The sequence below is a fragment of the Hoplias malabaricus genome, chromosome 4 (assembly GCF_029633855.1).
Source record: "Hoplias malabaricus isolate fHopMal1 chromosome 4, fHopMal1.hap1, whole genome shotgun sequence".
Taxonomy (NCBI): Eukaryota; Metazoa; Chordata; class Actinopteri; order Characiformes; family Erythrinidae; genus Hoplias; species Hoplias malabaricus.
Window position 1 is genome coordinate 56246744 of NC_089803.1, and position 72089 is coordinate 56318832.

Consider the following 72089-nt stretch of genomic DNA (forward strand, 5'->3'; position numbering starts at 1 on the left):
CCAGTATTCATTTTTATCAGTATTTATAAACATACTGTACGTTAATTTACTGAACCTAATAGGCTGGAACTGTAATGTTTGCTGCATTGTAAAAGCATTGCATCATGACTGTCAAAACTAAACACAATGATGCCCACCAAAATCTACACAAACACACAATCTGAATGCATAATATATATTGGAATAGTTAAATTATTCAAAATTTAATATGTGCCTTTCCCAGTCTACAAAAACAGGATGGCTAAATAAGGTCTAGAACTTTTAACTAAGCTGATGTAATTCAAAAAGGCTGTGAAATCAGTTACTCTATCATTTATATGTTTTTTTATTTTATTTTTTATTTATTTGTGTGTGCGTGTGTGTGTGTGTGTGTGTGTGTGTGTGTTTTTTTTTAACGGTAAAACGGGTAAGTTTATAGAATTCCAACTTCCAAAAGGGACTGAGGAGAAAAAGCTAAGGAGTGAAGAGGCTACTCCATATCTTGGTTTTCAGAGCTGCTTTCACCTCAGGTAAGTTTTCTTCAACACACACACACATACACACCTCATGTTGGCATGTTGGTGCAGCAGTGAGACTACATCTCTCTCCATCTTTTTCCCCTCTCTCTCTCTCTCTCTCTCTCTCTATCACACTCTCCCTCTTTTACCCGAGGCCTTCTCATGAAGGGAAATGTTATATTTAGCTGACCAGTTTTTTGTTTGTTCGCTTGAAGTAACAGTGCCCTTGGAAGGCTGCCAGAATGCTGCAGAGTGCAGAGTGCTTAGCCCCCCCCACCCACCTCTCTCTCTGTCTATCTGTCTGCATGTTTATCTCTCTCTCTCTCTCTCTCCCCCTCTCTCTGTATGTTTCTCTTTCTTTCTCTCTCTCTCTCTCTCTCTCTCTCTCTCTCTCTCTCTCTCTCTCTCTCTCTCTCTCTCTCTCTCTCTCTCTTAGCATAAATAAACCTAACACCACAGTGCACCAATTCCGGGAGGTTTCCCTGCCCCTCCCTTTGCCAAGCTCAGAAGGAGATCCAATGTGACACTGCCAGAAAAGAATTTTAAAATATATATATTTCCAAAAAAAAATCAAAGGGATGGATTCATCCAATGAAAAAATAGAAAGTATCACCCAGAGCAAAATATGAAAGCAATCAAACAGAGATTTTATTATGTAAAGTGACACACTTGTCAGCAGACATTCTGTGTGATGCATATTAAGATACTATTGAGCACCTCAATTCTGACTTATTACCTTAGCAAGGCTCTCAGATAGATGAGAGGTGTTATAAAATGATTTAAGTTCATAATTAAGTGGGGACCTGTGCAATTTAATTAAAGTCCATACTGACATTTTAATACATACTTCACTTATTATACCTCCTTTTTCTATTCACTGGCTACTATAGACAGTTTCTGACTACGCCATGTTGGAACAGATACATTCTAAGTAAAAAAATGTTGACAACTCTTATAATTAGTGAGTTTATTTACTTTAATGTGGACCCACTGTAGACACACGTTCAATTTTACATACAAAGCTTGTATAATTTCCATAGAAAAGCATGAGCAACTGCACATGAGTCACCAAGACCAAAGCCAAGCATTGGCTAAAAGGGTATAAATCCCCACAGCATTTGGCTGAGGAGCAGTTGAACTGCATTTTCTGAAGTGATGGAACTCTATCAAATACCTTTGGGTTAAGTTGGAGTGGTGTTTGTGATCCTGAACCAGTTAGCCATCATTTTATGATATTTGTTTGCATATTTTATGTGACTAAATCCTATCACATGCTAATAGAATTGTGCCAACATCTATTGTAAGGCCGAACCCCAAGAGCAGAAGCTGATACTGCAGGGAAAAGTATCACATTTCCTACTAAAATCACAGATTTCTGAAGAAGTTGTGGATAAGCTGGTGTCCAATTCAGATTCAGATTCAGATTCAATTTATTTGTCACTTACAGAGTCATACAAGTACAACTTGCAGCAAAATAACATTCCGTCTGTCCACACACCCAAACAGGGAATTCTGGCAACAAATGTATGTTTTGGGCAGGGGCCCATTTTCAACACAATGCCAACCCTGAACATGGTATGCTATTCTGTTCAGAATAGTCCACCGCCCAAAAGAAATTCATCCAGTTACTTTGTGGCCAGAAAACGGCCATGGTTTTAAGCCCCGGTACTGGAAGTCCCTCTGTCCTCCATACTGTAATGCTGACACCTGCTTGGCAATGATATTCCCAATTGGCAATGATCTCTTTCAGTAGGATGTGCTATAAGATACTGCAAATATTGCTCAGGAATTGTTTGAGGACTTTAAGGTGGTGCCCACCATTTCCCCAGATCTCAAGTCTGTTTGGATAAATTAGAAAAAAAAGGTCTGATGTTTGGAGGGACCCCATTGAGCAAAGATCAACAAGAACATCCAGTCTGTTTTGGGCCAGTCTGTTCTGGTTTAAATTAACCCATAAAAAGGCATTTTTATTTTTCCATATAAATCTAGTCTTCCATTGTTCATCAGATATGTATTAGGCAGGTGGTTTTAATGATATGACTGATCAGTGTATGTTTGCCATTTCAGCCTGAAGATAGTGTGAAGTTATAAGGCATGGGACAGCTTTGTGAGGACAGTCAGACAGTAACTTTATTAAAATTCCCTGCTAAAATAAACAAAGAGCAATATTTCAAACTCCATATTATTTCACCAGAAGAAAATGTAACGTAAAGGCTTTAGAAACAATAGAAAGGGAGATGGTAAGCATGAAGTGGATTAATGAGTCTGTGTTTGGCGGCAGCTAATCTACAATTTAGGTACTATTCATATACAGTAAATTATACTGCACACTATTTTACATTTAGTTGCAGTATTTCTCTAACACTAAAATCACATTAAATGTCTGCAAAGTTCTCATTTCAATAAAATTTAGCAGACAAAGATTGCATTCTAAAATATTTTGTGTCACATCTGTTGGTAATGGATAGAATGTATTTTCAAATTATGGTAAAAAAACAAAATGTTTGATACAAGGTTTGGTTCCAACAGCAACTGTTAGACATTTATTTATTTATTTATTTATTTATTATTTACACCATATGTCCTTTTACTCATGTTACTCATCCCCTCATCCTGTCTCCTAGTGAGAGCCTGATGTGGGCAGACACGGGAAAACAGCAGCAATGTTTTGAAGGCTGCACCTCATCCGCTGTGGGCTAAAATCCATTTGCATGCAGCGTGCACTGCGCTGCCTTTTATCAGCCTATCTCCCATGTTCCCTTTAATGAAAAATTGGCAGCAGCCAGAGGTGCCACTCTCAGTGCTGTGGGTTCTAAAGGCCTCATCAGAGAACCTCGGTTCAGTCAGTCAAAGGTTCCGTGTGGACTTGCTGCCCTCAAAACTTCTCTCCAACTAGAATCGTAATCAAAGAAGAGGAAAGAGCCAGACAGGGCGGTGTAGACGCTAGAGCATTAATAATGGCGAGGATGACTCCAGTCTTAATTGCTCTTTGTAATTGGGTGGTTTGAATGCCTAGTTTTTCATTTCCTAAACACACACCAGGAATCCACGGCACAGTTTGAAAAAAAATGTAATGAGTTCCCACTTCGACACAGTGGTTGAAACTGTGAGCACACACAGGTTGGTAAAACATCTGTACATGAATTAGTTTGAATGGAAATGTTTTTTGTTTGTCTATTGTGAAACTCATTTTGTCATTCAACATGCAACAGCACAGTCACTTTTACCAGAGGAAAGATTATTCAAAAAGGAGCTTAATATTACAATACTTTCGTTTAGACAACAATGAGATCAGACTTCACCAATATCATGTGATCATTTAAAATTCAATCTATAGTTTGATCAGAGGAGGATGGGTCCCCTTTGTGAGTCTTGGTTCCTCCCAAGGTTTCTTCCTCCAGCCTCGAGGGAGTTTTTCCTTGCCACTGTCGCCTTCGGCTTGCTTGCATTGGGCTTTGATTTAAATGTTCTGTTTTGAAACTGTGAAGCTGCTTTGTGACAACGTCAGTTGTAAAAGGCGCTATACAAATAAATTTGATTTGAAACATCATTTTTTGATGTTTTTATATCTCTTCTCCTAAGGAATTTTAGGAGAATCCCCATTGAGTCCCCTAAGCCACTACAGAGCAACCTATGAGCAGTGCATATTTACTGTGGGATATCACAAGTTCTACATTTGAGACAAGCAATTTTACCTCTTGAACCTATGGCGTATTATTCAGCAGTAGCAGCAAACTATGACTATTTGCAGGACCTACATTTTGAGCCATAAATGTCAAAACTAATGAAACACCAGTACAATAATGCTAATTTTGGCTAATGCTAAGCTGAACAGTGATTCATATGAATAAACCAGCACAAATACAAATACTTATTTTTAAAAAATGTGTTTGTGTGTGTATCATCTCTGTCCAAAAAAACATGTATTTCCATATTTTTCTTTTTTAGTTTACTGCATAATTTGAACATAGCTGTCCTTTGCGTTGTGTGAAAATTTCATGGTGAATGGACAATTACAAACGCTTCACAATAAAATATTGTAATTCTATTGAAAGTTAATAAGGTTTTCTCCTATTTTCTATAAAGTTGCTATTTTTGCAATACATCTTTCTTTTTATTTTTTTGGTACAGTGGCCATACATATAACATCAGTAATACATCCCGTTATTACCATAAAAAGGTAGAAAATGATGCCATTTGGATGCTTGTAGAAAGAAGCCAAAAATTACATTTAAATGACAAATGTTTTTTTCTTCAATCCCCACTTTTCATTTTACAGAAATGAATAAGTGCCTTGAGTGTTCAGTTATTAATCAAAGAAGGTAGATTGGCATATTATACATTTTATTGATTTTTAGTAGGTTGGCATGATATGAACAGATTACATGTATTACAGGTGTATTGCAAATTACAGTTGTCAAGAAAAAAGTGTATTTCCAATTCTGCTGTAAAGTTCCCCAAAATCAAGGATGCCCTAATTGATATATATTTACAATATATTAAAATGCTCTGGTGATTTAATGTTAATGATCTGGATAAAGACTGGCCTACATAAATATTTATAGCTGAAGATGATTGCTAACTTGGAATGGAAGCTGATGTAACAAAAATATTAAATTTAAAACAATGTTTTACTGGATGATGTATGTATATATATATATATATATATATATTTTTTTTTTATATATACTTTATATATATATATATATATATATATATATATATATATATATATATATAAAGAAAATAATAATAAATAAATAAAAACATGCACCAAGGGAAAACAATAATCTGAAGCTAGAATCAATAATAAAATAATGTGTTCTTTTTTCAAAGTACCAATATCAAACCACTTATAAGAAATGACCCTGTCCAACCTGAGGATATATTTGGTCTAGAAAAGGCTAGCTTTATTGGCCTCTCTTCATGTAAACATGTTGTACAGCTTGCTTCTTACTTTCCTCTCTCTATTAATATTGCATGACAGAGACCAGAAAAGCAGAGAACGTATGCTTAGTGAAGCAGTGAACACCACTACCAAACTACTTTCTTCAATATCTCGTTTTGCTGCACTTTTTGCTCTGTAAACCCCAGAGCTAGTGACATTAAACCTATTTACAATCACTATACAGCTCAGAATTCAATTCTTATAAGAGTGCAGGCACAACAAAAAGTATCTGTAGACAGACTCAGGTTTAAAGAGAAAAGAAAATGGAACAGGTGCATGGCAGCAGGTGGAAGAAGCTCAACCTATAAATGATGCTCTGGTGTAAGTGTATTCTCAAATGAATTAATGATCACTCCCTCAGACATTGCTGCTGTCCAAAAAATATTTTTCAGATATTTTAATGAGTACTGTCAGACATTGATATTGCATTTTACATTTACAGTAAGTTAATATTAATTATGGTATTTATCTTAAATATTAAATATGAATAATGGTGATACTAACGTTATATCTCGATTACACTATGGCAGGTTGTGTCACACAGCTCCAGAGTTCTGGGCTTATTGTTCATCCCCTGCTCTGGGAGAGTCTGTGAGGTGGCTTCTCCCTGTGTTTCCTCTGGGTGCTACGGTTTCTTCCCACAGTCCATAAACACAATTTGTCCTGATGAACTGTCACATAGTTACAAATACGTAATGTTTAGCCAATCAAGCGCAAGTAGACAGAACCACTGCAGAGCCATGCAATGTAGTGAAATGTGAAAAAAAAAAAACAAAAGTAAAGAATAAAACATTGCACCTCGGCTGCCTTCGTACTGACCCCTACTGATTTTTTTGAGCCTGACAAAAATGGCAGTGAGCTTCTTGCACCATGTCTAACACCCTACAGAGAGCAACACATGGTGAAACCCTATGAATTGCCTCTTACATGTGTGCCAAGGCTCCACTGGCTGCACCATAATAATGAGCATTGCTGCCAAGTCTGTCAATGCACGCATTAGTACAGTTACATAGTTTAGAGAATTTCATAGCGCGGTACTCCTCACATGTGATACATTAATGACAACTGCTTCAGGCAAACACTATGATACAAAGCCACATATTGTTACTATCATAACAATAGTCTACAAAATGGTCATTTTACAGGAGAAGTCAAACTTTTTGGACTAATAAAAAGCCATAAAATGTCAAATAGAATCTGGTGTAGTGTCAATTGTTCTAAATTGACTTAGGTATTTTCCCTCAGGGGAATCCACAATGCCATTTAAAAGGCCATTACATTAAATTATTAACTCAGATGAGGTTTATCAATGGGGCTGTCCCAAGGCTTAATGAACCCAGCACTGCTAGTGACAAAAAAAAATAAAATAATAATAATAATAAATAAATAAATAAATAATAATAATAATAATAATAAAACCCTCAAATGAGCATATCAACAACTTTAAAACCAATTATATATATATTAATTTTTTAATATTTACTTTCATTTGAAATGACCAGCACCCCTATAAGATACTTTAAAATTTTATGAAGAACGGAGCAATGGAAATTGATTCCCATTCCCAAATTTCATTTTGTCCCTGTTGGTGTGTTCTTCCTGTGTCCGCATGGGTTTCCTCCAGGTGCTCCGTTTTTTCTCACGGTCCACAATCACACCACCTTAGGTGGATTGGCTTCTTAAATCCATCTAAGGAGATGTGTGTATGTGGTCTTATACACACACACACACACACACACACACACACACACACATATTTCCGCAAGCTATGTTGTAGTATTACAACGTTGCCATGGCCTGGTGGTTAGGAAACTGCCGATTCGATCCCCAGAGACAACAGGTCATGACTGAAGTGCCCTTAAGCAAGGCACCTAACCCCCAACTGCTCCCCAGGAGTCGTGGCTAGGGCTGCCCACTGCTCTGGGTGTGTGCTCACTGCTCCCTAGTGTTCACTAGTGTGTGTAAAAGTGTTTCACTCCACGGATTGGGATAAATAAGGATAACAAATTCCTCTGTGTGCAAGCACAGTGGTCAATAAAGTAATTCGAATTCGAATTAATTTCTCCATAGCTTTTGTGTCCAGTGTTAAGCTCTTTCTGAATCTTTTAAGGCTTTATTTTTGTTGCTCAGTGGATAGATATAGGTTCTGAATCCTCTGGGAAATAAAGGCCATTCGTCCAGAAACTGAAGTGGTTTTGTTTTTTGTTTTTTTTTGTTTTTTTAGCTTCACATTCCTTTGGAAGATTTCACAGTGAATTTAAAAAAAAAAAGAGCCCTGTATACCCATTACATAGCACAGAGGGTTTTCTTGGCCATATTGGAACACAGAGCACGCCTGCACATTCTTGGCATAATGATGGGCGACTGGGGAAATTGTTTTATTTCATTTCGATTTCAATATCAAAAAAGCATCAGCGGCGTGCCGAGGGCTTGTCATCGGAATGGCAGCAACGTGAGGGAAGCGAAGGTGATTTGCAGCAGCTGCCTCCACATCAGAAGAGACAAAGAGTTGGCATTTCATCATTAGCTCCATCTACCTGAGCCGTAAGAGCTCTTCTGAAGATGGCTGACAATTATCAGAAGTCTCTTTGACTTGTCAGGCCCTCACCTATAGCACACAGTAACATAGCCCTCCACTTTGTTGGCTGCTTTGCTGGAGATGTTAACGAGAAATCATTCACCACAACACAGCTGCTTAACAAATGGCCCTGGCCCAGGAGCTCCTCCAAATGATTTACTGCCCAAATTTCAGAGCAAATTCCTCCCTTCTTTGTGGATCTAAAGGGAAAGGCTTAATTGCAAGATTTCTCAAAAATCCTTGTTCCTAAAGCCTCTCTCTCTCTCTCTCTCTCTCTCTCTCTCTCTCTCTCTCTCTCTCTCTCTCTCTCTCATCTGTTTCATTCCATTGCTTCACTTTCTCCTTGTCTCTCTTCTCTTTCACTCCTCTTCTATCTTAATTTCTCCCCATCTTTGTTTTTAGCCTTATCTTTTTTCCAGTCTCCTTCCTCTCTCTCAATATCACTTTATTTATTTCTCTTTCTGTCTCACTCTTTATTATATCTCTCCTTCACTCCCTGTCCCTCCATTTTTCTTGCTTCTCTCATTTTCCCTTTCATCTCTCTCTCTCTCTCTTTCTCTCTCTCTCTCTCCACATCTCTCTCTTCATCTGTCATTCACACTGCATACATCTATCCCAGCATGCTTGAAGTTGATAGGCTTCTCCAGCTCTGGGTTATTGTCCCCTGTAGAGCAAGAACTATTGGCCAATCCGAATATTCTCTCTTTTTCTGTGGCCTGTAGGTCAGGCTTTTTATTCTGAACACACTGAATTTTCCTCGACCCATTTCTACTGTTCATTCCACACCATGTATTTAAAAAATGTTATTATACAAAACTGATATTTCTTGTTACGTTTGAAACTGTTTCTGAGTATACTGTGTCAACATGAGATGCTAGATCCATATTGTTTTATGTAAATAAACATTGTGCTGTTTATCTCATTTCCATTCAGATGCTTGGCAACCAATGCCTATCATAAATGAACAGTATATTGTAAATAACTGGCCTACCTCTGCTCCAATCACTAATGCATAGTATTTTAGTAACTCTTATGAAACAATTCTAATAAGCCATATTTACAACCTCAGCTGTAAAAAGTACTATATACATCCGTTTTAATTGACTTATTGATAATTGCTTTAAACTGATCAGGGTGGGACTGTCTGACTCTGACACAAATCACTGGGCAGAAAGCAAAATCATCCTGGGCAGGGTGTCAGTTCATCTCAGGGCATTACTCAGTCACCCAGGCACTCACATACTCACACCTGTGGAAGATTTCATATAGTAAGACCACCTTGTGGGAGGAAAATGTAGCATCTAGAGGGAGCACACACAGACACAGGAAGAGCACACCAAACCCCTCACAGCGAGTGACCCTAACTGTGCATCAAACCCATGACCCTGAGATCTTGGTAGCAACACTGTGGTAGCATCACTGCCTGCAATGCCACTGTTTAGCCCCATGATATTAATTTAAATGCTTTCAAAATGTTGAGCTGGACTAATTACCAAAACTAATAATCAAAGCTAGGCAGAAACAATGACATGAAATTGGCCATGATAACAATAGCTCAATTACATTACAAAACATTAGCTGTGGATATAATTTGTTATAAATAAGCACTAGAAATTAAAGCATTTTGATAACATTTTTGATGTTAGGATGAACGAGTCTTTATTTATAAATGTTGTCTATCTTGTAAAAGAATACACTGATGAGCAGGGCATGGACAAGTCATGTTTTAATTTCTATTATTATTCAGAACCATTTATTTATTAAATATTAGTGTAAATTACACATTTGTATTTCCCTGCCTAACAACTCTCCGTAACCATGGTTAAGCCCCTAAAATACATGGACTCAAGTAGCCTTTTTCTTTATTTGCCATTTCAGACTGCTGCAATGCCACATTTAATGCTTGGAATGTTAACACGTCATGCATCCATTTCAGTAATTTAGGATGCTGTTATGGATGTGCTTTGTACTGCCAGTCTGAAGTAGATGCTTTATTTTAATTCACTGGAGTCCTCTTGCATATCTCCTATTTAAACCCCACCCCCACCTCTCTCTCTCTCTCTCTCTCTCTCTTTAACACACACACACTTCTGCTCTCGCTGTCTCTTTCTCTTTCAACACTTGTTTTCAAGCCCAGACCGTGACTCAGCCCACAGATCTGTGTGGCAGCATTCGGCCCACATTTATATTTTCCGCTCCGTTTCAGAACAGCACCAGTAAATGGGACACATCTTGAAAAGCTCTGGACCACTCTGCCAGTTGGAGCTCCTTTAATTGGGGCAAGGCAAGGCAGAATTTGGCCTTGTGGGTCCCTTCATGGAGCTGACTCATGCGATGGAGTGCCACAGATTGATGTGGCCTTATCAAACGGCAGCCTGATTGGCCCCAAGCCTGGCCCGGGGGTGGCCTGCTAAAGCTCCCATGTCCATCTGACCACACGGCACATCCAGCATGTCGGCACATATGAGGGAGAAAAGAGAAAAAAAAAAACATTAAGCAAGGTCTGCTTTGTGTTGCGCCCCGGGGCCACTCTCTGAAGTTTGTTTTGGGGAAGGTTCATTATAGGCTGCCACGGTTAAACAGAAAGACCTGAATAAACATGTGGCTCTTTGATGGCTGCGGCAGATGAGGCATGCTGATGGCTTTGTGCCTGAAGAGACCGAAGAGGGAGAGAGGGAATGTGAGCTCTGCTTTTTACTGGCAGTCTTTAATGTCACAGGTAGCCCCAGCACTTGGCTGTGTGTGGCAACCCATTCTTAGCTTGCTCTTTTGGCCAAGATCGGGGAGGCAGTATGTGCTGTAATATGTGACATTCTGCATATCACAGGCTGGTTATATCAATGAGAAAATGGCTAAATATTACCTTGGATGGAAGGCAGGCTAAATGTTAGGCAGGATATAAAATTGAATAAACACCACAGCCACAACATTATGACCATATCCTTGCTTCTGCACTCACTGTCCATTTACTCTGCTCCACTTTCTATACAGGTGCACTTTGTAGGTGTGCTGATTCAAACTGTGGATCATCAGCTGCTCTGCAGACTTTTTGCCCCATTTCACCCTGTTCTTTAATGGTCAGGACCGCCACATGACCATTGATTTGAGTGCTGCATTGTTCTTAGCAGGCGCAGCAGGTTGTGTCACACAGTCACACAGCTCCAGGGACCTAGAGGTGGTGGGTTCAAGTCCTGTGAGTGAATGTGTGTGCTTGGGTGTGTCACCCTGTGAAGGACTGGCGCCTCCTCCAGGGTGTGTTCCTGCCTTGCGCCCAATGATTCTGGGTAGGCTCCGGACCCACCGCGACCCTGAACTGGATAAGCGGTTACAGACAATGATTGAATGAATGAATTGTTCTTAGCACCACAGTGACACTGACGTGGTTGTGGTGTGTTTGTGTGTCTTGTGCTGGTGGTAGAAGTGGCTTTGCCGTGTCTACTGTATGATGTGGCTTTTAGAGGCATCAAATGCACTGACCATCTGTTATTTCTCACCACTCTGGTGAATATATATATATATATATATATATATTCTGTCTATGAGGAGTTGTTTCTGCATGGGCATCTTCCACCCCCCAAAAACACATACTAGTAGATTGATTGGCTGCATGAAATTTCCCACTGGTGAGATGCCCTGTGTGTGTGATGCCCAGTGATGGAGTGTTGACCAGTCCAAGGTGTGTACCTGCCTTTTGCCCTGATCAAAATTATGTTCAATTTTTAATGTTTTCATTTTCAAGCTAATAAAAGTTGATGTATTTAATATCTGAGTGTTGATGTGTTGCTGAAGTGAAGGCTTTTTATAGCTGTGACTGGAACCTTGATTTCACCTGGTTATAGAAGATCATTCTCAAAGGCCAAGGTCATTTTTAGAGGGCCCTTGAGTGCAGCCGGTCACTGCAGCAACTGACCGACTGAGTTCCTTCCTGCCTCATGGTGCTCTCTTCCCTGTGATTGACTCAGAGCTTTCCCAGCATCGCTCCTACTGACATCCTCCCCCAGAGACAGGGGACAGAACACAAATAAACCCCATGCTTAATCACACAGCTTCTCAACAGCTGTTGCAACTGTGCAATTTTTTTTTCTTGAGCAGTTGCCATGGCAACAGTCCTCCATGTTGTCCTCATTGTTTTCACAGTCCCCTCTAATTACATTCAGTATTTTGAAATGACTCAGGACATTTGGGGCGCCGGCGAGCAAATGCATTTGACAGCGCAGGCCCATCTTCGCCCAGAGCCCTACTGCACTGGACCAGTTTATAGCAGAACACCCGAGGACGGCTTATTAGACCTTCATCCACACATCTGAGGTGGCTTCAGTCACTCTTAAGGAGAGAGCAGCCCTCTGTCGGCACTGTTGTGATGTCATTGTGTATTTTGCTGCAGTTGTTTTTTATTTAATAATCTCTTTGAGGATTTTTTTATCTGTTTGTTGTGTTACTGGGTATGTAAGTTTCTTTATTCATATATTAAAAGGAATACATTCACATCACAGGGTAGTCACATCACTGTGTTTGTGTGTCTGTGGTTTGAAAGAACACAGCCAGTCCTAATTTAGTAGGTTTCTCTGAAATGCAGGAGACATTCCAAAGATTTTTCTTAATAGGAATTACACAATATATAATATTTTACTTCAGCTTGCCATTCATATATGCATATGCTCATCTTATTGATACTTTCTTTTCCAATCAGATTTTTCACTTTTCATCTGAAGAACTGTCACCACCTCCTTTTTATTCACATTTTTTATTTTTTTTACATCCACTTCATCCTGTTCAGTATGATTGGGGATGAAGCCCAACAGGAACCACTGAGCACAAGGCAGGGAAACACTTTCAAAGGGTATTCATCCTCTGCACACCTGTGAGCAATTTCACACTACTTTTCATCTACAAACATGTGTTTTTAGACTGTAACAATAGAAACACAGACGGGCATGGGAAAAACACAGGAAAATCCTCACAGACAGTGACTTTAATTTTATATATAGATCATATAGATCTGATCTATATATATAAAACATATATATATATATATATATATATATATATATATATATATATATATATATAAAACGTAGCCTCTAAAATTATGTGTAGTTCATTCTCAAATTCTCCCTTCCACCTTAAATGCCCTCCTATGCAAAATGGCATATTCCATTTTTGTGATTGGTTGTACTGAGAACCGAGACATGTGGTATCTGTTCATTGATTGTTAAGGTAAATCAGTGTTCCGTATTGAAATAATTAGCTCCATTGTGGCATGAGCGGAACCTGCGTCCTGCTATAGGAGATCATGGCATTCGGTCCAGTGTCTGAACACAGCCTTTGGGGTCCTGCTCAAGGTCTCTGTATCCCTGCCTGAGCTATTTACCCACTACACTATTCAGATCCTAACATTTAATAGCTTTGCTAAAGCAATACCACAGCATTGTGTTATGACATATATAGAGCTATATATATATTGAAGTTTATTATTAGAGATACCGCATGGCAATGCCTAAACAAGCATAAACATGTAAAGCTAGAAAAGAAAGTGTCATGCGGCACTGCCCTGCTGCCTGATATCGCAGGGAAGGGAGAAAGCACATGCCCTCTGGCAGCTGGTTTATTTTTAACTTATCTCCTGCTCTCTCTCTCTCTCTCTCTCTCTCTCTCTCTCTCTCTCTCTCTCTCTCTCTCTCTCTCTCTCTCTCTCTCTCTCTCTCTCTCTCTCCTATACCACTGTCTACAAAAGATGCTCCTGGCTTTCCATCAGCGCAGTCACGTGCCGGCAGCCGTGCACAAGGGGAAGATGGCAATCAACGACAACAAGTACCCACCCATATACCACCTTCCACCTTCATCTCTTTAGAGCCCTTTTATTTACACAAGGCGCTACAGTCTCAGGGCAGGAGTTTGACTGAAAGGTGAAGGAGCTGCCCTCAGGCTTATAAGATCTCGCTTTGTCAAATTTGTCGAGCCGTGGCATGAGTGGGCACAAAACACTATTAATAATGTAGTACAGGATCGAGTTGCCAGGTTGAATAGGTTCTGCTGATGTTAGGAATGTACACTAAGACCTTTGGCACATGGCACAAATGTTATGTCATTCTGTAATGTAACACAATATACAAACACTCTGTTCAAATATGTATTGCACAGCTGTACATCACTGTAATACACTGCAATTAAGACCTTGCTCATGTCAAACATTTATTCAACTCTCTTGGCCAATTTCACCTGGCTTTCTGCCCTGTTGACGATTTTTACTATATTTATTTTATACATTGTATATAGTCTGTGTACTTGTCCTGATGTCTAGTACATTACATATCATACATCATACATGCCTTTAGTACTTAGCTAAATATGGTGATTTTGCTTCAGAAACGGACTAAAACTGCTTTATCTCTCGTATGTGGAACAGATTGAGTGAAATGAAGTGATTCTGATTCTGATGCTTTAGATGAATGTGTCGCTACGGTTGGAGTGGAAGTCAGAATATGAGAATGATGAAGCAGATGTGATGAGGCTGCAAGGAACTGGATGTTCTGTTAAAAGACAGTGATTTTGTGACTCATCGGCGGGTGAGCGTGTGTGTGTGTGCTGTGTGGGCGTTTGTGTGTGCATATGTATGCGTGTGTTTGTGTGTGTTTAGGACATAAGGAGTGTCTTTGACGTTTTGAACGCTGGACTCAGTGTGGCGGACAACCCGCTGTGTGCTGCTCCAGTTCTAAAAGCAGACGTATAGTTGAAAGGAAGGAAAAAAAAAAAGCACAGCTCAGTGACTGCCAAAATCTCTCTGGGGAACAGCATGTATACCGATGTGGAACAGAATCAGGCCTACTCTTTCTTAGGTGAATGATTTGCCAGAGCAACTGGAACACAATCTCTCTCTCTCTCTCTCTCTCTCTCTCTCTCTCTCTCTCTCTCTCTCTCTCTCTTGCTCTCTCTCTCTCTCTCTCTCGCTCATACATACACACACACACACACACACACACACATATTATCCCTTGCAAATAACAAAAAAATAAAGCTCCTTAAATGAGAATCTTAAGGTTTGTCATTTTGTGAAATTTTGTCTCCACTGTTGCTGTCTGCTGACCCTGATATTACACTGAGACAACAGAAAAAACTGCCTCTCCGTGCTCTGCCCGTAAATACGTTCTTTTGTAAAAATTGTTGAGAGGTAGGACACAATTTGCTGAAGGCTGATCTCATTCAGTCTCATTAGGGAAGCCCATTTCTGCCAGGTAGAAGATGACCTAATATTAAGCTTTTTTTATGAATCCCTGGCCTTAGTATGTTAGGAATCTTAAAGTGTTGACCCGGAATCGTATGATTTACTTTATCAATATCATCCATTCTTAAGAACTTGGTCATCTCACTGAAAACATTCATTCATTCATTATCTGTAACCGCTTATCCAGTTCAGGGTCGCGGTGTGTCCAGACCCTACCTGGAATCATTGGGCGCAAGGCAGGAATACACCCTGGAGGGGGCAGCAGTCCTTCACAGGGCAACACAGACACACAGACACACACACATTCATACCTACGGACACTTTTGAGTCGCCAATCCACCTACCAACGTGTGTTTTTGGACTGTGGGAGGAAACCGGAGCACCCGGAGGAAACCCACGCGGACACAGGGAGACGCACCAACTCCTCACAGACAGTCACCCGGAGCGGGAAACGAACCCACAACCTCCAGGTCCCTGGAGCTGTGTGACTGCGACACTACCTGCTGCACCACCGTGCCGCCCTTCACTGAAAACATAAATAAATAAATAAATAAACAAACTAGTTTGTGATGCTAAGTCAATTGTTTGACATACAACTGCCAGGAACAGCAAAATATGGTTTAAAATCTGTATATTAAATGGTTATTAATTAGGTTGTATACACCTTAAAAGTCATTATGCTTTCTCATGAAGCCAACCTGCTTCTAACCCCACATCATTGGATTCTGCATGCTTGGAGCAGAATGGCAACTGTCCAGATCTGCTATACCAGTTAACAGACACCCACACTGGCTAGTTTGGTACTTGTGATTAAGGGAGAAGCAGGAGCCACCCTACTTACCCAGATACTGTGGCCAGTTTTGCTTTCTAACTCTCCCAGCCTTAAAGAGGTATATGTTATAGTGTACAACTGAGACCTTCCAAACATTAAACATATGGCAGTTATTTTTACTTTTTTGGAGCACTATATTTTTGTCCAATTCTATCAGTGGAGATACAGTTAATCCGCTTGAGCATACGCTTAATTTGAAAAGTACAACCTAATAAATAGAAGAAATGCTATAATGAGTGTTTATTTACATAGAGATCATCCAACAATTACAAGAGGACTTACTGAAAATGTCACAAATATTATATTTAGAACAACTCAGAGGTGCAGTTTTTAATGCTAACATGAGATACATTTTCAACATGACTTTAGTTATAACTTCATTAAGTTGTGTATGACCTCATGGTAAACAACTGAAAAGTTAAAATTTGTTCATTTGAATGGCATTTTTGCCAAAAATGTACAGAGGTTGTTCAAGCTCTCTATGGTTTCTATAAATCAAAAAAAACAGTGGGTGGAGAATGAATCGGTTGTAACGTTTAAATGGTCAATCATATACTTTATAGTATTGTCAATAATGCATTGTGTGTGTGCGTGTGTGTGTGTGTGTGTGTGTCTATGTATGTGTCCACTATAGGCTTTAGTGTGGTCATCAGTGTGCCTATTTTATGGGTTATCCTCAAAGCAATCAAGCATCCCCTGCATTCCCTCTACTCTGTTATTACTGTTTTAATGAAGCATGAAAGAGTCTTGCTCATTCACCTTGAGTATAAGCATGTGTGTGTGTGTGTGTGTGTGTGTGTGTGTGTGTGTGTATGTGAAGTGAATGGGGGCCATTGCGAGTGCTCATCACCGGTGTCAAACTGACTCACGGATCAAGGGAGGAGGCGGATTAGCTCATTGTTGGAGCTGTGGGTGGATTCTCATAACTCTTCTCTGCTCATCTGTGCTCTTGCAGCCATGCAGCCTGCTCAGCTCAGCTCAGCTGTGCCCACAGCTATTAGAGGCTGAAGTGTAAGAGACAGGCCCAGAGAGAGGGAAAGAATATTTTTCATGCCATAAAGGAATCTGCATAGCCAGCAAACTGAACGCAACATGGCTATCTTCCCTAAAAGTCCTTTCCAATTTTGGAAGAGAAAGTACTTCCTGCCTCACAGGAATAATGAGTTATTCAACTGAGATGCATTTTGAGTAACTTTGAAGAAATTCATTATAATGAGGGAAAACAGCTTCATTTAGGCACACTTTGTAGTCACAGGTGTTCCATTTTGCACACACGCTTGTATAATCTCTATAGAAAAGAATGAAGTGAAATATGATGCTCTCTGCAGCCACACATGAACCTAAAGGGCCCCCAACACCCCAGTAATACAACTGTAATCTGGGTGATAGAGGACTATCTAGTACCCTTGGGATGAAGTATCAGCACGTAACTACACTAAAGGTTCCCTTGTATAAATACCATCAAATCCTCACAGAAATGTTCCAAAATCAGCTGGAAAGCCCCTCAAGAAAAGGCTGCAACTAGAGCAAAAGGGGATAAGTAGCCTTTAAATACCCTTCATTAATATGTCTAGGAGAGACAAACACTCAATCAGACTCCTCTTTTGTCTTTCAATCTTCGTCTATTCAGATATTGCCTGGGGCCCTGTATCTCACATGTCTGTTCTTGAGTTTAAGTCAAAGAACTCAACTGTTTCCATCCAACTCTAAGAACCTTCTCAGTTATGAAGCTGTAAATAAGCCTCATCATTTTTTTCTGAGCCAGAATTATCTGTACACATGTCATTTTTGCCTAATGTTGCCTCTGCTAAGGGTTTTTAGAAGAATCACCATGAAGTCTCTGGAGCTATCAGCAAGCAAAGTTTGAGCAATAAAATGCTCCTCCGGGTTCCTTCCACCATCTCCTCAAGTGTCTCCCCATGTGCTGTTCTGTAACCACAACACTTGCATCCTACTCCCTGCCTGAATGGCTACATCAATCCAGTCTGGCTGGGCCTCCTCTGGGGCCGTAGTGCCTGTCTGGCCGGGGGTAAAGAGAACACGCAGCCTGGGACACAGGAGGAGGGTAAGAGCCGTTTGGCTCCTGGTGTGGCTGTGGAGCTTTTTCTCCATACTCTGTGATCTAGATTTTATTTTTTTTTTTTCCATGGGTCTGCGAGCTGCGTGAAGGCAGGAGAGGGGAGGGCTCTGTACGCAGGTGATGAATGGTAATGTTCACACTTCTGCTGGAGAGGAGCTCCCTCCTGAACTGTTTCACTGAAAAACACTATCACTCATGGCTGTGAAGCTGCGGAAGTGCAGCACAGGTGCTGCTGCTTCCTGAAGTGTTTTTGCCGACAAACAGACAGCTGCTTTTGTATTTATTTATTTATTTATTTATTTTTAAAAACAAGAGGTTCACAGTAGGAGGACTCACTATGAGAACTCACAGTGCAACTGCACCAATTTGAAAGATTTTACCATCTCATAAATCTCGATACCTCAACATATTAGAAGCAAGCATTCAGCCAAGAATAACTAATGGAGACTTGCTGTCCACCTGCAGCATTCACACCCCAGAGATGCCAAATATAGCTGATTACAGCTGATTGTTTGTTGCCATGATTTTCTGTGTGGTATCAAACAAACCTCTTTGCCTCTATTCGTAGCCATTTAACAAAGGCATCAGTTCTATTCTTAGATGTACACTTGCAGTGACTTTCTCAGAGAAGGCACCTGGTTGAGCTGTTGTTGTTCCCCTGCTTCGGGGTGATGGCAATTGGAGGCGAGAGCAGCTGCTCATTGTCAGAACCTGAGAATGCAAGACTCTAAATCTATCCCAGCCTCCAGACAAACAGGTGAGTTCTCTGTTAGTATCTCACTGCAGGCCTAAACATTAAGCAAGGTCAGAGAGTTTGATGTCTTCATGTCTATTCATGGAAAACATAAACGTAAATTACAATAAGCTTCCCATGTTGGAGGAACAGAACTGTGTTCCACTATAACATATTGTACTGTAGTTATTAAGGCATTGTACATCAACTCACCAAAGCTATTTAAAATTAGTTGTATTGCAGCCTTTATTTCTGGCATATAAGCCAACTGCTCACTTTAGTTACTTTGTTGGGACACCTAGTAAGGTATACCCCTTGCCTTGGCACAATTTGTCGTCCTCTACCCTTTATTAATGGTCTGTATTTGATTAAAGAAACTGCATATAATGCCATTCTAGATGCAACTTGTTGTGTGCATGTAAACAATATTGTATATTTAGTATTAGTAGTATTTGTTTCAATATTTTTCAGTAATATATATTGTAATGGGGCGGCACGGTGGCGCAGCAGATAGTGTCGCAGTCACACTGCTCCAGGGACCTGGAGGTTCTGAGATCAAGACCTGCTCCGGGTGACTGTCTGTGAGGAGTTGATGTGTTCTCCCCGTGTCTGCGTGGGTTTCCTCCAGGTACTCCGGTTACCTCCCACGGTCCAAAAACACACGTTGGTAGGTGGATTGGTGCCTCAAAAGTGTCCGTAGGTGTGAGTGAATGTGCGATTGTGTGTTGCCCTGTGAAGGACTGGCGCCCCCTCCAGGGTGTATTCCCGCCTTGCGCCCAATGATTCCAGGTAGGCTCTGGACCCACCGCGACCCTGAACTGGATAAGGGTTACAGATAATGAATGAATGAATATATTGTAATGTCACAGAATACATTTTTTAAGTCTGAATTTGAAATGTACACTCACAAAAGAAAGGGATGGTACATGTATCACTAAAGGTACCAACAGAGTAAATGTACCTTAAACAGTAGTTTTAAATTCCAATTGTGTTCCCTAAATATACATCACATTCTCTTCTCTAAAAGGATTTATTTGTAAGCTTTCATTACAGAACTGTAAAATAAAAGAACAATAATATCCCGGAGTCCTGGAGATGAAATTAAGTGTGTGAAATCAACACAATTTTAAAATCTACAATTATAGGATATGGTAAAATTATGTTCCCTAGGGTACCATCACAGTGACAGCAAAAGATACTGCCACTGTGACAGTTTTTGAGAATGTACATAACGTTTTATATTTGCTGTTTCATCTGTGTTGTTTGTCACCCAAATACACCCTTCCCCCACTCAAAAAAAAAGATATATAAAATAAATAAATGAATAAATCTATTCAGCAACAGCTGGGCTACAGTCAATAACAGTAAACGTATAATGTGCACCTGTGTAATAAGTGTACGTAATAAAATGGCCAATAACTGTTAGCAAAAGCTAAGTGCCCATAATTATCTGGCAAATTTAACCAATCAGATTCAGTCCTCCTTATTACAGAGAATGTGCACTAAATCCAGTTACACTTACAGATATCAATGTGGCTGGAATCTAGGCTTAAGAAGTGGTCATTTGCTTACACTCCCCATCTCCGTTTGTCCAGTATGGACACAGGCAATTAGTCCAGAATCCTTTTCAGCTTGCTGCTTGCTCAGCTTAATTGATTCGATGCCCTACATTAGGCTCCAAAATGAAAAGCACTCTAGTTAACCTATTCCCCTATCCATAAGAAATTAGTTTCATTTTCTTCAGTAGTGCAGCTGATGAAAATAATGTGGTAGCTGGAGTGTTATATATATGTGTGTTTTAAAATTCTAATAAAGCCTCAGATTGCTACTCCATTCCAGCATTTATTATGCAAAAAACCTGCAACACGCTGTGCAAACAACGCTCTAAAAGATGGATTTCTTATTTACATTACACCATAGGAAGCAATAGGTTCTTAGTGAGGATGATCAATAAAGTCGCAGGTAACATAAATACTACACTCTTTCCCTTTGCAGGGCTTGCAATTTTTAGCTTGTTTAACAGCCTCAAGGCCAGTCATGTAACTTTAGCTTCAACAAACAGATTAATGTTGAACTGCAATTTCCTCCCAGTCAGTTCAATTAATGAATCCTGGTTTCATTGTTGCAGCTCAGCGGCCCTCAACTGGTCAGATTATTAAAAAGTCATTGCCCCTTTATGTGGTTGTCTGTGAGAGAGATCTAAATTACATTGGTAATGTGTGAATCTTCACAATTATCATTGACATGGTCATGGTCAAATTATAGCAGAAAAAATCTCTATATTTTCAAAAGTCCATACATTTTATCATTCATTAACCTTTAGGTTATTATACAACAGTGTCCTTGAATTATTCAGTATTATGTGTTAGGGCTAGATAAGTTTATTTCTCAGTTTATGAGATTCTTGTAATGTTATATACCTAAAAATAATTCTTACAATCTCCATCCTTTCTGTTTTCCTCACATTGGTGCAGTGTACATTTAAATATGTAGGAGGTACTAAACTAGTCAGACATTCTCCACATGTGTGCGAATCCTGGTGTGTCGCACTGCTTTCCCACTGTCAATACCTGCAAAATGCATGGGAACAAAAAGTGGTCCCACTTTCTTTGTTCAAGTACCCTTCATGAGGCAAGAGGGAGCAGTTCACAAAAGTGATGTCATTCCATGTGGTAAGTGGGCCATGAAAATTGGGCTGTGGCCAGACCAGGACCAGACTAATTTTTGCTACTTTGATGCTCTAGGATTAATAATGAAAGGAAATATGTTAATGCATTTATTTTGTAACATGACAAACTTCACTGATTAAAAATAGGGTGTCATTGTTTTTGCACATTTTTAAGTATGGATGAGTGAATGAATGTTATGAACCTGCATCCACCATGTTTCAGAAGAAGGAGTAAAAAATGCTTCCAATGTATGGGCCCTTGAAGCAAAGTGACTGCTTAAACCAACACACTGAGTGTATTGAGGTACAATATAATCGGCTCACAAGCGCACTTTAATGGACCAATAGCCTCACCAGGTACAGTATTCCAAACCAGTCTTTTTCATCATTCAACATTCCTTACAAAATACACTGGGGTACTATTTGTTTTTTGAAACAAATTCAATATTTCATGAATGTTTAATGGGACGTTCTGCTTGGAGCACTTTTTAATGTGATGCTCCAGAGATGTATCTGGCAAAAATGAAAAAGAGGAGAAAAACATTGTTTCCCACGGTGCAGTGGTGCCCCATGGTAACGCTGGCGTGTGAGATGGGCCTAGGGTAGTTTTGCAGTTAAATGGCTGCTTTAGTGTTCATACTTTGAAGGAGATAAAAAAAAATGTTTGAGCTGTAGGAATTGATCCTCGGCAGTTGTCGACAAGTTGTCAGGCAGATGAAGCATGCGCATTGTCCCATTGAGATGGATGACTTTCAGCACAGGGCAACTGTGAGATGTGGATTTTATTCCCCATAAGCATTAATCAGCAGAGGATTTACTCTTTTGCTATGCTACAGAGAGTGCAATGCCACAACACAATATCCTTCTAAACCTCCTGAATGCTTTGTGATGAATATGAATACTTTTTATAGACTCGATTGTGTTTTTTTTTTCACCCTCTCCCCCTTCTCCTCCTCGCCTCACCTCTCCATTCGTCTTCTTCCGAAATTCATCTGAGGCCCGAAAGCTTCAGTGGAGTTGACAGCTCTTGATTTAGACTGTGATGTGGCTGCCTCTCCAAACAGTCTCTTTATGAGGCAAAGTGCATCATATTGATTCGTGCTGAGCGGCGAGTCAGAAGGAACAGGCTTGTGTTGCTGTTGCTGCAGAGGTTCTCTGTACACTGAGTTGTTGTAACTATGCATTATCCGAAGCGTTGATGTGGACAGTAAGTGCTAAGATGCAGAACGGTGCCATCTGCATACCCGCCAGAGAAAAACATAAGCCCAAACAATCTGGGTCACTCTCTGGGGGGCCTCAGATATCAGGCTTATGCTGTGTAACTGTGTAAAAACCATGAGCTTGTATAGTCATTATATACTGCACGGACTGGAGGTGAATGAAGTAGGACACTCACCTGAAATCATCTTTAGATTGACCACTAAAATTACATATAGAGTTAAATTCCCCTGGCTTTTAACCTACGTATATATATGAAAAATAAAGGTGACAATAGTTCTGTGCAACGTACACTCCTTAAAACAGCTGTTATAGGGAAAATTCCTTTTGTGTTTACCCTACATTTTACTGGCTCTTTGTCCAGGCCTTTATCTCATTTTACCCCTCTGTCATTTACATGCAGCTTTAAAGCCTCTTCATGTAATTTGATGGAATTGGCTCCTTAGGTTTATTACATAAGAAACCCTGACTGTCTGAACTGGCCTGTTTAAGACTGTCTTTGGATCTCTGCTGTTTCAAAATGAAAATGTTCAGCCATGCTGCTGTCTGTTATTTTTTTCACGATTCATCCTATAAACAAAACCACACAGACAAAAGAGAGGATGTCTATATAGATGGGTGACAAACAAAATAAAATAATAACTATGATTTATAAATCAGTGAAAATATGCCTCCAGATAGATTTTATGCTGCATGATTCAATTAAGCAATTAACATTCTATCATGCTCTGTGGCATAAATAGAAAGGCTGAGCAAGCCCAGTTGACCTCAATTTTGGATTAAGATAGCAATAAGAAAAGATCTATGTGTCTTTGAAAGAGGATGCATTATAGAGGTGGCTAGAGGTTCAGAAAGCAAACTGGCTACTGGATAATATTTCAAGAGGAACAGTAACTATGTGCCATCTGCATTAATGTACATCATAAATGTTTCAAGAAACAGTGTAAGAAACTGGTTGAAAGTGTTCATACAATGAGCGTGATATGATATTTGTGTATTAGTGTTTTATATAAGGAAAGAGAGCAGCTGTCTTCAAGTGACTCTGAATGTCAGTGAAGGACGCGATCTGACTATGTCAGCAAGAATAGTTTGTCCACAACAGAGAGGGATACCAACATAGGCTTTGCATTAAAAACTGAATAAAGAGAAATCAGTGATGCAAAATACATAGCCACTGATCTAGAAAGATGTTTTAAATATCAGCTGAAAGGTCTAGTCAGTGGTTGTGGATGAGGAGAACACAGACTAGATGGGGAAATGTACTGTTGAGGTGCTGTTGTGGTGGTTGGTGGTGTAGCATGTAAAGATCACATGGAACTGGTGGCACTAAGCATGCATTAACGGTGCCAGTGGGGCTAGGTACAGCCCTAGTAACCAGGGAGGCCAGTGTGGATTTACAGTAGTTGATGCTTATCGTTAGGACTGTAAAGCTGGCTTGTCGGGGGTTTTGTCTGGGATGCCAGACTTCACTGTTGCGCCTTCTGAAGGTGCCCTGGGCTTAACTCAGTGAAACACTAAGGAGTGGAGGTGCCTACCTGATGACCTCTGTGAAGAACTAGTGATACAGTGGGTGGTTTGGGTACTCATGTGATGGGCTCAATGAGTAACCGTAGAAGTTAAAAGCAGCTGGTTGCTAATCAGATCATAAATGGCCACAACAACCTTAGGGTGTAGCTGTAGGATTGAAAAAAAAAGGAATTGTGTGAGTCCCTGTAGGAAGAGAGTGGGGTGGGCCCTATGTGAAGCTCTAATGGATTGGCATAGAAATATTTTACAACTTATCTTGTGTATGATTAAAATGTGAGGAAGATTCACTACATGATTTGATAATTATGAAAGGGAGACTAGTCTAACAACTGGTATGTATGTATTTCATGTATTAGACAGCCAAAAATGCAATACTATTATTATTAATTGTCATCAAGTCAATTTAGACTCTTGTGACATCCTGTCTTCTGTTTGGGTCTTCAGGCTTCCAATGTCTCATATGTTACTTATTTAATTGTATCCATCTATCTATTTTTTTGTGAGCCATTCTCTTCCTCTTTTACCTTCCGATCTTCCAAACATGGCAATCTTGTCCAATTAATTGGTTCTTGTCATAATGTGGCAAAAACAAGAGCTTCAGTTTGATTATCTTGTGAATGGTAAGGCTGGATTTGGTCCAGGATGCATTTATCTTCTCTGCAATCCTACATACTCTCAAAAGTCTAAACCAAAGTTCAAAGCCATAGATATATTTATCTTGCCCTGCTTTTTAATCCAGATTTCACATCCACGAGGAACCACAGACAAGACTAAAGTCTACTATAGTGGGCAATTCTGAATTTTGTTTGGAGAGACCCATTATTACATTTGAACATGTTTTCCAGTTTCTTCACCTTTGCGTTGCCAAAGAAAAAAAAGGAAAAAAAAATCGAAAAATTTGGATGAACTGAATTCTAAACAAAATGATATTTTATATATTGCTGCTGTCCAGTGGACTTTAGTTTACTGTATCATTTGAACACAGCGGCTGTCCTTGATGTTGTGTGTTATTAAGTCTTTTTACCCTGACTTACATTTAAAGTAATATGTCTTTTTTCCTCCTCCAGTAGTTACCATGTTTGTAGATACATTTCTTTCATTGGACAGTGATGATATTTACCTGTTAAATCTTCTGTGTTCTGTGTTGGATCTCTGTGAAAGAACTCTATAAGGGTGTGGGGCATGCAAATTATTTCTTATGATGCCCCATTTTTATAGTTGTTATTGTTCATTTTTGTTAGTAGTGTGTGTAGTTAATCATTTGTGCTGTGGTTACATTTATTTATTTATTTATTTATTTTTATTGTGGAGTTAATTATGTGGTCATCATTTTCATTTTTCATTCTCGTTATGCACCGAGTGGAGTTTTTTCTTTGTTTTTGTTTGTAAAGTCTATTGTAGAACTGCCTTTCGCTTAAAAAAATAAAATAAATAGAGGTCCAGACTCACTTTTTGTCTAAAAAAAATAAATAAGTGTCTTCTACTTTCTGTCCTGCATTTTCTGCATTTCCTGATTTGGCAATTCAGCTTAAGTTAATGAATGAATGGCTCTGACTTTGGCACAGCAGTATATTTAGCTTTATTTGCACCTTGAATGTCTTTATACCAATTATAATCCAATGTATGGAACTTATTGAATGATAATAACTAACTGTCATTAGTGGTTAAAAGTCTTTGCCTCTATTCTTCCCACTTCCTGGACATTGCTGCCATGTCCTAACAGAAGTTTCGGAGAGGCCATTCATTATATTTGTATAGTCAGTGCCACACGTGCAAGTGGCCAGGTGGTGGGGTGGGGTGGTGTAACGTCACAGTTGGATGTGAACATACTGCATAATTCACAATCTCCATCCTCCCTCTCCCTTACCTCTACAGGAGGGAGAAAGAGTTGTGTGACCTTGATGAAATATCGGTCAATTCAGACTTTTTTTTTTTTTTTTTTTTTATGGGGGAGATGTAGGTCGGGGGGTGGAGGCTAGGATTAGTCTAGTGTCTGGCAAAGTTGTAGCAATTACGTGGACACTACAGTGCTTTATTTGCATTCTCTTTCTCATACTTATTCTATTGCTACAGAAATGTGCGCCCCATTTTACCAAGAATGACCTCAATATTTCATTGAAATGAGAAGGTGGAAGTGGACAAATTGGGTGTGTTTATAAATGGTGATGACCTCTTAATGCACTTTGAAACACTATGTAACACCCGTCCTTTCACCTCTCATCCATCTAAACCCCCCTCCTCATGCATTTCTTCAGAGTAAGAGTGAGTGTGATTCAGTAGCCTTCAGAGCCTTCTGTAAGTATAGAATAGACACACACACACACACACACACACTCATACACACATACACACATAGACACTGATTTGGAGGGTTTTGAGGAGGAGGGCACTGGGTCATTGCTCCTGCCAAAATAAAGCCGAATAGACAATGTCCCTCCAAAAGCTTCAGAAAAGCACCGCTAGTAAAACTGCACATAACTCTTTTCTTTTATACATGTGACAGTTTGAAAGGGATTTTATGCTTGTTGTGAAAAATTACTGTTTCCTACAGGGGTGTTTTCACCCACTAGTTCCTTCCCTCAAACTGTCATAGCTTGAAATGTTGGTTTACTACACAAGCAGACATTAAAGGAAACATCTACGATTTTGTGGAAATGCAGTTCCTTCTAGTTTGTTTATATTCACAAGCGCTACCTCTTTTTAGGTGGAACTGTGTGTTTGAGGAAAAAAGATGACTGTTGTTTGTACGTGGCTGAAGTTTAATTTGTTGGTACATTTTTATTCACTGTTTGAATTACCACAGAAACTCGTTTGTAACTCGAGATGTTTAGTTTTGTAGCACTATAAGCGTCTCCCAAATTTAGAGACCCTTTCAACTAAATAATACGATTAGCAAATATTACCCACTTATGGAGCAGGAACACAACAATATCCTCATCTTGGTTTGTGCTTTTCAAAGTTTGGAGTTCTCGTTGTTGTCTAAAAAACCCCAGATGCCTCTGCCATAAACAGAGAAAGAGAGAGAGAGAGAGAGAGAGAGAGAGAGAGAGAGAGAGAGAGAGAGAGAGAGAGAGAGAAAGAGAGTGAGAGAGAGAGAGAGAGAGAGAGAGAGAGAGAGAGAGAGAGCATATATTAATAAATAACTGAATAAAAACTTGAATAAAAATCATGAATATCGCCTTTAAGTCTGGTACAGCAGATTTGATCTTGTGTTTTTGTTTCATTTTAAGACGTTCTCTCATTTCTACCTCTTTACTAAGTAGTGGCCACAGCTTCATTATCTCATTCTCAGAGCCTCCCACATATTAGGATCCTCCTAACATGGATTTGTAAGTTATTTACTTTTTAAGAAGGAATGTCACCTGTGGGCCTCAGTAAATTATTCAGTTTACTGTTGCTAATTTGATTCTGTGTCCCCTAAGATTTTGAAGCTTGGATTGTGAAGACAAAAAATAATAACGGCAATGAAGTTGTGGCTGAAATAAAACTGAATGCTGTTTTTTATTAAGTACTGATGAATGCAGTCTACCATCCAAGGCTGAACCTGAATTTAATGGTTGTCCATTCTGCCTATACTCTGTACTGAGAAGAGACATCTCATTTATAAGTTTCAGCTTAATATAATTACAAAGGCATATGCTAAATAAGACAATTCATAATCATTTTTATATATTAAACCCCCTTTACTGGCACCTATGTGCCTCCCCTGAAACTTGCTGATGGACACATACATATACTTACATTTGCATATATTTTAACAGAGGCTTCAGCAATCTCTCGTATAAGTCATGCAGACAAATGAATCTGCTCTAGACTTTCATGCTTAATAGAGATGCAGCACAATTTAATGATTCTTTGATGAACAAATGTAGACAGTCCACAGAAAGATAAAACCCTCCTTCACACAGGGGTTTTGTGGGTTTTGGGGGGGAAAAAACTGTTTTTTGAGTGTTGAAATGCCCTGGAGAATTAGATCACTCCTTGATGTTCATCCTCTCCTTACATTTATCACGTTGTATCAGCAGAAAATCCTAAATAAACCTTTTAAAGGCTTCTTTTAGTCACGCAGTAAATGTGCTTTTGATCTGGTGGACCAGTTTATCTCTTGCTTAAAATCCAAATACTGCCAGTGCTTTGGGCTGGAGAATAGAGGGCATGGTACAGAAATAGCAATGATCCTGGACGGGCTGAAGGTTTACTTTTTGTCCTCCTGTGTGTCGGTGAGCTAATTTTGGGATCAAATAGAATCAGTTACAGATTTGAGGTGGCAAAGCATTCAGGATGTTACAGAGCTGTAAGGCTGACATTATTCTCATAAAGTGCCACCCGATGTTATAAAATACCAACCCATCTCTCTCTCTCTCTCTCTCTCTCTCTCTCTCTCACTGAGACTTGTGTAGGAGGTTGCCTTGCCTTGTGTTTACCCAGTCGGTGAGTTTCTACCTACGCAGAACCCCTGCAGGGAAAATGCCACACTGCTCTGAGGTGCCATTTCCTGGGCTGCTAATAAGAGAGAGAGAGAGAGAGAGAGAGAGAGAGAGAGAGAGAGAGAGTTTTATCCGGTCAGAACTCACTGAGCTGATACTTGTAGGGGTCGACAATATGTTAAAGTGTTATCTTAATGTTTGAAGGCATGTTTGAACATCAGTGCATTGTTTTCAAGTACAAAGTAACGATACTCTTACCAGCCTTCAAGAATCATGGTAAGACATACATATTATCACAATACGTGAATGATACATATTATCAAGATGTTCATGATATGCATACATGCAAATATTTTCTTCAGTATAATTAGATGTTTTTTAATGTAATAATTATTTTTAAGTAGTACCACTCATTTATACATTTTGATATTAAATGTTTATATATTATATTATATGATAGTATATTATATAATCTTATATATATATATAACGTAATCCCTGGGTCTTTGAAAAAAGACAAATGTTTAGAAAAAGAATAATGACTGTTAGCGCAATCATTTTTCAGTATAGACAATAGACCCTCTTCGGACACCGTAGTTGTAGTCCGGAAATATGGCGACCAAAGGAAGAAGAAAGTGTAAGTTAAGCGTTTGATAACGTTGCTGTAGTATTTTGACTAAATGTTGGTATTAACTTAACTGAAAAGTTCATAAACCTCGATTATTTTACAGCTGAAGTGGCTTAGTAACGGCGCTAAACAACGACAGAGTGCTAGAACTCTTTAGCCAGCTAACGTTAGCTCGGTTGATGTGGCACTCAAGTAAGGAAGACGTTTATAAACAGAAGAACACCGTGGGAGATGAGTCTATCTCACGTTCACATATGTACATTTTAGACGAGAGAAATCTTAATTATAACCGTTTATTGAGTTATGTTTTATGAACAGTTGAATATGAAGATATCTGAATGAAGGTATCTGGGAGATTCCTTTCCTGAGTTGCTATGTGTGCTCCACAGAGATTATTATTACAAATATGTAGAATAAAAATACTTTCAGACACAAGTTTAGGTGAATACAATAGAACACTTAATAAAACCTCTCTACAGCATTTAAGAAAGTAGTGATTATCTCTATTCAGTTATTTACCCTGAAATATGATTAAGTAGAACAAGTCATAATTTGGCGTGTTTGCATGTTTAAAACCGGACTGAAACGTCATTCTCACGAGTCACTGACTCAATTATCTAGAACTATTATCTGGAATATTCCTCAGGTCACATAGTCCAAATGTTTTTACTATCTATGAGATATCGTGGTATTGACTGGCAACTCTTAGTGAATGTTGCAACTTATTTATCTAAGACCACTAGTGAAAACCCAGAGCTTTTAATAATTATTTATTTATTTTTACAATTTAACATGTCTGTATGGGTTTTTTGCACTGATTCTGGGTAGGCTTTGGACCAGGATGAACCAGTTACAGAAAATGAATGTTAATGACATCATGTCATGGGCATGGATGGCTGGATGGTAGTTAACCATTTTCTCTGCTGGCTAATATTACACTGAAAACTCAACCTTCAAACGGACTATCACCAAATTAAATAATAATAAATGAACAATTTTAATAAATAAAATAAATACATTTCTGTAATGGGGTACATTTATTCACAGTTATTAATTTTCTGTCTCTGCTTCATCCTGAAATGGGTTTGCACATTTCCTTTATTACTGTATGCATGCTTTCTTTGAGTCTTGTATGGCATCCACAATCATGGAATCACCTGTTAAAGTTAGATATTGTTAGTGAAATTATAATCTTACCATTAAAGGTTTGGTAACATTAAAATAAGTTACAATAGTTGAAACTGAACTTATTTACTGAATGAAATAAGTGGTAAATATTTGGTCCTGATACGTTAGCACAAACGTGCTATGATGTACGTTAGCACAAAAATATTTAATTTTACTACATAACCTTTTTTTTTTGTCTTCCAGTGACCTGATATTCAATGGAAATTAAATGTGGAACACCTAAACCTCAATTAGTGATTCTCCTTATAAGAGGAGCTCTCACACAGCCACAATGAGTCCTGAAGAGTCCAGCAAGGAGGTGGACATGTGGTCCTCAATTCGTTGCCTGGGTTACCTGTCCAGCCTGAACCTGCTTGTGGCCGTATGTCTGGGCATGTATGTGCGATGGGAGCTGACATCTGAGCCCACAATCTTGGTCATCTTCATTCTAGGCCTTTTTGTCTTGGGCATTTCCAGCATTCTCTATTACTACTTCTCAATGGAGTGGGCAAGCCTTAGCCTGTTTCACCTTTGGTTCGGATTCCTGCAGGGCCTTTTGTGCTTCCTCAGTAACCCTATATTGGAGAAGGATGTGAAAGAGCAGGTCACAAACTACCTTTTGCTGGCCAGTGTGGCTGTGCGGTCCCTCTGGGCCCTAACTGAGCGCCTGTGTGGCAGTCCGAAATACCGTAGGGTTGTGCTCACTTCAGCTGAGCTACTTGAGCTTCTGGGCTTCGGTATTGCCAGTACTGCTATGGTTCTCCAGAAGTCCATAGCTATCATCGCCCTTCTGGTTGCCTTAGCAGTCATCATCGTAGACCTGCGAATGAAATCGCTTCTGGCCATCCCCAATCTGGTCTGCTTTTCAGTGATGGCTTCTATCACCTTCTTTCAGGCTCTGAAGGTCCAGACCAACCCTTTTGCCTTGGGTTGCTACCTCGGTCGGCTCATCTGTGAGCCACTGCTAGATGTCTACTTTAGCGGAATCTCTGTGACAGAGCGCTGGATGCCATTCATGATGACTGGCTGGCTGTGGAGGAAGCTCACCCTTCTTCCTCTGGGCATTGCAGAGCTGACATTTTTTGTTCTTTGTGCCTTGAAGCTGGAGGACCTAGAATTCTGGTACCTGGTCATCCCTGGCTTTTGCGTGTTTGGCCTCTTCTGGATGTTGTGCCATGTGGTGTTTCTAGTCACGCTGTGGAGCTTTCACACCAAGCTGAGTGAATGTCAGAAGGTCAGAGCATCCCAGCGCTCAGATACACGCAGCCTGGACAGGGTCATGGCTTCCAGGGGGATGCGCCATTTCTGCCTCATCTCTGAACGGCTGGTGTTCTTCAGTCTCATCTCCACTGCCGTACTGGGAGCTGTCTCATGGCAGGTGAGATAAGTTGTTTGGTTTTAGCTGTGTGCCGCATTACTGTAGTAGGTGTAAAGGTCTTCAGAAATCAGGTTTATTTTATGAAGCATGATAAACATATAGGAAATTTGTATTTCTGAGTGCAAATATGAAATGTAACATACTAAGCAGACCAGACAAGTCCAAAAGACAATATGAAATAACATTAGTAGCTTTAATGCAAGAAAAATCTGAATAATACATGTATATTAAAGGGGACATAATGTACCAATTTTCCTCAAGTTACTAGATTCATTGTGAATATACCACAAGGATCAAGCACAACAGCACGATTCTTACCCTGTCTAAACAGCCCTGTACAGAATCACATGTGTTAGTATCAATTCCCTTAAATAATAACGCACCCGACATTGTGAGAATCCAGGAGGGAGGAGCAGTAGCTCTTGTTTTAAGCAGATTGTGCTTGATTCTCTTCCTTCTGCATTCTTTTTTTCACACTTTAATCAGTTCACATCCACTCTCCACTCTCATTGGGTTCTTGATCAGTTTAACTTTGTGCTTTCACTTATATAACAATATTGAATTCGCCAAAACATTCAGACGTGTGCCACGTCTGTTTACTGTATTGCCACTAATGGCAAGTGGCTGGTCCTGGTGAGAAATTTTGAGTTACACATGTCATAATCAAGCTCAGGAAATAATGTTGTTATCAAAACTATGTACAAGATTACAGTGAAAAGTTAAAATTAGAGTGATGAAAAATCACAAGTAACTCTTTATCACGGCCTGTATAATGACTCACAAATAAAGGGAATATCTGTACCAATTGCAACTAGACAACAAGATTTAATTAAATATCTTAATTTATTTTAATTCAAATTTAGATTAGGCTCTGTTTTTTGGCATTTGGATAGGTCACCTAGATCGCGGCATTTTGTGCATATTAGTACAGGTATGTTTATCAGCATGTTCCAGTTTGTCACATTGTGAATTAAACATAAAATCTATAAACACCTCATGTTGCAGATGAAAAGTACATCTGTTCAGTAGAGAAGTGCAGAAAATTAATTGGTGGTTATGTTGACAGTTTGTCACCAGTCTGGATATAATGCTGGAATATGGTCTGGTCTGAGGCTTGAAAAATTGTTGGGATGTGAGGAAAAGTGTCCTTAATATTATGCCTCCACTTTCACACAAGCAATTCATTTGATGACTGGAAAATCAAAAAAATGATGCATAAGGAGGAGAAAAATGACTAAGCCTCACTGTTGATTAGTAAGTGGCAGAATATTGCACTTCTTCCTACTGCTACTCTAATGTTAAATGTGGACAGCATGCAGCGCCGGCTGTTAGACCTTGGGCAGAAGTACCTTTTTTGACAGAAGCAGAGAACTACTAAGTGGTAAGATAATGAACTGTCAAATGAGTCAGTCCAGGCTGTTGAAAAAAATATATATATTTATTTGCTTTGGTGTGGGCAGTCTGATATCTTAGGTAGGAATATCAATTTTATTTGTTAATCAGTTCTGTGAAGTATACACTCCTAGAATGCTTGATTGGAGTCTGCATAGTCATGTAAGTTAAACTAGGGAGTCTTGTGAGTTATTTGAGGGTGCACTGGAGGGTGAAATTTTTTTCTGTGTGAATATAACTAAACCTAAGCAAATTCTATTGGCTGGCTTTTTTTTATCCTCTTAATTCGATCTCCAGTCTGTCCCATTGCTTGTGCGCTATGTGGAATGTGATTGAACCACATTTTTTTTCTCCAGGCCATTTGATTGAGTGTGTTTTTCCACTGTAAATAATCTGCCAAAGTATATCTGGATTGTCCATTAGGTTAAGTGTATGCTGCATTGTGCCCAGTGTACAGGCTCTCTTTGAAATATATTCGAGTGGCATTACTAATATATTATTGTGTCTTTCCTTATTTGCAGTTGTCCAATGCTCTGTACATGAGCATGTTCCTGCTGATGTTGTCATTAGAGTCTCTCACACATGGACTCTTCCATGAGCTGGGAAACTGCCTGGGAGGAACATGTGTAGGCTATGCAGTGGTGATTCCTACCAGTTACTGCAGGTAAATTCACAGACACACACACACACAGTATATGAGTACAAAGAAAGATATTTTCAGTGCTGTTTGAACAAAGCACCTTTGGTTTTCTGAAAGGCACTATATAAGTTGAACTAGTTGTTGTTATTGTTATTAGTCATATACACTCAGATTAGTGGTGGTCAATATACACAAAAATTTATAGTGGAAAATTTCTACGTCTGGGCATAAATATTTTATTGATTAAAAAAATATATTATTATAATATGTATTTTTGCAATACAATTAGACAATTTTATTTATTTTAAAATATAATAAACTTATTTATCCTTAAGCCCATACTCAATATACATGCATGCACCTTGTTAGCATATTCACCCTCCTTGCTAGTTTACAGCTGCAAGTTTTTCCATTTTTAATTACACAGGTACAGATTACCAATCAATTTTAATTTCCTTGTTTTGTATAAAACAAGAACATGTACATGTAAATGTTATAAACAAGACACCAAAATGTATGTATGAATATGTGTGTTTAATAAAAAAAAAATGTTATCTCCCATAACATTGACCACCTCCTTGTTTTTGCACAGGAGTACATTGTCATTCAAACTGTAGTTCACAGACTGTAGTCCCTCTGTTAATCTACATACATTGTTTGTCAATTTTGCACCTGTTCTCCTTCAATGGACAGGACTCCCACAGGACCATCAAAGAGCAGGTAATATTTGGGTGATGGATCATTCTCAGCAATGTAGTGACACTGATGTGGTAGTGGTGTGCTAGGGTGTGTTGTGCTACCCCCATAGTATATTTCCACCAACAAGGTGGATCCGTTTGGCTAGTTTCCCCAACATAAATTGGTTCACAAACCAAAAGAGTTAGTTCCTTTCTGGAACCAAAAAAACAGTGGGTTCCTCAGTGTGAACCGTGAAGAGATCAGTGGAGGTGTTGAGCTAAAGAAGCTCCAGGAAGAGCTCAGAGGCTCAAATACATTATTGTGCAGAGGACCTGGATGGTCATTTACGGTGTGTTATATAAATAAATAATAGGAACATGCTCCATTTGAATTTCTGGGCCTGTGTTTAGTTCTACACAAGACTTTTTGGCTTTTCACAAGCTCAGCAGGACAGGTCTGAACTTGGCAACATTTACACACACGTTTCATATTTCACTCTGATCTCACCCCTCTGTAAACAAAGAATAAACAATGACCCTGTCATGGCTCTGCCCATTTATTTTTGGCTCTGGCACTAGTGCTTAATTCAGCTACAGTGAGGTTGGAATGGAGTCAACCACAATGCCACCACACTTATCCGTTATTCCCATCTAAACTGGTGAAAATGCAGGCTGGTTCACTGGAGAGCACCAAGATTCCAAGAATCTAGAAAGGAACTGGTTCAAGAGCCAGGGATCTTTTGGTGAAAGTTTCATTGGTGGATGGAGCATAGTGCAACAACCAAAAATATCCAGCCTGCAGCGTCCAGTGAGAACTGATTAAGAATTAGAGGATGCCAAACACCAACAGTGCAGGAACAGATGAGCTACTCTGTTTGATGTTGCCTCTACAAGGTGGCCCATCAAGGTAGATGGATCTAATAGTGGATTGTGAGTGGACACAGTGTGCTGTGTTGTGTCTGGTTCAATCATACCAGTATAATCCACAATAACACACCACCACCATGTCAGAATCACTGCAGCACTGAGAATGATCCACTGTCCAAATCATACCTACACTGGGGTGGTGTATTAAAATGCAACAGTAGTTTTATGTTATTAGAAACTTCATATCTTATTGAATCCAAAATTTCTAAATGAAAACTAAATTATTAAAAATATTCTGATATTAATATACATTGTTACATAAACATGCATTGTCTATAGAGGAGGTAATACAGCTTGCTGAGCTTTTAGCCACATCAGTTTCTTCCAATGGACAACATACTGACTGCTTTGTTGAGGTGAATATTGTTATAGGAGTTTTTCTTGTAGCAGCAAGGGCCCTCATTCATCTCTTCATGCAGTCGCTGTCTGCTTTCTGACTTCTACCTGTCTCAAGGCATCAGAGCCATGTTGAACAGTCCACTCCTGATGTTAAAGCATAGGGGAGAGGTTGATGATTGGTACTCCCTTAAAGTGCAATAGTAAATGGAGTGCAAAATAAATTAATAGGCATTAATAAACATGGGCTAATGCCAGTCCTGCAGGAAGGGCCATGTCTAATGCTTACCAGGCAAGTGGAGGGGGGAAAGCAGAGAGAGCTCTCCAGGCAGGAAGGCTGCTGGTAGGCTGATTAGGATGCAGCCCCACGGCCCGTTGTGCTCAGTATTCCAGCGCACCGAGAGCCAGACCCCAGCAGGGAGCTGGCACATGAGGGGAATATAGCAGGGTGTAATCTCCTGTCTGATGGGTGCAGATCATGTTTTTACAATGATGAGGGCTTCTCGGGGAGATGAGGCAGACAAAGAGAGAGACTAGAAAAGAGATAGGGAAAGAAATGGGCATGAAGAAAATGGACCAGGTTGGCATGTGTTCTTTTCAGCAATTTTGTCCTTAGCAGTTGCCTCTGTAATTTGTGCAATTTTATATTTGTTGCTATGGATCATGCTATAGGGTCATATGGATGAATGACATGGAAATTATTGCACAGCTCTCTGGTGCACCTACCATATTAATCCTATGTTCAAAAGTCATTTCTAATAAGTGAAATCAGCTTGTTTTCTTGTTTTATATACAATTACTGAAATAATCTCATTCAACAAATCATTCAACAAATTCATAATTCATTTGCTGTCCTCTAGTACATAATTATAAATAATAATTTTGATAATGGTGAGTACTGCTCCTGGTTGTACATTCCTGGGTGGCAGACCACTCTCAAGCTGTCAGTGACATTGACATATAATAAACCCCAACAACACTGCAACACACTCCATACCACTACTATTTCAATGTCACTTCTGCACTTAGAACTGACAGCACTTAAATAATAGGGACTTTAAGCAGCTACGGCAGCAAGGACTTCTACAGTGTCTGGATATAAAAACGTATTAGCACTGTAGCTGTGGAATCTCTAAGGCTGTGATGAAAATTTTTAATTAATTAATTTTGTTTATTTTATATATATATATAGTTTTAAGACCTGGTAATTAAGAGTTTTCATACAAACAGTTTCCATGTTTCAAACCTGATATTTTTATATATATTTAGAAAGAAGATCTAAATATATATTAAGTTAAGTCTAATTCATATGATGTTTCAGTTTTTGAGCATTTATTTTCAGTTTAATTAAAAACATAAGTAAATTATCATGATATAAAGTTGACCCACTTTGTTGCTTTACACTGTCTGACATATCTTTACAAAAAGGCAACAAATTGATTAAATTTTGTAGTTGTGTAGTTAACTGTATTAACTATTGTGAGCGACTGTGCAACCAACGGTTCATTCTATTTATACCTGTGTTAATGTGATGTGACATTAAACCCGATTTAATTCGATTCTATTTGTTTTGATATGTCATTAGTCAAGTATGACAAACTGTTATTATTTTAAGTCAAAATCTGGACTACAGTGGCAGGAAGCATAGAAATAGGTACATGCACGCTCTGAATGTCACAGTTGTTCTTACGGTTGCTGTAGCTATCCCTGGTGCAGTAGCTGACTAAAGTCTCTTCTCACTGATGGACATGGTAGAGGATGGGCAGATGAACTGCACCTGTATATTAGATGCATGTTAGGGCTGGGCAATTAATCGAAAATCGACATTCAGCATGTCTAATCAACGTAATCTTGTCTATATTGATTATACTGATTATTTATATTCTTTTATGTCCCTACTGTGCGTTCATATACTGTCCCTTTTAAAACCAAGCTAACAAGCTTTAGTTATGTGAATCTGCCCCTATCTGCCACATGGAAGCTACCTAAACGCAGAGGCTGGTCAAGTGACCTGAGCAGCTAGTAGCAAAGAAGAACACAACGTCTGTGGTTTGGACGTGCTGTGTTTTGACTACAATTAAGATGAAACTGAACAAAAAGAAGTCAAATGTAAACACTGAGGAAAAAAAACTTTCAGCGACCAAAGCACAATTACACACCAAATATAAACAGTGCTCAAAAAACAAGAGAGGAGCAAGCTCCCAGCAACATTAGAAAAAATATCCTAGCTTTAATACTGGAGCAAATTTACAGTACAAACCTAATCACTGAACTATAAGGGTCAAAAATACAGAAATAAAATAATCGTTCATTAATTGTAATCATGGTAAAATGTACAATTAACCGTGATATTGATTTGTGCTCATATCGCCCAGCAATTTTGTGTATATAATAAATGAGTCGACCTAATAAACTGGAAATGCTAGTTTTCAGTATAGTAATGACTTTCTCATATACTGTGCTCATTCTTAGGTAGCTATTTTTAAATAAATGTTGTCTTTCAAACTTTTATAGCATAATCAAAAAAAATGACCTTTTCTCCCAATCGACTCTCTCATCTAACACGGATGGTGATAGCACAGTTCCATGTTGCTACATTCAAGTTACTCTTCTAACGTTTTCATTAAAGATTCTCATTAGCATTAGAGAGAATGATAGTGGGGGAATGGGAAAAGAGATCAAGCAAAACTGAAACTGGACAGAGGAATGCTGAATGTGACTACTAGAGGGAAACAGACAGGAGAGAACAGAAGAGAAGCATCATTTCTGCTTGAATAGCTGAACACCCAGCCAGGTAGTTTTCATGGGTCAATGTGCTTTAGATCTGCCATTCTGTCTTCAGCAAGCATGTGTATAGCCATGCTCTACTGCAGGTCCACTTCTATTATTCTCCTCTGAAGGCTGCCTTGCTTAATAGGCTTTTTTAATGAAGCGAGCAAGAGCAGTGGGGTCGTTGTAGTCTTGACCCAAAGTGGGAATGTGTTTGGAGGGCAGTATTCTGAATGAGGTTTACAAAATGGTTTTGTTGTATTTATCTGCTTGGAACGGGTAACTAAACTGCCTTGACCTTCAGAATCATGTCTTCCTGTGTGTTTACAAATACTGAAAGGCCATGGCCAATCTCTTGCTTCCTTTTTTTTTTGCTATTATATTCAACCTTCCCATGTCTTCTGGCACTACTACCCCAATTTCTTTGACTGTAGCTTGCTTTCATGCTTTTCCTCCTACCCCTCGCCAGTCTATTCATTCTTTGCTGGTCTTCTTCTGCATCATCATCCACCTCCTCATCCCCTCTCTTCTCCTTTTCATCCTCCTACCTTTTTCATCTGAAACCTGCAGCCTTGTGTAGAACCAGGGATAGACATTTCAACATTTTTTATTTTGCTATTTGAATAGCCTCTTTTTAAAAAAAACACTTAATAATAATAATATATGGAAATTTTTTACATTTATGAATCAAAAACAAAACCACAACAGAGATTAAAGTTGGTTTATGGTGTGCAGCTAGTGTACGAGGTAATCTATAACTGAATATTTGGTTGATGTAGTGATATAATGACTCATATACTCATACTGTCAGTTGCAAAACATACACTTTGTAAATATGTAAAAGTTGAATCTTTCTCATTGGTTGTATATATTCATATATAGCACTTCAGTGAGCTATTTTTCTTAAAAAGGAGATTCATCATTGATTGCAGGATTTCTGACATTCTTTGTTGGTCTATGTTTAAAAATGTAGGTAGTAGGGTTGATAAGATAGTATGCAATTCATTTCATAGCCTTGTAAATGAACATAAACTTACAAAAATCAATATTTGGATATTTATTAGATACACATCTTAGCATTCTGCATTTTCACATTCTCCCCTTCTTCTCTTGTGGTCAGTGTGGAGGGTCATCCAGTGCTGCTGCCTCCAGAACAGATACAGGAGCTCAACCTCTGCTCAACAGCCACTCTGAATGCTGTTCAAAGGCTGTTCTCACATCACCTTATCCAGACATTCAGCTGTGATTATTCCACAAGTAGCCTGAGTCTAGAGGCACTGCAATCCAAGCTACGCTCCTTCCTTGAACTACGCACTGCAGACGGACCACGCCACGACACCTACCTCATCTACTACAGTGGACACACACTACCCACTGGAGACTGGGCCCTGGCAGGTGAGTCCAGGGAATATGTGTATGCATGAATTCTAATACGATGTCAGTACTCCACAACATCATACATTTAACTTGGGTTTTAAGAAGCAAGTCATTTTAGGTGCATTGAGTTGGTGTACAGATTTATCAGCAATTTCATAATAACCGAGAAAGCTGTAAAACATTTTCTATTGAAGCTATGCTACAGTTAGCATTAATGGCTTGCTTGTATTTAAAAAGCTATCATTGATTATAAGAAATAAGATTATAAGAAAATAATCCCTTTTGTATCTCCGTAACAGGTCAATATACAATGCAGACATTATTTTTGAATAAGATAACAGCAATATTTATAATGACAAGTGATTCAGAACAAAAGAAAAAATTCATCAACCTTAGCATCTCCGCTAGGAAACACAGGCTGACCTGGTCCTTAATAGACTCCCTAAAGTTTAAATGCTTTATCAGAAGTGGCAGAATCACACCTGGTGCTTGATAAGGATATTTATTGTGTACCATGCTCAGTTTATGAAGGGGAAGTATGTCATGTTATAAATATAGCTTGTGGCCTTATCCGACACCTTATGTTCTTCCATACTGTTAATAGCTATATGCTTTCCTCACCAGAAGCCTTTGCGCAAAACCTTGGCAGTTATGTTTTGGCTGGCCTTTTACTATTCATTGTTCTGAAAGCACTCCAAACTGTAGGAGAAATATCTTATCTTGGCTCTGTGTCTGCGCTGCGCTTTATCTTTCTGCCTGTGTGTGCGTTCTGCACCTCACCAAGCTATTAATCCTTATGAGGGATATGCAGTGTCACAGCCTGTGTCACGCTGTTTGATCAGACCAGACTGGCCGAGAAATGGTCCCGCGCCACTGCTTGGTTCTGACCAGGGCATGCAGGCAGAACAGGCCCTGTCTCTGACACTGACACACACACACACACACACACACACACACGGGAGGTGTGATTCTCACAGTGCTTTCTTTCATGTCTCTCACTTTCACTTGCTTTCATTTTTTTCCTGTAGATCTCCCCCAAAATTACCTCTACAAGATACATCTATAAATATCTCTTCTCTGGCTTGTAAATGAGATATGTAGCCCATTCATGCTAACTGATATAATACAGCTGAATGTTTAGACTGTTTTACACTCAATCCTCATACTCGAGGCACGTTGTGGAGAGGATTCCTTTTCTAATGACTCACTGATAAGAGTTTAAATTAGAACTGTAATGAGGTAATTAGAGCTGTAACAAAATACAAGTTTATCCCAACCAAAGTTTCGTGTCTGAACTCAAGTCAAGCACAACTAAATTCTGTCAGATTTCAGCCTGACTCATGCATGACCACTTTTTTTGTTTGTTTTGGTCCAGAATAATGTATTCTGTAAGACATTGCCTTGAACTTGCCCACTTTCAGGCTTCTGTGCCAAATACAACCTGATATTTCAAATGATATTGCCATTTTTCTGTGGTCACAATAATAGCCATATCTAGAGTTCTATTACCATTAGGTCAAAACCAACCAGATAAGACCAGTTTGGACACATATTTGGAGCTGTAGTGTAATCCTCTGACCTTTAGCCAGGGATTTATTGCAAACTACTTCACATTTTAACAAATTTTAAAAACAATAAACTGAGCTTTATATTCACGTTTCCAGAACTGACTCCTTTCTGTAGAACCAACCAATAATTCAGCTGAATGTTGAGCATATACTTTTATTGTCTATTAGAATCCATAATAACAGTCTCGTAGGTTGCAAGGTATTGGAAATAAAAGTAATTCCAAAATGTTACCAGCTGAAGATGATGAAATTTTACACTCGTAATGACTGTCTATTGCATTCTCAGGTGGGGACTGCTTGCGTCTGGCGCAACTCCTTGATTGGTGGAGAGAGCGGAATGTTGGTTTCTCCTCTCGCCTCATTCTGGTCCTGGACACAGAAAACTCTATACCATGGGTGAAAGCAGTGCGGAGGGTGGAGGGGCTCTATGTGGCAGTTCAAGGGGCCGAGATGAGTCCTGCAGGGGACCCTGAGAGTCAGGACTCTCCTCGCCTGGGAGACTTCACAAATGAGTGGGTGAAATACAATTGTGACCCAGACAGTTGTGTGCAGTGGTCAGAGAGAGGCCGACTCATATCTGCCATGTACGGTGTGTCCAAGTGCTGGAGTGACTACAGTCTCCACCTGCCCACTGGCAACGATGTAGAAAAGCACTGGAAAACCCACTTCCCCCAGGCCACCTACCCACTGGTAAGTGTGGCCAACTGGTGCTGTGGGCTGAATCTTCTGTGGTTGTGCAGTGCTTGCCTACGCTGCTTCAGGAGACTCAAACTGGCCTGGTTTCCTCCCACCATACTGGACACGGGACAGGGAATTAAACTGGTGCGATCATAGACACGAACAAAGACTTGGACGGTGCAATTTTCTTTATTTTCAGCTTAATATATGCCTTACTTTATGTGCCTTCTGTTCACTTGCTTAGTTGATTTAATTGCTCATTATTTAGTTTTGCCTTTGGCTCTTAAGAACTTAAAGCCTCTGTGGAAATCTGTGAATTTTGAAGGTCACTCTGCTCTTCATGCACAAATTTTGCTGTCTTTAAAAGGCCAGATTATATACTGTGACTTTTTCACTCTTGAGCATGCCAGCTCACTTGAAAAGAAAATTCTAGGCCATTGCTGATAATTGGTATTGCCTATCCATTTTGTCATCATTTTTACAGGAATAATTATATATATTTTGTACTGAGCATAGATCATATTAAACAGGTTTGGCAATGTATTGCAGTAAGTGTAAAGCTTATGTCCTCTATGCAATGAGCTTCTTTAAATGACTAAAAACGCAAAAGCATAAATCAAAAAGCATCCAATGCTTTGGAGGAATGTAATTCTTATAATACTAACCATGAGCAAATTTTGGATCCACAAAGTACAATAAAATATAATGTTACTCTGAGCACCTCTGATGGCAGAAACATTATCATTGTGCATGTCTATGAAAGCCAAAAAGTAGTAATTTTCTCACTATCTAGCTTTTAAGGGCCTCAATCTCTATGCTTCCATTTGCTATATGGAGAGGTAAAGTGGTAATTTATTGAGTTCCAAGTGCCTTGCTTTCTATATAAGGTGGCCTGATTAAAAGTTATAATTTATGGTTCCTATTTGTTTGCCTCGGGGATGAAACACATTTAACAATACAGGAGCTGCCACAAAGATGTTTTTGGTGTGTGCTGTGCAGCAAGTAGAGGAGGGGAGCTCAGGCTGACCCTCCGTTCCTCTGGAGAATACTGCACGAGTGAGTGCACTTTAGCACAGGGTACAAGCCCACTCTCTGGGACAGTATTCTTACATAAGAAGTGCTTTTTTTTTTTTTTTTTACTTCACAAAAATAGACATGTATGTATTTTGGTACATCGTTTTATTATTTTATTCCTGTTTGATCTGAATAAATATTTCATTCAAAAATCTTAGCGTACAGTTAATTAAGAAGAGTATGATGTGTGTGTTTAGTGTATCCAGTAGTCATTGGTTTAACCTACTGTGTTAACTGTTTTAAGCCTATGCTATCACAAAGAACATCGCAGCTGTATTTAGTCTTGGGCACAAGCTGAAGGCAAGTACCATTGGTCATTGCAACCAAGATGTTTTTCATGATAACACATGACCTATTATTTTTTCCACAACAGTTCTAAAGAAAATAATATAAAGAAACTGAAACGTTGAATGTACAGTGTATTATATTGTCAATTTTCTTCCACGAAAGTAGCAGTATTGTCTTTTGCTGCATATAGAGCCATAAACCTGTAAATATTAGGCCCATCTTTGATCATTTTCTATGTCAGATTAATCTGGATTTTGTTCCAGAAATTCATATTTGTTTAACATTGCCTTTGGAATTCTGTTTGTTTCTGGCTAATTCCAGTCTCCTAAATAGTTCTGTCGTTATAGAGGCGGATCTAAAAGCTGTCTTAGGAGCCATCACAGGTTCAAAATTAATTGTACTCCTGCTCTCTCACACTAAAGAATCTGACCAAAATATTATCTTCCATATGTTTGATTAACCATATAATCTAATGAATATATGATTTTTTATGCTCTAAAATAAAACCTAGTTTAATGGTTAGTTCCAATTTAAAGTCAGTATTGACCAGCTAGTGCTCAGTTGTTGGAACTGCTGTAGGACTTTTGGAACTCCACGATAAACTTATTTTGAAGCTTTTTACATGGTCCTGCATGATACATGAAGTAATTTTTCTTCTCTTTTATATTTACCATTTTACAGACCAATCATACATTATATTTTTATAAATGACATCCAATTTTGCATTTCAGTCCTAGAAAACAGCAGACCTGTAGCAATGCCCTGTTGTGGCCATCAGTGTTTTTATTCTCTTCAGGACTGTGACTAAACTCTCATGCTGCTACTCAGACTTCCATCTGTACATATCTCCCAGCCAAAGCTTTTAAGAGCCATTTTGATGCATTTTATTAGTTCAGGACAACTGGTCAACGAACCTCTGATGCCTCTGGGCTCTATTTTTGAACCAGGCAGGATTCAGCATGTCTAAATGCGTACTCTGAGTGGAATGTCTGTTTGGGTACTTATTAGCATCCGTCAGAGCTCAGTCCCCAGCCCCCCTGTGTGAAATAAAGCTGGTGTTTTCTCTTTCATTAGCTGAGCCTGGGAAGTGTAGCATTATTGGCTAAGGTCAGTGATTCATGTATACAGCAGAAATCATTTATGAGAAGATTAGATTAAGGGCCTGGCTTCATCTCCCAAACTAGATTAGGTAATAAAAGAGCTCTCCTCTGTGGCCCAGGGACAGCTGCTGAGTCAGGCCCTGTCAATCATGCATTCAAATGCAGAGGATTAGACTACACAATTTTTGCTGGCATACCTTTTTTTATATGTCAATTTTTAGTTTTGTCTACAATAACTTTATATAGGCCATATCATGGATTTATTTTTATTATTATTATTTTTTCATAAACGGTTTGGTGTAGCAAGTGAACATTTTTAACAATTTGCCCCAGTCCTAATATGGAACATTAATAACCCAATGGTTAATGTTATCTAACTCTACAGCAGTTTAGCTCCTCCCAATCAGGCTTAACAAATAAGAACTGAAAGTATAACAATTGAAGTATCAGCAAGCGGCTGCATTTTGGATGAGGCAAAATATAAGACCGCTAATGTGGACAAATGTCTTAATAGAGGAATAAAAATCAGCTGGCCTAATTCTAAGGAATAAAGAAAGATAGTATCATTGCCACAAAGCTTCAGGATTGTGGGGTCCTTGGTTCAATCCCTACTTCAGTGTGGGGCTGAGAGGAGTTTGGAGTGTTTTTCCTATCTTTGTTGGTTTCATCTAGGTGCTCCAGTCTCTTCCCACATTATAAAAAAACAAGTTGGTAGGTTGTTTGGCTGTGGGAAACTACCAATTGATGTGAATGTGTAAGTGAATGGGTGTGTCTGATTCCCTATGATGGATTTGTCCTGTTTCCAAAGTGTACCCGCCTTCCTGGCATCCAGTGATTTCAGGCAGGTTCAACACCCACTGCACCCAGATCAACGAGGAAGCACTTACAGAAAATTAATCATTGCAAAAAGCTGTTTTGGGTGCATAAACTCAGCAAACTGATATGATTTATAGCAAAAAATATATGCTATAGCCCTCTTCCATTTTTGTCTGACTTCTTGCGTTGTTGATTTTATGATCATTCAGCAATGCTCAGGGGCACTGTTATTGTTGAATAATGAGAGGTTTTGCCACATTTTCTATTTTTGTAATTTCTATGTGAATCTGGCAGGGCCAGAAGGATAGTGTAATCATGACATTTCTACAAGAGTTGTGTCACACTAACCCTGAAAAGTAAAAGTGCCAGAAATGCCAGAGAGAAGGCTCAAAGGCACTTCTCTGGGGACGTTTTCTTCAGCTGAAGTCTTTAGATGACTCCTCATTATCTGCTGTATAAGCTCTTTTCTGTACTCTTACTAGAAACCGCTGGCTCAGAAACACCAGTCACAATAGCTCTGAGGTCAGAGAACAGAATGGGGTACATTTGCAAACTGACTTCGTTGTAATGGCATTGGTAGTGGATAGTGACATTGCCTCAGTAATTAGCCCAACAGTTAGAGACAGAAGCCCATCGTGGAGCCTGTTGGACGGTGGCCTGGACCAAGTTACTGAGAAAATAAAAAGAAGAGAGACTGAGAATGGCTGTGAGAATATGACTAAATGGATCTGAGAGGTGAGTGAAGGTATCAGTGGCAGTGGGGCACATGTTAAAATGTAGGTGCTAAAAGTATTCTTTGGGTCCTTGACATAGAAGAATCACCTTGGGTTTCCTTATGAACCAAGACTGGGGATGGTTGGTGTAGCTATATCATCAGCATTGCATACCATTGTCTAAAACACTCATGCTGGTCTTAATGATGACCAGCATACCAGCTTCTCTTGCAGTATAAAATACATAATTAGTTTTGGTGGTTAATTATTTGTCCTTGGCAAAATATGTTGCATGTACTTGATAAAGTGATGAAATGATCTTTTTTTTTTTTTTGAAAAACGGCCAAAAAATAACTTTCCAATCCCAATTAGGAAATGCATATTATTTATATTTTTATGGATAAAAACTAAAGTTTAGTTAAAGGTGTTACTAAGGCTAAACAGAGTTCATACCTCTGGCAGAGATAACTAGATATCCCCAAGTTCAGTACCATCTTGGCATATACTTAACAATAGACAGAAAGCCTGTGATATAATCCACAAAAAAGTTACAGAAGTGATGGTGTTTGGGTTTAAAAAGTTACTTAAGCTAATGTAGCATATTATGCAATATGTGGTAAATTCACAATTAGTTAATAAATGGTGGAAACATTTTGAGGCTAATTTGGAAGTCTGTTTGCAAGCTGCTAATCTGCTAACTTGTTTTTGCTATAAGATGTTAGTTAGCAAGCCAATTAGCTGGTGTCCACACAAACCAGCTAAAATACACCCGCAGATGTTTATGCCTTATGCTGTATTATTTATTGCCTGATGTACATAATAAAAGAAAAAGGACATTGCACTGCATCTGAACAAATTGTATTAAAAACAGCAGAATATAGCATTGAGCTGAAGAAGGATATTTAAAATAATGCATGAAACAGCACGAATCATGTAACACATACTAAAATAAGTCAACATTGAAATGTATCCTATATATATATATATAAATGCTTTGTCTTCCAGAAAGCTTTGTATAGCTTATTGGCCACAATACAAACTTGTTTTATTCATGAGGGTTTAAAACTGTTAAAATAGAAACTAAACAAATCAGCAACAACAAAAAAAAAAATAACCAAACAAAAATAAAAATGTAGGCAAGGCCAGGAAACCATCGCATCAGATAACACAAGTCTCCTTTTATAGTTTAATTGGGTTTTTCTTTTACCTTTCAGAGAGACAAAGCACCGTGAGCTTAAGAGAAAATGCAGGAGTTCTTGTATCCTAATTTCCACAGGCAGGGCCATTTTTCTTCCCTGACCCTCGTCTATTCTCTGGCATGAGCTTGCACTGACCACATAGGCCTTGTTGCTAGGCAGCCTCTTTAGGTTGAGCTATTTTAATGAGCAGCTCTAGATCATGATTCATTTAATTACATTTACATGGGGGTGGTAGGAGTGGTTATCAGAAATGACGACCTTTGCCCATGGCCTACAGCACATAAAGAAAAGGGCCTGTATTTAGTCAAAATCTCAGACATTATTGTAAGAAAAAGCCAGGAATCTTTTTAGATTCACAGCATCATCACCACTGTACAGAGATACGTTCTTCGTATGTCTTCAAAAGATGCCCATATGCTTTAGGGCAACACTGAAGCATATTAAGAAAATTCCACTGAAGGTTTTCCATGCCTTGATGAGGTTCAGAAGACTCTTTTATATAAGGGTTACCTTTACAAATAATGATGAATTTACCAAAGAAATTATAATGTCTAGTCCTTGCCTCCAGCACAGAATGTACCTTTAAAGAGAAAGTTAATCTAAAAATCATATTAAGATTATCACTAATATGCTAAGAGAAAAGTGTGCCCTGTGTTGAGCAAGTGCTAATTTCCTGGGTTTGATTCAGAATGCATCATCTGGTGAGTCTAAAAATGGATCCTATTTTCTGCTTCATTTCAAAACCAGGAAGTTAGTATTTTCTATTTTGGAAAGTATGCAGTGGATCAAAACCCCCTTTCACCCTAGCTGCACACAGTTATTGCAATTCGTCCAATGTTTCTCATAGACTATGACCTAATGTGACATTACTGCTGAAATTTGGGGTATTTATAGGGAGTTTGTTCCAACTTTGCAGCAGGAATGGCCTTCTGGGAAGGCTTCACACTATGTATGAGAACATAATTGTATTCAGCAATATAAATAATAGTAAGGTTGACAAAAACCACTCCAACTCATCTCAAAGTAACTAAATTATTCTTTATTATTTAAGAGAACATAGTTCCATGGCTCTAGACTAGAATCTAGAATTTGTAGAACTACAGAGTGCTCCTGTGTGGACAGTGGAGCTGAGAGAATGGAGATTGAGGTTAAAAACAATGAAGCGGCCATAATATTCTGATATGACTGCATATGTTATAGTATTGTTTAGTCTGCTTGGGGAAATGGCGATGTGCTACTTCAGAGAAAATGTCTGCATCAAAAGATGCAGGAGAAAGTATGGTATATAGAATCAATAGGCTGTAACTGCTTTGAAATTGCAGTGCTGGCAGCACCAGCTGTGCTGATCAATTGCTGGACTATAGGTTAGATCATGTGCATGCATGCCCTGGGTTTAAAGTGCTGAGGATAAATATAGGCATTCTCTTGTGAAGTTCACAATTTTAAGTATGCCTCCTAAAGTTTGTGAAGTTTTATTGACGTGGGTAGAGTGCTCCCCCACACACTTTTTCCCCTCTGAAGTACAACTGAATGGCTTTCAGCCACAGAAATATTAGTAAGGTCAGATGCTGATGTTGGATGATTTGTTCTGGATTAGAATACATGACACTAACTATCCCAAAAGTATTAAATGGAGCTTCATCAATCCAGAAAGAGAGTCTGATGTCTGAGAGGCCTTAAAGCTAGAGTAGGTCAGTATGCAAAAACCAGTATATGTAAGCTACTTTTTGAAAATACCCCACTATCTACCATCAGCAATCCTTCCAAAAGCACACCCCCAAAACACTGCATGACTACAGGTTGAAGAGTCCATAAGAGAGTGTGTTGGAGAGTGGAGCGCAATGCGTCATTTTCTATTCCTGTCTTTCTTTTCTTTCTTTGCTGAGCAGTGCAAACTGTTGTAGGATTCTGTGTCATTCTCTGCCATTCTTATGCACCTATCTCACTAGCTTGCAGTAATGTGTGTTTAGATCCATGGGAAAAATTTGCACACTGCAGGGCATGCGCATGTGGGCAGGTTGTGAGATGGTAGACAGATAAGTAGGGCCTTTCATTTGGTCCAAAGTTGGATTGTCAGTGCACTTAATTTGTTTATTTGAAAAAAAAAGTTTGTTCCAAACAAAAAATGCTTCTAAAAAATTACCTATGCTAGTTTTAAACACATGTTAAAAATCTATATATGATTAAACAATGCATGGAGTTTCAATAAAATATAGTAGGAAAAATGTTTTTAGATTTACAATGATTAAACATTTGTCAGCCTTTAGCATTATTAAAAAATGATTTTGATAAATACATTATACACAGCAAATTCTCCAGTTAAATCAACACTAGTAGTGTTAACTTAACACTCAAAGTGTTAAATTATTACACTAATAGTGTTGATTTAACACGGGTGAATTAGCTGTGTAGTATTTGATATTAGAGTTTGGTAAGTGTTTGTAGAATCACTCAACCTCACCTTAAATGACTCTGAATGCCTTTATTTATACAGGGGTTGGACAATGAAACTGAAACACCTGATTTTAGACCACAATAATTGATTAGTATGGTGTAGGGCCTCCTTTTGTGGCCAATACAGCATCAATTCGTCTTGGGAATGACATATACAAGTCCTGCACAGTGGTCAGAGGGATTTTAAGCCATTCTTCTTGCAGGATAGTGGCCAGGTCTCTACGTGATGCTGGTGGAGGAAAACGTTTCCTGACTCGCTCCTCCAAAACACCCCAAAGTGGCTCAATAATATTTAGATCTGGTGACTGTGCAGGCCATTGGAGATGTTCTACTTCACTTTCATGTTCATCAAACCAATCTTTCACCAGTCTTGCTGTGTGCATTGGTGCATTGTCGTCCTGATACACGGCACCGCCTTCAGGACACGATGTTTGAACCATGGTTCATTTCATTTTTTGTAGAAAAATTTGTAAAATTCCTGTTTATGTGTTTACTACTCCTACTATACACCATTGCTTTGGATCTGAGTTAGAACAGCCCGTTTCTGGATACATAAAAGCAGAGGCGTATGATCATCTCCCATCCAGCCTCCCAGTTTATTTTTTTCCAAGCATGCATTACATTTCTTACCCATGAAATCAAATCAAAGCGTTTGATGTAAATTTCATTCATGGCCTTCAATCACTGCCGCTGATATAAATAGCACAAAAAACAGTTCCCCTCTAGTTCTCATGTGTGTATGTGTAGGGGTTTGTGTCATCAGGAGTGGGGGTGCATTGTCTGTGTGCCCCTCTGTCACATTAGTATTATTCATATGTGTAGCACAGCATTACGGAGAATTAAGTGGCTGAGTAACTTAAGCTTGGTGCACTAATTAAAAGAAGTCCTTTCAGACTGATTGAAAAGCAATAAAATGCTTTAATTAAATTTAGAAAGACTGTTCTCTGCTTTTAGGACAAGCAGTTTGCCAGATTAACATTTCCAAGACCTGTTTATATCAGCAATCCAATGTCACATTTATTTGCATTATCCCAGTGTAGATATATAAATATCTCTCTTTCGATATTAGTCTTGAGAAGAGTGGAGTTTATCCCATTTAATACTAGCCAATGAATAACATCACCACCCTTAATATAATGGGTCATTAATGTTATTTTGTTTTAAGAAGAGGACCATCTGAATCTTTAATTGGGGGTTGACTAAATCCTTCAGACTCTAAAAGATTCACGAGTCTTGACTGTGCTTTAATCTACAGCTTAAAGGGTACACATAGATGAAAATTTAATATTTCACTTAAGGAAAATATATCTAGACTGGCGCCCTCTCCCGGATGTGTTCCTGCCTTGTGCCCAGTGATTCCGGTAAAGGCTTTGGACCCACCGTGACCCTGAACCGGTTACAGAGAATGAATGAATGAATGAATGAATGAAAATATATCTACTTAAATTATGTGGTTTATTGCTTTTATACCATCACAAAACAGAGAATTAAGCATATCTGCCTATTAAGCCTATGGCAGGTTGGCTCAATTTTGTTTCCAGCACCAATTGCATTCTAAATAAGGCCCAATAAATTCCAACACAATTAATTTGTTCGTTCACTCATTCATTCATCCATCCTTAACAGGGTTGTTAAAGATCTGTAGCCAAAATGGAATCATTAGGCTTGAGATGCCTTGCTGGGCATCTCACACTCACCATCCCTCATACACTCACTCCTGTAGACAGTGTCACACAGATCCCCTTACCTGGACTGTAAACGGAATCACTGGCCCAAGGCGGTAACACATTCTGGAGGGAGCACCACTGCTTCGCAGGGTGACACACACTCACACCTATGGACACTTTTGAGCAGCCAATCCACCTACCAATGTGTGTTGTTTTGGACCGCGCAAGGAAACCAGAGCATTCAGAGGAAACCCATGTGGACACATCAATCTCCCCACAGACAGTCACCCTAAGCAGAGCTCAAACCCCCAACCCCAGGACCCTGGATCTGTGTGCCTTCCAGTTATGATATTTTCATTTTTCAATTTAATGATGGCTGTTTTCACACTATAAACCAACATATAGATCATAAATAAATTCGAGAAGTTGACACAGGTGTCTGTAGGACATCCACTCTGTCAAACATGTTGAATCAATTTTGTGATCTTTAGACTTGCAAGATAATCATGATAACCCAAGTATGTGAAGTATAAGAAGTTACTACGTTTTTATGTAGGTTCCATTACAGTTTTTTAGGCAGTCCCTACACTGTCCCATTCCATCTGCCTTGGTAATAAAACTTATGCCACAGTTGAAATTGCTTTTCTCTCTCTCTCTCTCTTTTTAATCTTTGGTATTGTCCTAAAATAAGCCATCCAGAAGGGACTGTATGTGCTTATCCAAGGGTTGAAAGAGCAAGCCTGGAGCTGTGGTCACTGAGCATGCTACCGTGATATTAGTAAATTGATTTATATGTTCAGAAAAACTGTGCACTCCCCCTAATAGAGGTTTAGGACAGGATGATGGAGGGCCCTCTGAATGGACTGCATTGCTGCATTTCTCTCCGTTAAAAGAGCAAAATTTATTGTCGTGCCTCCGTGATGAATTAAGCGCTCAAGCAAATTTCGCATCCAAGGCTTTTCACTCTAATCAACAGCGTTGTTGCACGGCCAAATTCGTCTCGGTCCTGAGCACTCTGCATAGAGTTCTCTTCTTTTATTGGGGCAATAATGAACATTTTCATGCCTCTCGCAGGCTCTTGCATCAGCTAGCCTGCTTAAGACACTTATAAGATACAGCATAACATTTCATAAGAGTCTGCTGCTTTTGCTTTCAGAGTCAGAGCTGTTTACCTTCCAGTGTAGAAGATTATTTTTTCCTCACAGGCCATATCAATGACAGTGTTTTCTTACTCCACTTACAGTTCCTGCTCCAGTTTTGCTGTTGCTCTATTATAGTGCTGTTGCCCACATTTTCAAAGGCTGTAAGTACTCATGCTGGTATTAATCATTTACTCGCACTTTCACACATTCCCTTAATGTTATGGCAGTGAAGGCAAATGCAGCATGCCACTAATTGTTTTATTTTTGGTGTTGTATTCATACATACATAATCCCCACTGAGAAGCAGCAATTCAGCTGCACTCATTTCCATCAGAACCTCATTTATCTGATTGGAAGAGAATGATTAGAGCTCCTCGGTCGACCACTAGCTGATTGACCCCTGCAAAACCTCCGCAAAGTCGTCTTAAAGCCGCTCACCAGCTAAATGACGGAAAATCCACTCTAATCAGGCAAAAGTCGTGGAGAGGCACTCTCTGGGGTTTCTGGAGTGCTGGGGATGGAAAGAAAGACAAGAGCATCACCATGAAGTTCTAGCATGCCTCGTCAGTGCATTTATAAATGAGACAGAATGACACAGACTTGGGTTTAATCACTTTAATTAAAGAAAAGGGCTTCTCACACTTACCAGCTGTTCTCCCCATGTGCCGCTGAGAGTGCCATGGCATTGTGCCACTGCTGCCAGGCAACTTGATGGAGACACTCCTATTGTGAATAATGTGCTCCCTAAGTCATGGCACCTCTGAATTCAACATCTGTTTTAGAATCAGTTTAGACTGGGTCCAGTATGTGGAAGTGAAACCCACTTGTGGAGTTTCCAAGTAACACTGTTTGTTGTCACTGTCAAAACAAAATTTCATATTATATATATATATATATATATAAACAGTAACCTTACGAGTGAAGGAAAAAAACAGGGTGAATCAAAAGATGCAGGACACCATTTTATTTCAGAAACAAAAGGGAAAATGACATCTGAATACCCCAGCAAGTAACAGGTGAGGGGAGCCTATCTTACAACAAATGTTTTATTAAGAACCCAAAGAACTGTGTTACCTTGTGGACAACGTATATTATGTCCCCTCTAAGGCATTGTATCAGCAATTATTGTCAATTTTATGAGTTCAACTTACCATATAACGGCAGCATGGTGGTGCAGTAGGTAGTGTCGCAGTCACACGGTCCAGGGACCTGGAGGTTGTGGGTTCGATTCCCGCTCCGGGTGACTGTCTGTGAGGAGTTTGTTGTGTTCTCCCTGTGTCTGTGTGGGTTTCCTCCGGGGGCTCCGGTTTCTTCTCACAGTCCAAAAACACACGTTGGTAGGTGGATTGGCGACTCAAAAGTGTCCGTAGGTGTGAGTGTGTGTGTTGCCCTCCAGTGTGTGTTCCTGCCTTGCGCCCAATTCCAGGTTCCAGGTAGGCTCTGGACCCACCGTGACCTTGAACTGGATAAGTGGTTACAGATAATGTATGAATGAACTTACCATATAGGTGCTCTTTGTAGCTCTACAATCTACATCTGCTGCACTGCATACATTGTTAGTCTCTTTTCACCCTGTCTGTAAATAGTCAGGAGGACCAAAAAGCAGGTGTTATTTCAGCCCTGGGTCATTTTCAGCACTGCAGTGATATTGACATATTAGGGTGAGTTGCGCTGGTACAAATGGGTCAGACAAAGTTGTGCTGCTTTAAAACACACCTTGTAAGTTCACCTTGTAGATGCACAGAAATACTAACACATCTGTTGTTACAGGACCACAGGAGTGACATTAAGGAATTAAAACCTCCTGCAGCACTGCTGGACTTAATGATATGACTGAATGTATATGAAAATATTGGTATTTCATTTCATCAAACGAGACAAGGTCAAGTGCTAGAAAAGCTGTTTTTTCCACCTGAGGTATTGTATCAGGAGAAAAGAACTGACAAGCGCAAGAAAGACACAGTTTGTTTACCTACATTCATTCATTATCTGTAACCGCTTAACCAATTCAGGGTCGCAGCAGGTTTAGAGCCCACCTGGAACCATTGAGCACAAGGCGGGAATACACCCAGCCTTCACAGGGCAACACACACACACACTACAGACAATTTTGAGTCGCCAATCCACCTACCAACATGTGTTTTTGGACTGTGGGAGGAAACCGGAGCACCCGGAGGAAACCCACGTGGACACAGGAAGAACACACCAACTCCTCACAGACAGTCACCCGGAGCGGGAATCGAACCCACAACTTCCAGGAGCTGTGTGACTGCGACACTACCTGCTGCGCCACCGTGCCGCCCTGCAATACCTACAATGAAAGAGAAACAAATGTGCTGCCTATGCGAATCATTTTTGGAGGCATAATCAATCTGTGTTTGGTTACATCTCCAAACAGCCCAGCACACAGTTTGAACAGCTCTGTTCATTCTGAGGCTGGGAAAAACCCTACAGCTTCTGGGTCACGCCTTTGACAGAGTGCTTTCAGGAAGATGATTGCTTGGATGTTGTTGTTGTTGTCAGGTTCAGCTGTGAAGCCTCAGCAGATGATGCGGGCTCGTCTGGAGCAACAGATCGCCTGACCTTCACGGGAGCTTTATTGGCCGTCTCTAATGGCTCTGCAGGGTGCCATCTCCACTGAAGCCCACCCTGGCTCCATGCCTTTCTCTCTCTCTCTCTCTTCTCTCTTTCTCTCTCGTTCTCTCCTCCTCCTCCTCCTCCCCCTCTCACAGCCCACTGCACTCTCTGGAACATTCCCACTCGGAGCACTGCTGGGGATGCTGCAATGCTTCTGTTGCCTGGAGCATTTTCCTGAGAAAGGCAATCGTCCACTCTCACCCTCATTTGAACCGCTCAGCCACCCTCATAATAATTGTCCAGTTTTGCAGCTTGGTGTGCTGCAATGCAGTGACTGGCACTGTCTTTATAGACCCCATGCCAGTCTGAAAAAGCCAGCAGTCTGTGAGGTACCATAAAAGGGGAGAAGATGACTTCATCTTCAGGGATGGACTTTTCTCAAGGCCAGTTTTCTCTCAGTTGAGACTTTTATCCTCTCACTTCAGTTCTCCCACAGATAACCCTGCCCAAAGAGCCACTGCTCCCCAGGAATTAGACATGGCCCCATGGAGGACTAGTTCCAAGGTTAAGTGCCAGTTTGTAGTTGGACTTGGTGGAAACTCCTCTCATTCACGCGCTCAGGGTGACAAAAAAGAGTTATCTGGAGTGAGTTTTGGACCACATTTTTTTTCCTAAGGAAGCTTTCAGTGGATTTTCTTAAAAGAACAAGTTTGTTTTATTGTCATTGTCCAAAAGGAATGTATAGGTGCCTCCAAAATGTACTCTATGAGTCTAAAATAATTAAGTTTGTATTCAAGTCACAGTGGAAGATTTCTGCTGTTTTATCACTCATGAAATTTTCATTCAAGCAGCTGATGTGTTCAAATTATGATAATTCGAGTTACATGGTTTGTGGGGGGTGGTATTGCAGTGGGGGCACAGCAAGGCAAATGAATCAGCTGCGTAATACGTGTAATAATTCCACTGTAAAGGTTATTTGTTACTTATATTAATTAACAATTTTATAAAAATTGTTAATTATATTAATATTCTCGTCTGCAAAAGCTGCAAAGGTTTGGGAAACAGTGCCATTGTGAGTTATTACTTTTAGTATTATTATAATTATTATTATTATATTTGTTTATTTGTTTTATTTGTAAAAGTGTGAAATGTCGGTATCAATAGATCCTTCACATAACATATAAATTGGCTCTTTACTGCTGTAAGGGTTAATCCTAGAGGCTTTATATTATGTGAAGGTTAATTATGTGTCAGTTCATTTACAAAAATGCTCTCTAAACATTCATAGAATGCTCCTTAGTGAACCAAAATTGGTTCTTCTGTGGTAGTGTCCTCAAATGTTTGGTTTGGAAGAAAATAAATTTGAGTTTAATTGCCATGACCTTTGATACTGGTCAAAGAACTTTTTCTAGTATTTTTATTTGTCACTAGCTAAAGCAGAGGTACATACAAATGAAAGATTTTTCCTAGATACATATTTACAAACCAAACCCTTCATCTTATGTGGGGCACTGGAATAGTTGCAATCACATCACCAATGATGCCCCCAGCCTGGAAGAGAAATGCAAGCCAAAGCAATCGATAGGTTTTAATATGCCATCACCCCTCCTCTGCAGCTGAATGGGATGAAACTCAATTTTATTTTGCAGGCTGGCGCCTTTATTGGATGAGAGGGTATCGATGAAGAAATAGATAGTCCTCTTTGCCAGTGCACACAGAGACAGTACGGGTAATAGGTAGATTAAAAGCAAATATTGGATGTTGGACGTGCATACATTTTACCCAATGGTATCTGGTTATGGGAGAAAAAAAAAAGGTATTTGGAAAATGATTGCTTGAGTTTCAGCTGCACTACATACAGTGATCGATTTAGCATGCCTTGGGAAGGAGTGGATTTGTCAGTGTCATCCCTATGCTTGTACGATTGCGCTTGGTGTTTGACAAACTCCAGACTATAAAACAGAGCTGTGGTGCTCATCACAGAGTGGCAGACTGTGGGCTAGGATGGTGTGTGATGTAGGAAACAAGTAGAAAGCATAAGGGCCTTGTAATTAATAACTCCATTGGGATGTGCCTTTGGGGCTCAACTCTGTTGATTCAAACAGTCCTCATATACATCCTAAACTGAACCTTCTTCGTTCTTGCTCAATAACTTGCAGTGCAGTAACTGTACAAAAATCAGACACAGTCCATCATGTACGGTCAATGTTCTCATTACATAGGACTTATTTATTTTTAGCCTTAACGAGAAAATATAATACTGGTTTTGCAGTATTGAGTATGTCCATCATTAGACTTTATTACAGCTTCTATTCTTTCCAAGAGACATGTAAGTTTTTTAAAACAATATGCCAGGATAGATTTTCCCTATTTTATGTCTATTTCCTTTTCACAGTAACAGTTTTTTGGACAGATCCACGTCCTTTCAGATCCATAATGTCAAGTTGGAATTTCAGAGTGACTCTGTCTATCAAATCTCCTTATTTGCCATGGTTGTGTATAACTCACAGAAGTCAATTATCATCCGTGATATCAAAGGCATGCTTCATTGATTACTTCAGGAATTAACAATTGCGCAAACTATGTTCAGTGATTTTTATTGTTAGAATTTAATGATGTTATTAATTCATTAATTTATTCATTATCTGTAACTGCTTATCCAGTTTAGGAGTTTAGGGTCGCGGTGGGTCCAGAATCGTTGGGCAAGGCAGGAACACACCCTGGATGTGGTGCCAGTCCTTCACAGGGCAACACACACACACACACAGACACACAGACACACACACACACACACATACGCTCACACCTGCAGACACTTTTCGAGTTGCCAGTCCACCTACCAATGTGTGTTTTTGGACTGTGGGAGGAAATCGGAGCACCTGGAGGAAACCCATGCGGACACGGGGAGAACACACCTAACTCCTCACAGGTCCTTGGAGCTGTGTGACTGCGACATTACCTGCTTCGCAACCATGCCACCCATGGTAAGTTACTGTAATTTTGTATTTATATATTTATTTATTTAAACAAATGGAAAAAGTTGGAAGAGCAGACTTGGATTTAAACCAGATTTAAATGTCTGTTTATGTTAATGACAACATTATGCCACTGATTTAATAACAGAACAAATAACAGTAATGCATTCACCCATGTCTATAAATTCTCTTGTTTATACGTTGTTTTAGTTTCCTTTTTTTCCTGGTGTGTGTGTGTGTGTGTGTTTGCATTACTGTGTGATATGTGAGGTAGTTAAAGAGCTGAAGGAGCTGCAGTAGTAGGATTTAAGATGCCATTGTGCTGGAGATGGTGTGCATTAGAGCACTAAGCCCTCCCATGATGACCGTCCGCGCAGGAAACGGCCTGTAACCGGTCACACATGAAGCCACCAGAGGCCTTCTAATGGCTCCCTCGTTTTACCCATCCTCCCCAGCCTGAGTTACAGTCAGCTCTCACGTCACATTCTACAGGTTTTTATGTGCTATTGGAATTATCGATTTGTCATGGTGCCCATTTTCTCAGAAACTCTTTTACAAAACTCTTGTATTCATTTGGGTCATTGATAGAAAATGTCTCTTCTCAATGGAGCTTGCTAATGGAGAACTGTTGACAAGTCTCTTTTGTGGCTTGACCCTTCCAGCCCTTGGCAATGAAGGACACATGCCTGTGTGTGTGTGTAGCTTATGTTTTTTCTTGCAGGGGGCAATGAGTTACATACTTAAACTCTCCTCCTGTTCACGTTCATTTTCATCTTCAAATTACCTTGCCTCCTCTCAATGTGCAATAACTCTAAATCACTGAATGAGAAGAAATGATTTTGCAATTTCCAAAGGCCAAGAGGGCTCAGGCAATGGATTATGGGGGTACAGGATCTAACTGGACCAAAGACTAATTATAAGACATCAATAATGGGAGAAAGTGAGGAGCTCTTATAGACCTATAGAGTAAAGGTTAATACACAAAGGGACAGCAATCCCACGCTATGGATGAAAGCGACTCTTAACTGACTGTGAAGAACAAAGGAACTGCTCACAGTACTCAGTAGCTAAAATCATAGGACTTTAAATAGTATCGTTTGGACATTTGAAAAAAAATTATATCTGGAGGTTCATAATGTTCTTTCATAAAATTCTGTGCTATTCCACGTAACCCATCTGGAGTAGTGAACACACACACACACATTTATTTTTACTGGAAGGTGTGCACACACACACACACATTTATATATATATATACAGTGGAAGGCAGCAAACCAAGTGCTTGGGGAGCATTTGGGGTTTAGGTGCCTTGCTCAAGGGTACCCTTGTGCTTCACCCTTGACTGTTTTTGAAAGAGAAATACTGTTCCTACTCCTCTCTGTCCCCCTGTTTCCCGAAGGCCCAGGTGATCAAATCATGACCTTTCAGTCCCCAGCCCTCTTCTCCAAACTTAAGGCCACAACCACAGAAAATGTTATACCAAGTGTATTTCTATTCCAGTCACTGTATTTGTCAGGATTTCTGTACTTCATCCAACACATGTTCTGCTGTAGTGTTACAAGCTCTGTTTGCATTGATATGTGTGAGGGATCCACTGCATGAACTGTGCTGACTTTTATTCCGGTTGTCATCCATTGCCATTGTTTTCTTAGACAGAACTGTGCTATGAAAGTATTTGGCAGCATCGAAGATGTTTCCCATGGAACTCATTTCCATAATGTGATTATCTTTGCTGATTTATGCCTGAGTCACCAGATATGGTCTGTGGGGTATGGTGTTCTGTTCAGCAGGGAATGCAAATCAATTAGATGAGCAAAGTAGTAAACTCATATTCAACCCCTCGCCCCACTGTCTGACTGCCTCTGATCAAGTCTCGGTAGAGGTTTGGCAGGTGAATTTGGTCCATTCATCTTTTTTTTTTTTCCTTGCTTTATGTGATTTTAGTAACTTTAAATTCATGTGCTCTTGAAGCAGAGATTCAGAGTGAGAGAGGATTGTTATGTCTAGTGGAGAGAGCTCAAATTAGACTCCCTGATGCTATTCCCAGAAGCCATTAGCCTGTAATGAGGTTCTTGTCACTCTTATTCTCAGTGAGAGGGTCATTTCATAACAGTGCTACAATCAGATCACATCACAGTCACAGAAATGTACTCATAGCTGTTGCAAACATGTATATCTATGTCATATGACCTGTATATCTATGTCATACGACCATCGGACAATTTTTAAAAATAAATGTAAAAAGTACATTAACTTCCACTATAAATCTTTTTTTTTCTTATTCTTTAAAGTTGTCATTTTAGAGACACAAGGTTTTATCCCAAATACATAAATAAATACTATATACATCAAACAACCATAACATTATGACCACCTCCTTTTGTCTACATTCACTGTCCATTCTCTGAGATCCACTGACCATACAGGAGCACCTTCATATTAAAGACTATAGTCCATTTGTTGCTCTGTATACTTTAGTATCCCCTTTTCACCCTGTTCTTCAATGGTCTGAACCCCACAGTAAAATGGTGGTGATGGGGAAGTGTGTGTACTGTCAGTTTTTAAACACGGTGTCCATTCACACATATAGACATACCTAACTAATCGGTCTACCTTGTAAAGCCAGTAGCTGATCTGTTGCTTCAGTTTCTGTTGGTCATCCTCTAGCCCTTCATCAGTGGACACAAGATGTCGCCCATAGGATGCTGCTGGCAGGATATTTTTGGTTGACTAATCTCAAGCCTTCAGTGACACTGAGGACTTTAAAAACTCTAGCAGCACTGTTGTGACTTATTAACACATACCAGCACAACACACACTAACACACCACAACATCAGTGTCACTGCAGACTGAGTTTGTAGAACTACAAAGTACTCCTGTTGACAGTGAAGCTGAGATAATGGACAGTGAGTGAAACAAGGAGGTGATCATAATGCTATGGTTGGTCAGTGTATATACTGTAGATTAGTCACAGCTTCAAATGCCCTGCTTCATAAAAATATACAGATCCCTTGATATATAGTACTAAAAGTAATAACATTTTGGTATTAGATTGTTAGTTGCGCTAAACTAATATAGATTAGTTTAGGTTGTATCATTAGGTATAGGTGAGTCAAATGTCACAGGATACCCTTATATCTGAATACCCCAGCAAGTATTGGGTGAGGGGGCCTGTCCAGAACATTTTCGCCATCTTGAAAGCCACTATACTAGATCAAGGGCAAGTTTTTCTAGTGGGAAGTGGGTCATGCACCATATCATAGAAATAAAAGGTGGTAATGTGTCTTTTGACTCACCATTTATATAACACCTTAGCAAACTTAAAAACTATTTAGCCTTCTGTGTTTATGCTAATATATTTATGGAGCTGTGGCTACAATTGTACATAATTTCACTATATCATTATTTCTAATTCTCTTTAACTTTTTACCGATTTAAATGAATTTAGGGCCAAGCAATAAAATCAGGGCATCTCTGTCCCCTGCAACATCCACTAGCTCCTTTGAGGGGTTCCTCAGGCATTGCCAGATCTGCTGGAATATATAATCAATCCATCGTGTCCTGGGTCTACCCTGGGGCCACATCCAAGTTGGCTATACCCATACTTCCAGCAAGAGGCATCCAGAAGGCATCTTCATCAGATTCCTGAACCACCTTAACTGACTCCTCTGAAATTAAAGAAGCAGTGATTTTATGCCAAACTCGTCCAGAATCACTAAGCTTCTCAGTCACTCACCCAGAATCACCTTGCAATGTTAATATCAAGAATAAATTGGAGACAAGGTATAACCCTTATGAGGCCTACGTCCAACACTGAAAAAGCCTGACTTACTGCTGAGAATGCAAACACATCTCAAACTCTGAAAGTACAAGGAATATTCAGCTCAGCAACCCTGGCACATAATCCTCCCAGAGCCCTCCACATAGAATATCTTGAGGAACATGAGCATATACCTTCTCCAAATGTACAAAACATGTGTAGATTGGAGTAGAAACGTAGTCAGTTATCTTTGAGAGAATCAATAGTTGCTCTGCCATTTCATGGCCAGAATGAAACATGAATTTGGATCTCCTGACTCCTACTGATTTGACTATTGGACAGATTCTTCTTTCCAGAACCTTGGCAGAGAATTTCAGAAATGCGATGCCCTGATAAATGACACACATTCTTCAGACCCCATTTTTAAATATGAGAACCACCTTCCCTGTTTGCCACTCCAAAGTTACAGTTCCTGATGACTATATTATAGAGGCACGTCAAACTAGCGCTGACAACCCCCAAAATCAAGGGCCTTCAGCTATTCCTGGTGAATCTCATCCATTCCATGGGCCGTCAGAGCTGTCAGAGTGTTTCCAGAAACCTCTTTGAGGCTGCCCATAAGTCATTCTCTATGGCCTCTTCAAACTCCTTCCATGATCAGGATCAACTTTTCTCTTCAACTGCCAAAGCCACAGATTTTGTCACCTGCCAGTACCTGTCCGCTAAATCAACTTGATTTTCCAAAACATACAGTCTTAGATCAGAAGACACAAACACAAAGTAAATCACTGACCTTTGGTTCAAGATGCTCTGGAACCAAATACACTACTGAGCAACTACCATGATCCAGATTCAGACAGGCAAATTCTCCCAAATGTAATGTGTCCTCAGTGCTGTTCCCTGTCTTGTTTTGGTTCCTGGCTGTGTTCCCCTTTTCATGTGTTCTTTCTGCTCCTGTGATCTCCATGTGATGGTCTCTTTCTGCCCTTGTGCTTCCCTGGACATGTGATCATCTTTTCCTGGTCTTCTTTGTGTCATGTGTCTTGTTTAGGTTCCAAGTGTGGTTTGTTTTGTGTGCCGATTTATAGCCTGTGCCCTATGTTTCTGGCTATTTGCCATTTGATTTAGTTTTGTGTTCACCTTGACACTGTGCTTAGTTTAATTTGTGGTGTTCCTTGGGTAGTTTTAAATGTCTTCTCAAAATTTGCATCTTTCTTTGTTTAGCTTAGTCATGTGTGTTTCTTTGTCTGCAGTCCTGAGTTTACCTTAAGTTTCCCTAGTTTTGATCTCATATGTTGTACAGTCCTTTAGTGATTTATACTGAAATGTGTTAACTCATGAGTCCTCTGTCTCTCTGTATCTTGCTTGTTTGCAGTTTGCCTATTTTGTATTTAGTGCTTTTTTTGTCTCTAATGAGATAATTTTTAGGTAACTTTGCTAATTGTTTGTCTGTAGCGTGTCTCGTTGTGTGTGGATTGTTTCTGATTTTTGTGTGAGGTTTAGTTCTTAGTTTTTCATCTGTGTCTGTTCTAAGACATAGTCTTTGTATGTCTTTGTGTCCGTTGGTGTCAAAGTTTATTTTAGGCTTTTGTAGTATGTTAGTCTTTTTACATGTCTATTGTCATTCTATTGAGTTACCCTTAGTTCCTGGTTCAAATCTTAATTTTTATTTTCTGTCATAGTCTCAGGTACCTTTTTGCATATTCTCATTTATTTTCAGGTTTCCTTAGCTTGGGTGTTTTGCTTTCTGTGTATTTCTGTCCTGGTTAGTGTGTCTTGTATTCTGAATAAACTCTGTCATCTCTGTCAAATTTCCTAGTCATTGCCAAAATGAGCATTCAAACCCCATGTATACACCAGAGTGAGTGCATGGAATCCTCTCCAGAAATCCACCCACTACCTCTAAAGAGGCTAAATGCTCTGAACTGCTTTTGAGTACATACGCTGTTCACTTAACAATCCTCATTAATCAATTCAGATTTTTGCTCAGATCAGATTTGTCTATTTTTATGGTTCACATTCATAAATGCAGGTGAACTACAACTGTCTGTAATGTGATTGATCCTGTCCCGGAAACTGCCAGCATGCACACATTAAATAATGGCTTCTACACCCAGGCACCGTGCAAAATGTCTAAAATACATCAATTTATATTCAGCTATCACCTACATGGCTCCATTTTTTTGCACTAAAATAATATTCATTATTTTAGTGCAAAAGCTAAAAAAAAGTAGTTTCATCACCCGTGCAGTGCACTATGTGGGAAGCATGGAGCCATTTGAGGCACATCCTGCATTTCACTGCCAGAGCTGACTAATGACAACACTAGGTACATGCATACATGCAAAAGGACACATGAAATCTGAGTGTTCACATTCATATCACATGACAACAAACCAAATATGCATTCAATTTAAGACCACACAAGAAAGTAACCCAAACTTTTCTATAGAGACACAGGAGCTTTGTATAGAGGTGAGCCCAACAATATCAAGGTAGTATCTCTCAATCTCCTGCATCAGCTCCAGCTTCTCCCCAAGTTAGGTTACATTCTATGTGCCAAGAGCCAATTACTGCTGCCAAGGTCCATTTTACTACCTTTGGAGTAAGGTCAGAGCAACATGACTTCAAATCTGAAATGTAAATTAACTACTAAAATCAAATACCTACCAAAACATTGTTATTTGTATGTTGAAGAAGCTTTGCTTCATCATGATTTCTAGTTATTTATTGTAAGTTCACTAAATGAGCCCCCATCCACTGGTGGTGCTGTTTAACTGCATACACTCATAAGACTCTGTTATTTACCCAAAGAAGAGCAGCAAAGACAGCAGAGTTTTCTACTAAGGATAATCATCCAATAGATTGATCTTCTAACTTTCTGGACTCTGCAGTTTAATCTTCAGGTTAAGTTCACACTTAGAGTTAGGCTTAGATTTACAGTTTAGGCAAGTTTTTTTGCTTTTTTAATCTGGCTTGCCTGATAATCACTATATACAGGTTACAAATACTATGAATAGTCTTTTAGTAATAAATGTATGTTTTCACCAAGAAAATATTTTATAAACTAAAATGGGCCAATTAAGTCTCAAGATGTATTTAAATATTATGCTCGTAAATTGATATAAGTATATTTACTACTTAAAATATACTTGGAATATATACTTCAACTTTATTTAAGTATACTGAATGAAATATCCTTTAAGTATACTATTTATTTGGTAAGGAAATTATTAGCCCTGAGACTTTATGTTTTTTTATTATAAAACAAAGATGTTACCATCTAGCTGGTAATTTATACCTGAAGAGTTTTTCCCAAATTGTCTTGCACTGGGATGTATTCCTGGTATTGCTATGCAATGTCCATGATTACTTCTGTAAGTGGTACTCACACTGGTCCTTATGTGCACTCACCTTGTGTATGCAGTGTTTTGTTTTGTTTCTTTTTCTGTTAGTCTGTTGAGAGATATACTTTTGCAAGCAATTCCCCAACAGGTACACCATGATAACACGTTTGTTAATTAGAAAAACTGTGCCAAGATCACTGCATTTTAAAAGTTATACAAGTTATACTCTACATTGCAGTATTTACTAGCTAGAATATGAGATATCCACTTGTTTTTGCAAATAACTGCAATTTGTTATATGTATCTGTATTTGCAATGCAATGCCATTGATCATATTTACAGTAGACAGTTGACTTCCCAAAGTGCTTATGACCATGCTAAGCAACTAAGCTCAAAGAAAACCAGACTCCACACTGTATGGAGGTATGTATAGCCATGCAAAAATGCTAATGCCAGGCAGAGGAAAAAAGGCTGAGTTGATGAGGAAGAGGACAGAAGAAGAGTTGGTTGTTCTACGTGGGCAGGGGTTGATTTTGCATGCATGGGCTGCCGGCATTCGCCTCAAATGTGATTACCATTTTTATTTCCTTCCCTTCCACTTCTTAGAATTATCTATTAGATTTTCATTTGTTGCTTGTCCATCAGCTTAGGGAGAGGAGCATATATTTTCCACCACGCCCGCTCCCTCATGCAGGTGTACCTGGGAGCTTTCCTGCTGCTTGTGATAAACGGCGGAATCCGCAATTCGGATGGCATTTCCTCCGTTGGAATAATCAGTTTGAAAAGGTTGTGTGTGTGTGTGTTTGGGCAAGCACCAGGGTTGGAGAGAGAAAGGAAAAAGCAAGACAGGGAAAGATAGGGACAAGGCGTGTGTGTGTGTGTGTGTGAGAGAGAGAGAGAGAGAGAGAGAGAAAGAGAGAGAGGGAGAGGTATAAGTAAAAGTTACAGTGAGCCATGAAGAGGGCTGTTGAGGACACACAAAATGCCTGCAGCCTTTCAAAATGAACCTTCATGTTTCAAGAAAACATTTCTGCTGGGAAAGAAATGAGAGCCTTAAAGACACCATCAGCGACATCCTCGCCGATAGAAAAAAAAAAAAAAACCCAGCCTCCCTATAAACAATGCTGAGCAATTTACTACAGCTGTAAAAAGGCTGTGGATGGAATATATTGGAAAGCAGGATACATAATAAAATGAATAAGGGATATATCAGTGACTGCTGGTAATTGCCTGCTTGTTGAGCTAGGGGGGTTTCTCTGTTCTGGGATTGAGGGGTGTTATGAGTCTGAGGTTATCTCTTAAGAAGGCCTGTTATAAATTCTGACCCGTGTGGCAGTGAGCAGAGCTAAAGGCAGACTCTGTGGAATGTTAAGATAATGAAGACAGCTCACTGTAACCTGTTTAATCTGACACACACACACGGGCTGTAGCATAAGAGCCTGTATTAGTGCTGAAACATAAACAGATTACATGTGCTTTGTGTAATTGAGGACGAGTCTGTGGGTTGAAGCTGTAGCTCTCTCTCTCTCTCTCTGTGTGTGTGTGTGTGTGTGTGTAATACTGTATGAAATTCTGGAAGTGAAGTGCCTTCTAGAATTGTGCACTTCTAGCTTTGTTTAATTATGTGTTCTAAATGTCTCTAAAGGTTATGTATGTATTTTAGCTTTGCATGTTTTATGAGTCAATCTTGATAAGTGCACATATGCTACTTGTTCAAAATCTGGTCCAAAGCCAACTTATTAATTTATTAATTTTTAATCCGCTGCATTTAAATCACAACGAAAAATATTCAAGAAATATTTTTATAAAAGCAAATTTAAGCACCAGGAGCGTAACTGAATTCCACATGACATGGCTGCCCTAACTATGTGCAGTGTCATAGACAGTGGCTACAGTTTCAAATTGGCTTTGCAATTGGAAATAACACATTTTTTTCTTCAACACAGATATTTTCCTGATGACTAGATGACAGGTGTGACTTTAATAAAAAATAATATTTCCCAACCTAGTAGTGTAAGTGATGTAATCACAAATCTGAAAGTTTCAAAGAGAAAATTTTATGAAAAATAAAAATCTATTTTTCAGTGCATTTGCAGTTGATAGTTCTTCTGCATTCATGTCTGACACTCTCCATTTAAAGTGCAGGACACACGTTTATCAAAGAGCACAAAGTCGTGATAAAACGGTGCAAAAATAAACAGAATGAGCATGGGGAAAATGTGTGTACTGAATAAATATGTTAAAAACGAGAACAGACAAGAATGAGGACCAAGTGAAAATATGTGTGTTATGAGTGCTGCTTAGACAAGTTAAGAAAAGTGCTGTGTCCTTTGATACTTGTGGTATTTTGACAAAATGATGTCACAGTGGCTTCATTAAGACCCTATGGAACTGTGTTAAATAGTGGAAAAGGGCTATAATATGTCACCTTTTGAAAACCAGACAAAAGTGACTGACCTGTGATTAAAAATCACAGTAAAGCAGGAATATTGTCCTCTACATTGAATTGTGCTTGTCCGTTTTATATCTCCACTTACTAATTAGGTACATTTTCAAGTTCTGCCATTACAGACTCTAGTCCGTCTTACTCTGCATACATTGCTAGCCCCTTTTCATCCTGTTCTTTAGTGATCAGAAAAATTACAGGGCCACCACAGTCCAAGTATTATTTTTGTGGATCATTATGTTCATGGATTATTTTCAGCACTCCATTGACACTAGTGCTACTGGAAATTTTTTAACATAGTGTTACCCTGTGCTGGGTGCAAAACCCACATCAGGTCAAAGCCAGTGAGGACTTTGGTGTGTTCTACCTGTGTCTGCATTGGTTTCCTCTGTTTGCTCAGATTCCAGAGTCCAAAATCTATTCAACATATCTATAGGTATCTGTGTATGAGTGAATATGTGTGAGTTTATGTCGCCCTGTGATGGACCGGTGCCACATCCTGGGTATGTTCCTTCCTTAATATACCCAGGGATGTAACCTAACACAGCAGGAAAGATCCGTTTGACTTGTTGCTAACAGTATCTCCTACTTCACACAAGAACAGAGATCCTGTTCACTCAAAACTCAATTATACCAGACGACAATGGGCTGTTGCTTCAGCATTGCATCAGCTTAAAAAATGCTCTGAAAATATTAGCCATTAAAACTGACCAATAATATGCTGAAAAACCCTGGAGAAGCCCGTAGTTGATAACGGTAAGTTAAAGCAATTTGCCTTTGGGACGACCACAGCAAAAAAGTTTTATTTTGCATCGTAATGTTTTTCTTGACATAAGATAAAAATTGGTTAGCCGTAGGATTATAAATATCAGCTGAGGCTCATAAAAACATAGTGTTCAATGATTACAAAGTGTTCAACATGCAGAATTCAAAGTCAGATAAATGAGATGGATAGTGGGCTTTTAAAAGCAAAATCAATTAATGTTAAAAAAATTAAAAAAAAATAAAAAATAAACTGCCCACCAGATGAGGTCGAGGTTGTGCCCATAAAAAATATAGTGTGGATTAGTGGTGTGGAAAGAAGAATGCAAAGTTCCTTCACTCCTACAGAGCAGTGGTGCTAATGGCCATTGGGCCCCGGGTGAGGGGGCTGAGCTCCAGCCTCTTCTGCTTCGGCTAGAGCAGCAGGATCCCTCCAGCATCACATCTGCCTTAATCTGGCTTTAGCTTCTCCTCCGCTTAGGTGCACTGTGTGCATTTTAATGTAGCCTTCCGTCTAGCTATGAAGACAGGAGCTTTCACTGTCTCGAAACGATAGCGCTGTTTCTTAACCTGAAGCAAATCTGATTAATGTCAACAATGAAGTGGATTTTTATAGATTTTTTTTTTCTTCTTCTTTTCTGGGAGGGAGTTGACTAATACACAAGGCTTTGGCTGTTCTCTAGGCTAATGTGACTAGATTGAAATCTTTAGTCATTTGAAGGCACCAATCAGCTCATTTTCTCTCTCTCAGAGCCCTGGCAACAACCCTCTGAGCTGGGGCTTTAATCATTGCACCAAGCAGCTAAAGCTAGGAACAACACACACACACAAACCCTACACACTAAGGATGTATATCTTCACCACTAAGGTCGATTCGATACGCATCTCGATACACTGCCACCGATACGATATAATTGCGATACACTGAAAACCCTTGTCGATACGATGCGATACAAATCAATCCTGTTCAGGATACAATGCAATTCAAAAATGATTTGATAACGATATGACTTAATTATTAGAGGATTTGGTTTGATAAGTAATAATTCGATACAGTTAGTTGAGGTTTGAGGATGTATTAGCCTAACCCATCAGTTTTCTTAACTCAATAGCACAATTCTGCTTTACTCTCTGTAACGATCTGAGGGATGTATGCATCTGGTTGTTTTCAACGGAGTAAAACCAATACATAATATAAAAAATGCATAATTCAATACATTCAGACAGAGAATTACATTTTATTCAGTTGAATTACTCAGTTATATTCTTTGTCTTTATTTATACAAAATGTATAAAACATATAAGATGAAGAGTTTTCAAAAGTGCAGTATTAAAAATCTGCATAGAGAAAATTATGATTTGCAACACATACTATTGTCTGCTAGACTTATCTGCTACTCCACACCGTGCCGTCGTGGAGGTTCGTCGTGCCGTCACCAGGTTTGTCGAGCTACTAACGTATTTTATAGCCCCACGGCATTGCTTGCAGATTGAGTACATCTTGTTAAGTTGACCACCTCGCTTAAAAAACCCAAAATATGGTCACACGTTTGATTTGTGTGTCTTTTTTGGTGCATTAAATATCTCTTTGTCGTTGCTAATGCTCTCGTTTCCTTCCATTTTTGTTGTGTACGTCTGCGTGCTTGAGTCCGTGCCTGAGGACATGATGGTGCATTTATGTTGCCTCATAAAAAAAAAAGAAATCAATAAAAAAATACATTGACTCAAAAAATACGTTACAATAAGGAATAGATACTTCAAAACAAAACACCCGATTTAACCATGGTATTTGCCGATGCAAAAAGGCTAGAGGAGATGCACCGTAAATTCATCCGCAAATTAAACCCGATGCAACTTGAATATACCGGTGCAGTTGCATCGCAGACGTGTGCCGAACCACCGATGTGAATCGGTGAATCTCCCCATCCCTACTACACACACATAAACACACACACACACACACACGTGTATCATGTAACTCAAATAAACTACATAGTCATTTATTACCATTCATATGTTTGGAATCTGTTTTATAAAGAACAATGCAACTGTAGACCACAATTACTATAGAAATTACTGTATATAGTATACTCACTCTTTTGGTTATTCTGAGCTTCTCAGAGACTAGGCATAACTAAGAAGCGAGGTGGCAAATGTATTTAGTAGATCAATAAAGTACAATAATTAACAAAGCACACATTTCCCAACACTCCATCATTACACATCCCACATCCCACTCATACAAACTCATTGCACCCTATTGCAAACTTTCCTGGCCAGTGCCCCAGTCAAAGTCTGCTGCTACTTTGTAGAGTCTTTCGGTCAGTGACCTAATCAAAATCCTCCAATGCTGTGTAAACTCTTCATGGCACACACGTCTCTTAGTGATGTAAATGCTCTCCCTCAGCAGCCTTGTCAAACTCTGTCTTGTCAAAGTCTGCCGAACTCCACCCCAGTGTAACATCCCCTGATCAGTGACCGAGACAACTCTAGTACCACAGTGTAAAAACCCAGTCAGACGCTTCCACTGTGTTGTAAATTCTCTTAGACAGTCCCTAAGTTGAGCTCTTCCATCTGGATTTAAAATCTCATGGACTACGACCCAGTCAAAATGAAGTGTCTTAGCCAGGAGCTCAGTCTAACTAAAGTCTCTTAGCTAGTGCCAAAGTGTTTGGCCAATGAACCTAAACATGACCAGTTTGGAAACACACACACACACACACACACACACACACAGACAAACCAACGAACACACACTTGCTGAAATCATAATAAATTAATATTCAGAGCATTTTAAAAGTACTGATCAACCCTCAAAGTAAACATTGCTAATTCTAGGTAATTGTATTAGATTATTAATGTTTGGACTCCTTTGTTTTAGCCAATCAAATCTAGAGGTATTTTCAAAACAGCACAGATTGATTGATTGTGTGTAGACATAATGAGTGTTTGTGTGTTTGAGAAAGGTGTGTATTGGAGACTGTCGTTGTGTACCTGCAGGGCTCTGGCAGTGCTGCTGTGTAGAAGCCTGAGTATGTGTGTATTTCTGAAGAGGAGCTGCAGCTTGGGTGCCAAGGCTCTGGCTGGTGGAGCTCAGGCGCAGGTGTCTTCCTCTGCCCCCGCACACCAACGGCTTCCAAACAGTTGTCGGACCCAGTGGGAGCTTGAGTGTGTCACCAGCCTCCATCACGAGCGTGTGTGTGAGAGTGAGAAACTGACCTGAACCGCTGATTGTGGCTTGCTTACTCTGTGTGTGAGTATGTATGCATGTCGGCAACTGACTGCCAGCTACAAAAGTGGGTTTCTGTGTGCTTTTACTGTGTTAATGTGTCACACACAGTAGGAGTCAATGCGCATCTGTGCTTGGCAAGAACTGGGCACACACTGGCATCAGCTCTAGAAATACATGAGCTATATATATATATATATATATATATATATATATATATATTACGGTACTGAACTTGAAAATGACATAAGAGAATTAAATGTGACATTCAC

The 72089-nt window shown here is 39.3% G+C and overlaps 1 protein-coding gene across 1 annotated transcript; it reads left to right on the forward strand.

Moving 5' to 3' along the window:
* Positions 1–29303: 29303 nt before the first annotated feature.
* tmem168a (transmembrane protein 168a) lies at positions 29304–43442 on the forward strand. Its single transcript, XM_066668387.1, has 5 exons — positions 29304–29367; positions 30730–31903; positions 33817–33959; positions 39765–40039; positions 41876–43442. Exons 2-5 carry the CDS (start codon positions 30818–30820, stop codon positions 42421–42423), a joined length of 2052 nt encoding a protein of 683 aa, XP_066524484.1. The 5' UTR covers positions 29304–29367; positions 30730–30817; the 3' UTR covers positions 42424–43442.
* The last annotated feature ends 28647 nt before the right edge of the window (positions 43443–72089 follow it).

Excerpts from the sequence above, each read along its gene's own strand:
- tmem168a (XM_066668387.1), top strand. The coding sequence starts at position 30,818 with ATGAGTCCTGAAGAGTCCAGCAAGGAGGTGGACATGTGGTCCTCAATT. Across the intron at positions 31,904-33,816 it reads TGGGAGCTGTCTCATGGCAG|TTGTCCAATGCTCTGTACAT; the intron begins GTGAGATAAGTT and ends CCTTATTTGCAG. Across the intron at positions 40,040-41,875 it reads TGGAGACTGGGCCCTGGCAG|GTGGGGACTGCTTGCGTCTG; the intron begins GTGAGTCCAGGG and ends TTGCATTCTCAG.